Source organism: Crocuta crocuta, unplaced genomic scaffold (genome assembly GCF_008692635.1).
Source record: "Crocuta crocuta isolate KB4526 unplaced genomic scaffold, BGI_CrCroc_1.0 scaffold62, whole genome shotgun sequence".
NCBI classification, from domain to species: Eukaryota; Metazoa; Chordata; class Mammalia; order Carnivora; family Hyaenidae; genus Crocuta; species Crocuta crocuta.
Window position 1 is genome coordinate 2588256 of NW_027529173.1, and position 72089 is coordinate 2660344.

Sequence of the window (72089 nt, forward strand, 5' to 3'; positions counted from 1 at the left end):
AGACTTTTATCTCTCCTTGTATTCTGAATGACAGGCTTGCTGGATAGACAATTTTTGGCTGCATATTTTTTTCAGTTCATCACATTGAAGATTTCCTACCATTCCTTTCTGGCCTGCCAAGTTTCAGTAGGTAGGACTGTCACCACTCTGATAGGTTTCCTTTAGTATGATAGGGCCGTTTTATCCCTAGCTGCTTTCAGAATTCTCTTTGTCCTTATATTTTGCCCATTTCACTATAATATGTTGTGCAGAAGATTGATTCAAGTTATGTCTGAGGGGAGTTCTCTGTGCCTCTTGGATTTCAAGGTCTGTTTCCTTCCCCAGATTGGGGAAGTTCTCTGCTATAATTTGTTCAAGGTCTCCTTCAGAGCCTTTCCCTGTCTCTTCCTCTTCTGGAATTCCTATGATATGGATATTATTCCATTTAATTGTATTGCTGAGCTCTCAAACTCTCCTTTTGTGTTCCTGGATCAGTTTATCTCTTTTTCTCAGCTTCCTCTTTTTCTATAATTGTGTCTTCTAAATCACTTATTCTCCTTTCTGCCTCTTCAATCCGTGCATTGGATGCCTCCATTTTATTTTGCATCTCATTGATAGCATTTGTTAATTCATCACAACTATTTTTAAGCTCCATAGTCTTTGTAGCAATAGTTTCTCTGATGTCTTCCATGCCTTTTTCAAGCCCAGCGATTAATTTTATGACTATGGTTCTAAATTCTTGTTCAGTTATTTTGCTTATATCTGTTTTGAGCAGTTCTTTAGCTTTCAATTCTTCCTGGAATTTCTTTGATGGAGAGCTCTTTCGTGTCATCATTTTGGTTAGCTTTCCATCTCTTGTTAGTTTTAAAAGCTTGTTATGCACTCTGCACCTGTGAGTGCTGCTGTACCAAAGAAGGCTCTTTGTCCAGAGCCTGTCTGTTCAGAAAGTGTTTGTTGAATGGTATCTCTTGGTCTCTCTTGTTGAGACATTGGTTACTTTATTTTCCTATTCGTAGTGGTATTTGGGACTCTCCACCATGTGTAATTTGGCTTCTTTCTTGAGGTAGCCCTGAAGAAGAAAACAGACAGACAAACACACAGGGAACAAAGGCACAGAAACACACAGACAAACCCAACCAACATGCAAACCGAAAGAGAAAACGAAAAAGAAAAGAAGGAGGGAAGGCAAATAATAAGAAATAAAAATACATAAAAAAGAAAAAGAGAAGAAAAGGAAAGGAAGAAAAGAAACCCAATAGACAAAGGGCAGTCTAAAGCATATAACTAGATTTCCCAGCTACAGATAAATAGCTGGGCGTATGCAGTGCTGGTGGAAGAGCTTAGAGAAAGAGAGAAATGACAAGGCAGGGATGAAGCAAGATTGGAAATGAAATGAGCAGGCAGAAGAAGTAAGAGGTTTTTTTCAAAGAAAGAAAGAGTGGAATATGGTTGGAGAAGAGGCGAAAGAAATGATGATGATGCTACTCAGAGAAACTATATAGTCTGATTACTCCAGAGAGAAAGAGAGAAAAAGGTAGCAGTGGAGGTGTAGAATTTACATCTAGAGAATGGATTAAATGTGACTGTTTAAGCAAGCCAGTGACCAGAATTAATCAGGGCAGTGCATCCATGTTGGTCTTGCCCCGGCTCTGGTAAAAATAAAATAAAAAATAAATTAATAAATAATTTTTTAAAAAAGGAAGAGGGCAGCTCTCTAGTAGGGATGGGAGTGGTTTGGCCCAGTGTGTCCCACGGGGGTCCTGCCTCGGCAGTTGTGGGGAGAAAAGTGGTGGCGCCCCAGTCCCTTCTTGAACCAGGCATTGCAACTCACTCTTTTGGGTTGATCTCCCTGTGCCCTGTGCCAGGGGCATAGCCAAGGTGGGCTGTGCTCTGTATCCCAAGCCAGGCCTCGTTTCCAGATCTCAGTCTCAGTGTCCCATTGAAATTGCCCAAAATAGAAACTCACAGGTGAGCCCCTCAGAGCAGGTTCAAGCCTCTCGCTTTCCCCCTGGGGATTGGCCAGAAGCTGCTGCTCCCTTCTCCTCCATGTCGGGATGGCAAGTGAAGAGCAGTTTCACCCGGGGTGGCCTGGGACCAGTGCATCCCGCCTAGGGTTAGCTGGACAGCAGGAAATCGGGTCCCTCTGTGTCCCGTCGCCCGAAATATAAACTCACGGGCAAATCCCTCAGAGTAGTTTCAAGCCTCTCGCCTCCCCCCTAGGGATCCAGTTGAGCCAGAAGCATAAAGGCGCGGCCACCGCGCATCCCCTGCAGGTCTAGCTGGTGAACAGGGAGCAGTTTCTCCTGGGGTCACCTGGGATGAGTGCGTCCCACCTAGGGTCAGCTAGAGAGCAGGAAACCAGATCCCTCTGTGTCCTGAGCAGAGGTTTTTCTCTTCTCCAGCAACAGGGACAGTGTCTTGAACAGTTTTGGCCACTCTTTCCCCCACCCCTAGACTCACTGCGGCTCCCTGCAAAGGGGGATCCCCCGCCCCATGTCTCCGGTCCCTGCCCAATTTTATCTTCCCCAGTCCACACTCACGCTATAAGGTTTTCTCAGCGGACTCTGTCTCCTTTTCCTCCCAAACTCCTGGATTCTGTAAGGGTTCCTATGGCTTCAGGCCTTCTCCGTTTGAGAGACGGGGGCACGTGAAATGTACGGAGCTCCCTACTTCTCTGCCATCTTGCCTCCCCCTATTTACTATTATAATTATTGATAAGGTTGAATTTAAAAACACTTTTCTGTTTGTACTCTAAGATCTAATCTTCTTTGTCCCCTTATTTCTCTTTGCATGCCTTCTATTAAGCATGATTTATTATTTTATTTCTTGGACTAGCTTTGTAATCCTGTACATAGTATATTCTTTCAGAGCTTACCCTAAATGTTATAATAGGCACCTATGAGATCCTACATAAACCTTAAGCTAGTGCTTTACCACTCCTTGCACATTTAAGGACCCTAAGAAGTTTAACTCCACGTACCCCTTGTTTTTACCTTTTATGTAACTTTAATCTACACATTTTCCTTCTATATACCCTATAAACCCTGCAAAGTCCCATTGCTATTCTTATTACTGGTATTTTAAATAGTGTTTTATTCACCTATATTTTATGCTTTCTGGCACTTTTCGTTCTGATGGTTCTCTGCTTCCAGTTGGGATCACTTTCCATCAGTCTAAAGACTCAACTGTAGTGTTTCTCATAGTTCACATCTGCTAGCAAAGAATTTTCTAGCCTTTTCTTAGTCTGAGAATTCCTCTTCTTCCCTTCTGGTCGGCAAAACAAAAGCAGTAAGTAATATATTAATTTCAGGAAACAAGGTTGTTAAAGAATTAAATCATTATCTAGTATGTGGCTCACTTGTGAACATTATAGAATAAAAATATTATAGCTGAATATTGAGTTTTTAAAATAAATTTGTGTATTTGTTGAAACCTTCCAGGAAATTATACTGGGCCTAAATATGTCTTTTCTGTGGAAGAAGGGAGGATAATATTTTAGCTAATCCTTATTTTTGGTTCTAGATAGTCAAATAATATTTACGATTGGAAATTTAAAACAACTTATGGACATCAATTTGAAAGTCCTAAGATAGTAGAAAAACAGCTAAAACAGTTGAATATTGCTGCCTCTGCAGAGAGGGATTTAGGTGGAAGTTGAGAGGGGAAACTGCTGTTTTTCCATGTAAGCCTACTGGACTATTTGAATTTTAATTACATTCATGTGCTGTTGGATAGAAACAAAAAAGTAAAAGGTAAGTTTCTTGCTGAAACTTATTTTGGGTAAGATGTAAAAACTTCTGATAAGTGGTAGATCAAACATATTTGGGGTATGATTAAAAATTACCAGAGTAGGGGCACGTCGGTGGCACAGTTGGTTAAGCGTCTGACTTCGGCTCAAATTATGATCTTGGTATTCCCAAGTTCAGGCCCCCCATACATCTGAGCTGTCAGCACAGAGCCTGGAGTCTGTTTCAGATTCTGTGTCTCCCTCTCTCTCTCTGCACTTCCCTCACTTGTGCTCTGTCTCTTTGTCTTTCTCTCTCAAAAATAATAAAATATGCATTAAATTTCTTTTTAAAAGCTACCAGAGTAAAAGTAAGGCAATATCATCAGAAAAGGAAAATCTGGAAATATCCATTCAGTCGTTCTGGGGCAACAGGCATTTTAGAATTAAGGTCTTATTCCCAGTTGAGATTTTAATGGGATTTTATTTCATGTGCACATAGACAGGGCTCTAAAAATAAATGCGCAATCACTCTTTGAAATGTTCCACTAAAGTGAGGGGATCACGAAAGTGAAGAATTTGAGGAAAAGACCACTGAGGGAATGCTTTCTATGACGTATGAAACAAAGGATGGCAAACAAGTAGATGCAAGGATAAAGCATCAGGAACCACCCTAGTGAACCAGAGGCTCTGGTTTGAATTTTATAAGAAAAAGTCGTCGTGAATTGATACGGAGCACCCACGCAGAAGGTACACTACTGCAGTGGAATCGATAGGTGTGATGGAGACACCGGTTCTGTGGATGAGGAAAGAAAAACCGGTGTATCTTGTAGGCTTTTGGCATTGGTGCTACCCTGACTCGAAATGCAGACAAAGTGTCCAAATAAAACCAAACCTCTTCACCCTACCAGACACAAATTGTGGCATGATCACAACTGACCCAACTTTGGGACCTGCTGTCGGTTCTTTTTACACTTACCCAAAAACACTGTTGAAAAATAAATGGTGTCATGTGCAATAATTCTTGAGAGACAGTCAAGGGCATGTATACTAAATATTATAATTGAGTACAAGTGCAAAGACAGACTTTTTAGCCAGGTCTTGGACTAGATGTGCTCTTTAGACTTTATTATTACTATTTTTTTTCCCCCAATAAGCTATGTTGTAGTGTGGCACTGTAGATAAAATAGTCACATGTTTTGGGGAACACAATTTCTCTGAGCCTCAGTTTTTCATATGTGCAAATAGTGATAAATGACTTAAGGGTCTTAAGTGCTTTAAAACATGTATATTTATACAAAATGTAACATACTAATATAAGATGTTAATAATGTGGGGCATTGAGTATGGGGTGAATGGAAGCTCTCTGTACTATTCGTTTCTTCTGAAAATCTAAACTCTTCCAAAACCATAAATTTTACTTTCAAAAAGCACATATAGGACATTCCAAAGAAATATTTGTCAACAGAACGATTAACTTATATCTAAAATACCTAATGGAGTGCCTGGTACATGGAATAAGCTCAATAAATGTTATTTCCTTTTCTTTTGTCCTTGGGCTCTCAGGAAATTGATCTGCCACCTGCACATTGATCTCTGTGCTTATTCAGCCTTCCTTTTGCTTGTCTCTTTTTACTATCTGATTCCCATTAATTCAGCCCAGCACACATCTGTTTTGGGTCCCTCATTTTGGACAACCTTCAGATAGTGACTTCTTTAACAGGGGAGCTAGATCACTTTTCAATTCTCACATTTCTGTTTGTTAGTTTTTGATAAAAAACCTCAGGAAAACCCACTTTCACCAACCTCCTTGAACATTTACCCTTATGCTTCATTAAGGTACTAAGAAACAATAAATTATTAAAGATACTCTGATTATGCTCTACAACCCAGATCGGTACATACCTGAATGCTTACTTAAGGCTAAAGCATACACACACAAAGAAAAACTTCAATTCCAAATAGAAAGGCAACATTTTCCAATGTCAAGAATGATGATGAGGGGCACCTGGGTGACTCAGTTGGTTAGGTGTCTGACTCTTGATTTCCACTCACATCATTATCTCACACTTTGTGAGTTTGACCTGCATGGGGCACTATGCTGACAGAGTGGCACTTGCTTGCTATTCTCTCTAACCCTGTCTGTCTCTCCCCCACTTGCTTGGTTATTCTCCTCTTTCTCAGAAATAAATAAAAATAAATTAACTTTAAAAAGAATGATGATGAGATTTTTTAATCCCTAAATGATAGCATGCCTGTGCACCAATAGTTGTTGGTCCAGAACTTTATCAGAGGGCCCTGGGTTCTCAGAAGAGACTTCATTTATTTGGGGGGCCCGTCATCAGTCCTTATATCCTCTGCTTGTTAGATGCCTCATAGCAGCTCTATACCCTCCAGTTTCAGTAACTTTTCTTGAGGACTTAAGGAATTCTCATGATTCCTTCATTCATCCTGTTTGCAATGTTGTTTTCCTCACTTGAACTTATTTTCCTCTTCAACTTCAGCATTCAACTTCCTTACATATATTTCTTGTTTGTTTGTTTTCCTCACATTTATTTCTGTTGAGTGCCTCAGTGATGCACCAGCTGGGCTGGGGTTTAGTTGTCAGACTCTACCCTTGGCAGTGCCTGGGACCTCTCACCAGCTCTGTGTCTTTGAAAACCCATGGAAGTCTGAGTTCTCCAGGGTTTTTCTTTCTTATCAAGAGTTTTAAAAGTTCTTTTTCATAATTAGTGTAAAAGAAATCAAACAGTTCAAAGTGATATTAAGCATTTAGAAATTTGGGGCTACAGGAGTGCCCGGGTAGCTCAGTCGGTTGAGTGTCTTACTTAAGCTCAGGTCATGATCTTGAGGTTTGTGAGTTTGAGCCCCCCATGTTGCGCTCTGTGCTGACAGCTCAGAGTCTGAAGCCTGCTTCTGATGCTGGGTTTCCCTCTCTCTCTGCCCTTCCCCCATTCATGCTCTGTTCCTCTCTCTCTCTTAAAAATAAATAAACATTGAAAAAATAAAAAATAGAAATTTGGGGCTACAAAAAGAATGTGTTGAGCAGATAACCATTCTTATTTTCTACCCAACTATAATCCTGTAATCATCTCTCTCCTTTTGTCTCTCTCCCACCCCAATTTCTTGAGGGATCAAACTGCCTAAGCTCAGTTTGATGTAAAAGGTTTTTTTGAATCTTGGACAAATGGATATATGTATTTTTGAGTTATAAGGACTACAATAAATCACATTTTCCTAAATTATCTCCCTTTAAGAACTATGGGAAGAATGTTTTCTAAAAGGTTTTAAAAAAAACTTAGCATGCATCTGATGCTCATTAGGGAAGCAGAGTTAGGGCAAATCTAAGTGAAAGCTGTTGACTGCCTCTAAAAATAATGAAATTTAAAATAAAATGTTTGATCAAAAGCTCTTAGCCTGCCTCGTGAAAAAAAATGTATAAAGGGCCATGTGAGAAAAATACATGAAAGAGGTCCTCTTTTATTTACTAGCACTCTCAATATAGGATTCAAGACACTCCTAGTAATTTTTTACTTTTGGGAACTTTTAAATTATTACATTTTTCAGTAGCTCTTGGATTGAGGAAAATGTTAATTTGTACTAAATAAATACATTTTAAGATATTTCCAAAGTGCCTGACATACTGTATTCTATAAACTATATTTATAGAAGTTATATAAATGTTTATATAATATCCCAATACACATAAAAATTAGTATATATAAATATATACACATACATGTAAATGTTATAACTATAAATATTCAGTTTATGAAACATGATTAATTAGCAACCTTAATATTCCCTATACAAGAGGGGCACCTGGGTGGCTCAGTTAGTTAAGCATCTGACTTCGGCTCAGGTCATGATCTCACAGTTCATGGGTTCGAGCCCTGCGTTGGGCTCTGTGCTGACAGCTAGCTCAGAGCCTGGAGCCTGCTTCGAATTCTGTCTCCTTCTCTCTCTCTGACTCTCCCCTGCTCACACTGTCTCTCTCTCTGTCTCAGAAATAAATAAAAAAAAATATTCCCTATACAAAAAAACCATAAGTTATAAGGATATGTTACTTAAAATTTCCAATGTAGCCATCCTGATAAAATATGGAGCGTAAGTTTAAACACAGACCTCCTGAGATGGGTACTGAGGATGTTTATAGATATTCTTTCCACTCCTCCCAAACCCCAACCTCAAAAATTAAGAAAAAAAAATGCCAGAATTTTAAATGCCTTTAAAGAAGAATGTACCTCTACTTTTTCTCTGGGTGGTGAAAAATGTTAAGGACATGTCTTGATTTATGTCACTTTGAACTAATTGGAAGTAAAATGTGACAGTGTGAGAAATGTAGTAACTGCACAATTCACAGGAGCGAATAGAAAGTAGGAGAAAGGCAAATAGAAGTTTTAAAGATTTTGGAAAATTACTGGCCACTGCCATTTGGTCCTATTAAGTATATCTATCTATTTTTTCATGGTTCTCTTTGTCTGGAGAGCCCTGACTCACAAGGCTGTTAAGTAGCAATAGATGTCTGATGCAGGTGTTTCCCCAGGATATCTATTCCTTCATTATCACAAAAGTAATTCATAGAATGCACAGCTGCACACTCTTCTACCATCTAGAATTTTGTTTCAGAAAACAACTGATGTATTCTTCCTTATGCTATATATATATGCATATTATCTTCCAGAGTGTCAGAATGAGGTCAGAGGGAGATATTGTGATAGTTCTCTCCTGAATAATAATAATAACTTTATGTTTTTCAAAATCTTTCCAATACTTTATCTTCATTTATTGTTCTAATACTCTAGTTCAGGCAGGTATAAGTGTCCGCCTTGGGAAATAGAGCACGTGCTCTGCTCAAGTTGACCCAGATAGACAGGAAGATGTATGCTATCAGAGAACACCTAAAATTTTTTTTTTCACTTTAGAGGACTTGAGTTTCTAGTCCTGTCTTTATAATTTAGTGTTTGTTCTTAAATAAATGACTTTATCCCTGGGATCCTCAATTTACGTGCTTTAAGGGAAAATTACCCACATAACTTCATAGTGTTGTTCTAAAGAATCAAATTAGAAAAAAACCTTTCTGTAAAAGAACTATAAATTCCAAAATACTGCACACTGTGGACTAGACACGCAGCTCCTAATTTTTAATCTATTGTGTTTCAATTGTTAATTTAATAGTTAATTTAGATCTTCTCATGACTTCACATACTTGCTCAGAACTATATCAAAATGTCAAAATAAGAATAATAGTCTACGTATTGTGTTATTTCAGTCTACTAGAACTGCACAGTAGGAAAACCAAGAAGAAAACACTAGAGACAAAAACTAAGTAGCACCATTAAAAACTATTAAGGACTTTAGAAATCTCCTGGCCAGTAAGGAGCTCATTTGAATATGGGCCATGATTACTCAATAAAGGAGGAAGGATGGGACCTAGTATTTTTGTAGTATGTTGTGTATGTCAGATAGCCTGCAAATGCATTGCATGCATTGCCTCATTTCATCTTTGCAGTAACGTCTTGCAGTGATATACTATCCCATTTAATCATAAAAACACTAAAGCCCAAAAATGACAAAAAGAAGACTCCTTAGGTTGCATATCAGGCAGCCAGCACTTAAAGTTTGATTTGTGTCCTAATCGTCACTCAAAAAACAAAATAACCAACAAATTTTACCAGGTTCCCTGATGTTATTCAATATATTTCTCTGTTTGCAAAATTGTTTCAGTGTTAATAACCATGGTTCTCTTGGCTTGTGCCTAACAAATATCCTTGCTACATTTTAAGGGCAACCAGCTTCCGAGTGATATAAAGAATGGAAATTTTCATACAGTTGGTAAGATAACCTCAAGATGATTTGTAGCATCAGCTCTATGATTCCAAAAATAGAGCTCACTGAAGCTGCACAGCCTTTGGCTGACACAGCACAGAGTAAAATTCATTCCAGCCTGAGGCTTCTAACTGGACTTTGCATTTGTTAGAGTTGCTTTTGGATCTCCCTCCAAGTTCCCTTTACAAGAGGGAGTCCCCATTGCCCCCTTCAGCTCAGACTTTGCCTTTGATTTAAAAGGCCTGTGGACTGCTAGGGCCAAAGAGGGTATCTGGGAAAGCAAAACCAGAATCTCTCCTGGAGGGAAATATCCAGGAGAAGTGACATTTTAGACATCTGCAACTCAGTAGGATGATCTCTGTTGACTATATTTTCTGTCTGAAAGAGCTTGATATAATGCAGGCGATGGATTTGTTTAGGTGTGTTTTCCAAAAGTGCTTATCTTTGAGTTTGGGTTCTAAAGAAGTAATTGAATAGGCAAGTGAATGAACCAGACTTTGACTGCGTCAAATTGATTTGCAGAGGAAATAAACTGAAGTCTTTAACTGTAGACAGCACAGCTCAGGAGAGTGGTAGGGGAGCAGTTTCTGTCTCTAACTCCCTCCCTTCTGTGCCTTCTCCTTGAACGTGGGTTCAAGTGCTGATTAGAAATAGCAGAAAATATTAATGTTTTATATCCAGTTACCTCACTGGTATTTTATAGCTGAAAATAGCTATGAATCATGCTGGGTTTCATGGAAGTAAATATCTGTCTAGTGGGAGGGGTATCTGGTTTGAGTTCTAACTGTTGAGTGGGCAGCGTTTTCCCTAACAACTGTGAAGTCACTTCCAGTCTCCATTTATTACACACGAATCAGATTAAAAACTTCCACAGCATTTCCTCAGCAACTACAGTCTTTGGAAAAGGACATGAGATGGGGCAATGTGATTCTATATAAGAGTCTATTTTTAAGTTTTCAAATGCTTCAGAAGATGATCATCTCTGGGGAATGGGGATATGCTACAGACTCCGCAGCCCTTCATGCCACTTTCTTTATACAGTCTAACCAAATGGGATTTCAAAAGTAACTTTCCAAAGTATCATTATAAGGACATTTATGTCTGACCAGATGGATCAAGATGTCACATTCTCATGGCCTTTCCATTAATTCAAACAAAAGTACACCCTTCTTGGAGATTGTTTAATGTTCAGCTTCATTTCTATTCATATATTGATTTTTAGACTGGAAAGTGATAGAAATAATATTCTATCTTATTTATAATGTTGTACAAGATGGTTAGTCAAAATGGGAAATCTCACCTGAATTTTGTGCTTTATTAAATATAAGTGATATATTAGTAACAATAACAAGGAAAAGAATACTCTGCCTTAAGAATTAAGCCATTGATCTGTTGATCTATTTGTGCAGCAAATTCCTCTCATTGTCTATTTTGTGCCAGGCTCTGTACTAGGCTTTGGGCAAGCACAAGAGGTAGATGTTCTTCCCATTACTAAGGAATGTGTAATATAAGGATATTTACACTGAGTACTGCAAGAACTATTCTGCAACAGAATCACAGAAGTTTCTCCTTAACCACAATCAAAATCTATATTTAAATGATGTCATATAGTCAATAAAATCAGGTATATATATATATATTAAGATGACTTTTTGGTGATCCCATGGCAAAATGACTTCATCTAAGCTGTGATTAAGCAAAAGCAATGAAATGCATAATCATAGAGTAATCTTTTAGCAAAAACATAAGAAATGTCAAGAGGTAAGACAAGTTGAGTTGGAAATTCCAATTGGAGAAGAAAGCAGGGAAAGAGTCACTGTAAACCTGGTTGCATAGATAGAGTTGACTTGTAGTTATGCAATTAAATTAAGACAATATCCTGAAATCTCTGGCATTTGCAGAATCAGTTGTGTTTTGAAGGACAGAAAACTTGCTGAGTATGGAATAAAAATGTTATGTTCAAAGACTATATATACCCTCCCACCCCCCAAAAATATTAAGAGCAAAAACTATAAAGTAAATCCTTTTTAGCTGTTTTCACAGAAGACACTGATTATCATTATATTCTTTCCTCTGAATCTTTTTCAAAGTCCTCCCAGCATTTACCTGATATTCTCTGGGCAGGTGGAGAGATTTCACTGAAGTGATATGTAAATTCTAATATGAAGGAAGTTTCTTAGCTGAGAAACGAGAATGGCAAGCATATATTCCAAGCACTTCATTTTTGGTTGTTCTAAGGGTGAAAGTAAATTCTCAATATGAGATGCTTGGGAGACCCACTTTATTTAAATTCTAGTTTCCTTAATTAGATTATAAAGTTTAAGTATGCATTTGTCTGCTGACATTTTGCTAACATGATTTGTAAAAGGAAAGAAAGAGCTAAAATCTTCAAATCCATAGGAGCAATTAAATGTTAGTTGTAACACATTCCCAAATTAATTGCTTCAGAAAAATCATTTTAAGAAATCTGTATCCTAATGAAAATTCTCAGGACACTTGACACAATTAAGGTTGGTAATAGTTCCTACTTTGGGTAGAGTTTTAAAAATTCATAGCTTATATGGTATGTGATCACTATTCTAAATTAAATGTGCTGAGAGAAGTTTTAGAGACATATTTTCACTTAAAAATCTTAAGTTTGAAGATAGGATACTAGAACTAGAAAGAATCTAAGAAATCATTTAACTTATTTTCCATTTAATTGTTCCTGTTTTCTTCTTCAAAATTACCTCCAAAGCCCTGCATTTGTTTTTGGCTATTTGATTGATAATCACTATTTTAATGAACATTGAGAACTAATTTAAAGGGTAAAAACTTCATGGTATTTAATTAAACATTGCAAGCATGTTTACTTAAATGTAAACCTTGAAGTATAATGTTCCTATAGCTTAATTGGTAGACATGATTAAGAATAAACCGAACAGACCAAAAGATAAGCAACAATGAAAAACAGTAGCAGTGATTTTGAGTAAATGTTTAAGAGACCCTGGAGGTAACCTGACCAAGATTCCAATTTTAACCCAAACTCTTATCTACCTCTGTGCCTTGTGACAACTGGCTAACTTGCTGCANAAAAAAAAAAAGATACAGTAGCACCAATCTCCATGTGTTGCATGTGTTGTAAGAATTCCATAATTAGCAAAATGCCCACCACGAAGGCCGTAGTAAAAGATGGCATGATTAAACCATTAAAGTAAATTTAAATTACTTTGTCTCTCTCTCTCTTTTTTTTTTTTTATTTGATTATTGCTTCCAACCTTGTGAAGCAGGGGACCACCTTAGTAAGATCGTCCTATACAAAAGTCCTCACCTATCCAACTCTGTAATAATTTTGCATACAGTTCAACTTACCCAACTCAACAGATACTGATTTCTTCAGATACTGAGGGACGTGCTTCACCTCCTCCGTGGATGGCAAGGTCAAGCTGACCACCCTCCTGGCTCATAAACTTTGTTGGGGCCACCCTGAGGGATGCCCAGGAAAGCATTATTCTAGTGGGGGGCGGTGGGGAGATGGGACAGAGAGCTCTGGGCACTGTCCAGCTGCAGTGAATGGATGGGAGCCACATGGAATCCGTGGCTCCAGTGCCCTGGAGCCTGGCAGGCTAGGTCACACCACAGACATGCCCCGGGATCAGGGAGAGCTGGGGAAGCCAGTGATGCGTTGTGATGGCTGCTCTCTCTTGGCCTGGGAGAGAATGACAGTATTTTCTATATAGTCACTCATTTTTCATTGTTTGTTTGTTTGTTTTTTAAAGAATGCTCTCACAGTAAAAAAAAAATCTAAAGAAATCCCTCAGGTTCTAAGAAAATTTTCCTTCACTGTCTCAAGTTTTGGGCTTTTTTTCCCCCTGGCCATCTTTGCATTTTTTTTACCCTCGACAAAATTGGCTTTCCTGTTTCTTAAATAACCAACAGAGCTTTTCTTCTACTCCTGACTCACCGGAAAAAGAGCAGCATTCTTTTTGCCCTCTATTGCAATGTTTACCTCCTTTATCTCCACCATTTCTTTTTCTTTTCTTTTCTACCTCTTTTTTTTTGTGTCTGTCAGGACACAGTTTACACTCGGAACTGGGAGTCCACCCTGGGGCACAAGGTAAGCAGGCACTGACACAGCTGGGCCAGTCCAGCCCTAGGCCTCTGTGTCCACGCTGAGCATTGCAGCATTTATAGAGGATGGCCATCAGCAAATCTGCAGAGCGGGTCTGAAGGGACGTGAAATAGGTATGAGAATGTTTGCATTTAGAACTTGACTCTACAGTAGAGTCAACGTTCTCCAGGCTGCTGCTCCTCCAAGCACGCTATCCACTTCTTACCATTTCTTTCAGCTTTGGATATTTCTGATTTGTTGCCTTGTGTGTGATGGGCACGTGTGGCAGGTGTTGCAAGGGAAGTGGTGGCAGTGCTGTCCCTTCTCCCTGATCAGCCCTTTTCTGCAGCCAGGCAGACGATGGCCCTGCAGTCCAGTCCAGTTCTTTTCTTTCTTTCTTTTTTTTTAATGTTTATTTTTGAGAAAGATAGGGCACAAGTAGGGGAGAGGCTGAGGGAGAGGGAGGCACAGAATCCAAAGCAGACTACAGGCTTGGAGCTGTCAGCACAGGGCGTCATGAGGGCCCACACTCACAAACTGCAACCTGAGCCGAAGTCAGAAGCTTAACCCACTGGGCCACACAGGCACCCCAGTCCCACAGTCCATTTCTTACCTATATCCCCTTGTATGTAATTGATACAATCTGCTCCTCTGAACTTCTTCCTTTATTTTATACTTTGCAATTCAGGCACTTTTCCTATATTTCTAATGTTTCTACTTAATGTTTCCATTCACTGGCATTCTGCTGTATTATTTCAATAGCCATGTGATAATTTATTATATATGTCCCTTACAAATAACCAAATCTCCTTTGTTTCTCAACAGTACTAGAAATGTTTTCACAACAACACCATTGCAGAGACTGGCTATCCACTCACCACCCATTTCTTGGTGGTTATTTCCCAGCCTACCTTGCAATATGTGTGGCCATAAGGCTGAGTTTTAGCCGCTGCAAAGCAAGTGAAAGTGATGTATGTCATGTATAGGCCTGGACCAAAAAGACTTCCTATATATCGTTCTGCATGCTTTTACCCATCTACCCATTTGATGCTGATGAACATGTTAAAATTAGAAAACAAGAAGGTGGAACTATAAAATAGAACGTACCTGGAACTCTAAATTACTCCTGAGAGGAGAGGGACCTACTAATCTGGATTTTGGACTTTATGAGAATGAGCAAGAATCTTCTATGATACTTGAGCTATTGTACCTTTTGGGGTTTGTTAATTGCATTAGCTGGAATCACCTTCAACAATACATATACCAATTGTTTTCATTATGAATATGTGTGATTTAAAATTAATAAGGAATGTATTGATATTTAGGAGCCATTTATTCATTTTTTTAAAAAATATTTTTATTTATTTCTAGGAGAGAGAGAGAGAGACAGCGTGAGCAGGGGAGGGTAGAGAGAGTGGGAGATACAGACTCTGAAATAGGCTCCAGGCTCTGAGCTGGCAGTCAGCACAGAGCCCGACACGGGGCTCGAACCCACGAACCGCGAGATCATGACCTAAGCGAAAGTCAGACGCCCAACCGACTAAGCCACCCAGGTGCCCCGCCATTTATTCATTTTTAATTGATTCCTGCTTTATTGACTGTTGGAGCTTAGTTTTGGATGTTGATAATGAATTCCTTGGGAGAATAAGGTGGATAGAGAAAGAGGAAAGAACAGTATGAGCAATGAATGGAGAATTAGGTTGGTGTCTGTTCACAAAGTCCCAAGTTGTATGGTGGAGCAAACTGACAGGAGATAAAGTTGCAATGTTAGTTTGTGGCAGGATTATGAGTAGTCTTTTATATCAGGCAACAAGTTAATGATATAGTAATTAGAATCAAGGAAAATGGCTCAGTTGTGTCCCCAAGCACTTACTGGCTGCCTCTATAACCACACTGCACACATTATAGCATAATTCTGTGTGTCTGTTTAAAGATACTTTCTGAGGCTTAGTTCTAATATGTCAGTGGTTCTAAATTGACCACAGAATGAATCCAGAATCGGTTTAAGTTGCACTGGTTCCTGTTTCACTCTGGTGCACAGTCATTAGCCTAGAACTGAATTTCTCAACTTCCTCAGTGCTATTGACATTTGGAGTTGGATAATTATCTGTTGTAAGGGGGTTGTCCTGTACATTGTAGGATGTTTAGCAGCATCTCTGGCCTCTATCCACTAGATGCCAGTAACACTCTCCCCACTCCCCAACCTGTGACAGTAAATTGTCTCCGGACATTGTTACATGTCCCCTGGGAGACAAAATCACCCTCATTTGAAAGAAGTAACCTAGGTGTCTCATCACCACATAGTTGGGGAATCTTACCATTTAGCTTTTCTAAGGAATCTTTTTTTGTGGATCTTTTGTTGCTTCGATCCCCTGTATTCTTCCTTCTTTGTGAACTTCTTTATCTTAGTTGATTATATTCTCCCATAGCATTCCCAAGATAGAATGCACTGGAGGTAAAATTACTGAAACTTTGCCTTTTTTAACTTGGGATATTCTACTTAATTTAATAGTTTGGCTGAATATGCAATTCTCAGTTGGAAATCAGTTTTCCTGAGAATTTTGAAGACATTTCTCTGCTGTGTTCTAGCTTCCAGTGTTTCTGTTGAGAATGCTGAGGTCATTTTGATTCCTGAACATGAGCTCTTGTAACTTCTCTTGGGAAGCTTCTAGAATTTTGTGTTTTGAAATTTCATAGTGATATGCTTTTAAGTATGTCTTATGTAACCGTAATGCTGAGCATTTGATGATCCCTGTGGAAATTCATATGCTTCATCTTGGAAAAATTTTTCAACATTTTCTCTGATAACTTCTTTTTCTCCATCATTTCTCACCTTTTTTCCTTGAATTCTAAATCTTAAATTCTTTAAGTCCTGGAATAATATTCTATTCTTTTGTTTTTTTCCCTGCATTTTGAGAGAGGTTTCTTCATCTGTATCTTTAAACTTTCTATTAGACATTCCTTTTTTGCCATCATAATTTAACTTCCAAGATTTTAATTTTTTTCTGTGTCTGGCATTAAAAAAATTACCTTATGTTTTCAGTTTATAAGTACAATAACTTCAATCTTTCTGAAGATCTAAAGTGCCAGTAAAAAAAGTCTTCTGCTTCTTTGCTGAGACTCTTTTTTTCTCCCTTTTGTTTACTTTAGTCTTGATGTTAGAGGCTTTCTTCAAAACCCTGGTTATACATGATGTTCCCTTAGGGTTTAAGAAATAGACATCAAAAACTGACTTGAAGGTATGCATGAGTATGTGGGTCTTGTCCACTGGTGATATTTATTGGTTGGTAATTAACTTGGTTTTACTGGAAGAGTCACATGTGTCAATGTCTTTTGTCCTTCTAATTTCCTGTACCTTTCCATGAATATTCATGTATCCTCCAGCCTAAGATACATCACCCTCTCTATAAGCATTCTTAAAACCCATTAGGGAAAAAGTATCTGGGTTTCAATGATTATTAATGAATATTCATTTTTCATGTGGTGTCATTATCCTTAGCAATGTGCAGTGTCCCTGAGTCTACTGCATTAGAGGGGGAAGTGACCTGACTGTAAATATTTGGGAAGGTGATCTGAAGAATATAATGGTGTATTCCATGGTTAACCAGTTCTAATTTCTACCCCACCAGTTACCTCCAGTTGTAGAAATACCTGCCTGAGGGCTTTACTTTGCATTCCCTACTGTGGTTCTGTGACATAATATTCTACTTTTGTTGTTTTCCTTACTGGCAGTTTAATTTTCAGCTTTGATGTGCTAAACTCTACCGTAGGTGGTAGGTTGGATGATAGCCTCAAAAGATTATCTAAGACCTAATCCATGGAATTTGATAATGTAACTTTACATGGCATAAGGGGGGATTGCAGATGTGGTTCAGGTAAGGATCTTGAGATGGAGAAATTATCCTGGTTTATAAAGGTGGTCCCTAAATGTAATCACAAATGTTCTTATAAGGGGAGGCTGAGGGTGATTTGACCACAGAAGAGGAAGAAGGTAATGTGACGATGGAAACAGAGAGATTTGAAGATACTTTGCTGCTAGCTTTGAAGATGGAGAGTTCATGAGCCAAGGAATGCAGCTCTAGAACCTGCAAAAGTATAAGGAAAGAGACTCTACTAGAGAGCCTCCCAAGAGAGCCCAGCTCTGCCAGCACCTTGGTTTGGGTTCGTGAAATCATTTTGGATTTCTGACCTTCAGAAGTGTAGAAGAATAAACACGTGTTATTTTAAGCCATCAAGTTTGTTGGAATTGTTTAAAACACTCATAGGAAATGAATACACCAGTCATCCACCTCCTTCCTAGTTTCCAAAACTGTTAAAGTAACTTCCTTTTCACATTGTCTTTATCCTCATGCACTAGGTCTTTTCAGTTCTTGTCTTTTTCATGACAGTTTGCATAAGAAAAATACTGAACACCTCTGAGTATTTTCTACGCAGTTTTCTTTGTTTTCTTTAGAGGTATCCAAATAATGCATTGCACATGTAATTCATTGAAAAGGATTGCTGGATAATGTACATTTTAAATATTTGCATTCTTTGGGTTTTGATAAACTTTGGCTCTTCAGTACAGTTTGTTAGCATATAGCATTTGTAATGGGAAAGGTAGACCTGATTATCTAGAAAACTATTAGAAGTAAGACAGGGAAGCTGCTGTTTGCGATAGCATTCAACATTGTTTTAGAAGTGTTACTAAGTGCAGTGAGGGCAAGACATATGAAATAACTGGCATAAATATCAGGAAAATAGAAGTTATCTCTATTTGCTAATAATATGACCATATACCTAGAGTACTACAGATTCCATTTTTATAAATGATAATAATAAAATTCTACAGTTACAAAACAAAAATATGTCTGCAGAATCAGGTGCACATAGATCACCAATTTCAAATGATCAGAACACAGACTATGAAATAAAATAAGTATGCCCAATGAGTTTAATGGAATATAAGAGGATATTAAAAGTAACATGAAAAAAGCTCTATCAAAATAAACTAGCTAATCTGAAGAAAAAAAAAAGAATCAAGTAAGTCTGCTGGAAAGCAATTGAAGATTGAAATTAGGGACTATTGGAGATGGAATTCTTTTTTGGGTATAACTGAAGAAATAATTAGTAAACTGGTATTTGAAGACATTACACAGAAATTTCACAGAGACAAATAAGAGTGAATAATGTTGGGGCGCCTGGGTGGCTCAGTCGATTAAACGTCCGACTTCAGCTCAGATCATGATCTCACGGTTCGCGGGTTCGAGCCCCACATCAGGCTCTGTGCTGACAGCTCAGAGCCTGGAGCCTGCTTCGGATTCTGTGTCTCCCTCTCTCTCTGCCCGTCCCCTGCTCACACTGTCTCTCTCTCTCTCTCAGAAATAAATAAAAAAAAAGAGTGAATAATGTTAATCTGAACATTAAGGGACATAAAGGATAAAGTGAAAAGTTCTATATTTAATAGTATTCTGGACAGAATAAAGAGAAAAAAGAAGCAGCATTGGAAGAGATGAACTGCGAAATTTTATAGAATTTATTAAAGACAAAAACTCATATATTTTGAATGTCCAGTGAATCCCTAAATAGGAAAAGGCAATTCAGAGGAGAACAAATCAAGGAAATGTAAATCTAAATTAAAATAAGATATTATTATACCAACTCAAATGGTCTTAAAAAATGTAAAAGCCTGAACCTACTAAGTGTTGGTAAGATAGACAGCAATGCAAACTCTTGCAAACTGATGGTGGATTTTAAGTTGGTATGGCTACTCTGGAAAGCAGTTGAGCAGTATCAATAAAAAATAAAACTATGTTGGTACTTTGACCTAGAAATCCTACTTTTAGAATTTAACCTACAGAAATGAAAGTACAAAATGGAATGTCCATATGTAATGTTATTTCAACACTGTTTATAGAGGTAAAAACTGATGGAAGAAGAGAGGAAAGAGGAAGACAAGGTAGTGATGACTAAACATCTTTTATAAAATGTACTATTCATGTAAATTATATGCATATGAATCCATGAAGAGATTCCTGAAAAGATTATCACAAAATCTCATTGGTGGTTATTTATATCAGAGGACTGAATTTCCTTTATGTTTTATTCCTTTATGAATCATTAAAAGCTTGTCAGTAAGCCGGCATTGTAAAAACATTTAATAAAAATAGTGAAGCTATTTTTTTCTCATGAAAAAATGAAAAGCAAAAACACCTGAATATCTTATCAGGCCTAATATAATTTTATTTCCTATGTTGATGGGAAGTATGTTTAATTCTATTCAAACCCTTGCATAATTAAAATTGGATCTAACTTTATAAAAATGAATAAGCAACCTTTAACTTGATTAATAAATACATAGTCATAAATCACCTTTTTAGGTGAAAAAGAATGGAGAGAAAATTTCTAAAACATGTGATTGTACCTGGAGATGGCTTTCCTGGTGAAGAGAAAGCCACTTCAGAACAAAGGTTATAATCAGATTTCTTGGCATCCACAAAGCCACTGATATGTTCATTCATCAATTCAAACGTAAGCTCCATTACAGGGCAAAGGTTTCATTTATCTTGACTTCAGTCCTGTGCCCAGTAGCTAAGCACTGTGGCTTCCTCATCACTGAAGCTCAATCCATTTTTACTAAAGGAGTGAATGCATTCACATATTCATTCAAGATGTAACTTTTGTGATTTTGTTCTTCTTCTTTTGTTATTTAATATTCTAAATTTCCCCTGCAAGCATTTGTTTAGTAATTAGTATGTTCAAAGGAGTTAATAATAAATATTAGATTTAGTAATTAAAAACAAATTATCCAATTTAGTATGTTTGTGTATCAGATATTGTTCTAAAGGTGTTGCGTATACTCACTCATTTAATTCTCACAGCCAATATTAGACCCATTTTACAGATGATAACACCAAGGCATTTAACCTGTCGAAGATTTCATAGCTATGGAGCTGCAGTTCTAGGATTTGAGTCCAGGTTGTCTAGCTCCAGAGTCAAGATATTCCTCCAGTCATGTGCCTCAGCTCTAAGAATATGAAAATGCCAAAAAATAGTTCTAGACCAGGTCATTCACAACTGGCACACCTTGGTTTTATCTCCTCTGCTAAGATTCTACTTAGGCAGCCCCAGAGCTATGTAGTCCACAGAGGTTATTGGTTTGGGTAGACTGTATAACAGATGTAAACAATATGCCATGCAAACCAAATGGGTGAAGATAATTAATAAGAGAAAAACCAAATGGCGCTATGAAGCTAGGGAGAAAAGGGCAAAGGCCAAAGCAGAAGAGGAGAGGCAAGTGTAAGTGGAGAGGGATTGACTGAGGTCAGGAAGAGCAGGTAGACATGTAGGCCCACATACACATAAATGCAAACCAGAATAAGAGAGAAAAAGAACTCTGCCCAGGAAAATTGTTGGGACTTAAGTGTTGGTTCTGGGTAATAGCAAGAGACGGGAAATAGATGTTATAGCTTCAGCAGGAGCAAAGAGATTGATACTGAATCAGAAGTTTTCTGTAGTACAACCTAGTGTATCCATTTAGCTCAAGTTAAGAACTGGCTTTGTTAAGAAAGTAGGTTTAAGAGGGGAGGTGGAATTGTCAGAAACATTGAGATGAAGCATAGGGTTGAGGAAACAACAAGCAAAATATGTTTTTCTGTAGGTTTCATTTTTGTTCATTTTTACATCTTAAATATTGACTAATATAAATTCACTGATAAACAAAAAGACAGACAATATGTCCATAATTCCACCACCCAAAGACTAACTCTTGAATAACATGTCAGTTTTGGGGGTAGAGCTCTCCTCTCTCCTCAAAATGGTGGAAAGTCCACATACAGCTTCTGACTCCCTGAAGATTTAACTACTAATAGCCTACTGTTGATCTGAACCCTTACTGATAAGCAGTCAATTTACAGGTATTTTGTATGTAATATAAATTATATACTGTGTTCTTACAATAAAGTGAGCTAGAGAGAAAATGTTGAGAAAATCATAATGAAGAGAAAACACATTTACAGTACTGTGCTATAAAAGATACGTATACGTATCTTTGTATACGCAAACCCCATAATTCAAACTTATGTATGCCAAGTCATTGTACTATTAAAGAGAGGTGTGAAATCCTGTGTGCTTAAAAACATGCTATGAAAATTTTCAAACATACAAAACAGAAAGATTAGTGTAATGCACTCTCCTGTACCCATCACTCAGCTTCAACATTCTACCATTTTTGTTTCTTCTACTCCCTCTCACATTTTACATACCTGTACACGCATACACATACATGCACCTAAAAAGTCATGCCTCCCAGAAACATCATAAATGTCCTTCTTTTAATTCTATCATCTTCGATAAAATGGCATGTTAATAAAACACACTTAAATAATTATGGCTTCATAACATCACATTCTTTGGATATGTAATGCATTGCTTACATTTTACATATGCTTAGCTTGTTCCCAGTTTTGAAAATAAATAAATAAATAATGCTGCCTGGATATATACACATACAAAACATACATACACATGATAAATGCACAGATCATCTATGTCATAAAACACCTATCTCTTGTTTACATATATGTATAGATACCCCTATATATCTGTACATATAATATTTGTACACTGTTCCAATTGTATCCTTAGAATAAATAAACTGTTAGACATGGAATTTGGAATCAAAGAGTAAGTCTATTTTAAAATATTTTATTTCCGGGGCGCCTGGGTGGCTTAGTCGGTTAAGTGTCTGACTTTCGCTTAGGTCGTGATCTCGCGGTTCGTGGGTTCGAGCCCCGCGTCGGGCTCTGTGCTGACTGCCAGCTCAGAGCCTGGAGCCTATTTCGGAGTCTGTGTCTCCCTCTCTCTCTGACCCTCCCCTGCTCACGCTGTCTCTCTCTCTCTCCTAGAAATAAATAAAAATATTAAAAAATAATAAAAAATATTTTATTTCCATTGGATACTCTTTACTGTTTTGTCAAAAATTAGTTAGCTATATATTTGTGGGTCTAATTCTGGGTTTTCTATTCTATTCCATTGCTCTGTATATCTGTTTTTGTGCCAATACCATACTGTCTTGATTATTACAGCTTTGTAGTAGAGGCTAAAGGCTGGGATTGTGATGCCTCCTGCTTTGGTTTGTTTTGGCTATTCAGGGTCTTTTGTGGTTCCATACAAATGTTAGGATTGTTCTAGCTTTGAGAAGAATGCTGGTGCAATTTTGTTTCGGTTTGCATTGAATGTGAAGATTACTTTGGGTAGTATTGACATTTTAAAAATAAAATGCTATTTTTATATATATGCTATGACCCAGCAATAACACTGCTAGGAATTTACCCAAGGGATACAGGTGTGCTGATGCAAAGGGGCACATGGACCCCAATGTTTATAGAAGCACTTTCCACAATAGTCAAATTATGGAAAGAGTCCAAATGTCCATCAACTGATGAATGGATAAAGATGATGTGGTTTATACATATAATGGAATACTCCTTGGCAATGACAAAGAATGAAATCCTTCCATCTGAATAACATAGATGGAACTGGACGGTATTATACTAAGTGAAATAAGTCAGTCAGAGAAAGACAAATAACATATGTTTTCACTCATATGTGGATCTTAGAAAACTTAACAGAAGATCATAGGGGAAGGGAAGGTTGAAAAAGAAGGTTAAAAATCAAGCAGAAAGGGAGGGAGGCAAACCATAAGACACTCTTGAGTCCAGAGAGCTAACTGAGGGTTGATGGAGGGTAGGGTAGAGGGGAAAATGGGTGATGGGCATTGAGGAGCACACCTGTTGGGATGAGCACTGGGTTTGTATGGAAACCAATTTGTCAATAAATTATATTTAAAAATAAAATATTTTAAACTTTATTGTCACATGACACTCCAGAAATTGTACACTCTAAAGGCAGTATATAGATACACATATTTTTCCATTGCCTCAGTAATATTGAGTAGTTGAAATTTCATGTTGATTATTTTAGGTGGTCTCTTATTGCATAGATATATAATTCTTTGAATATTACTATATTTATGATCCAAGAGACACTTGCCAGGGAAAAGGAGGAAAAGGCTGATTCCATATCCTACACATTTCTTTTTTTTCATATATTGATTAACCTTATTTTGTATCTTTCTAGACACTTCACAGAGGAAAAATATGCATTCCAAAACTATTGTATACAATAGCTTATTTAATTTTCTGAGAAAGTATGGATTGCTTTAAAGGAGATTGCTAGCAAATTAAATGAACTATATTTAGCATTCCATTCCATGGCCACTGAGGTTTATATATCCATTAAATATGAACTTGTACCTGAATTCATTTCTTTGCTCTACATTATTGTCACCTCATGATTGGCTGTTTTCCATTTTAAAAGACTTATCATGTGACTAGGTTGGAAAATGGTTTAATAGCTTACAAAACCTCAAAAACCAGCCACTGGAGCACTAAGTAAATTGCATCTCTGTATAACCTCATTTCAAAAGATAAAACTATGTGATAGTAAAATGAAGTATGGAAAAATAACATCTAGCCTAATGTCTGTGTTTTTATTTTTCAAGAGATAATTTATGACTGTCAATGCATTATGCTTTGAAAAGCTTTGCTATCAACGTCAATTAGTAGAGGGGGATTCAGCACGCTTAACTGTTTCTCTGAATAATAAAAATGCCAAAAATAGAATCTAGCAATGAAAGTCATCAGAGAGGGAATGATGGAAAGAGGGTAGCCAGGCAAATTGTTTTATATTTTGCATAGCTGAAGAGCCAGATGGTTTAACTGGATTTTTATTTTCAGAACCACCCACTGCAGGATTTTAACTAAGTCCCAAGTCAAATACAGTACTGCCAGATTGAGTTTAACAGTGTCTAGACCAAAGCCCATTACCTTGTCCATGCATTCCCGGGTTCCTTAACCTTCTGGTGCTGCCAGGACTGTCTGCCATCCACATTTTTTTTTCTGGAAATATTCCCTTTTTATACTAGTTTAGAAACAATTTTACTTATAATTATCCTCTTCCAGGTACAGATGAGATAAAGTAATAGATATGGTACATGCTTGGAAAATGTTTAAGATACTACTTTTGACTCTTCTCATCTATTGTCAATTTGACAGTAATATTTAATCAGTTGTATCTGATTATTACTTTTATTCCATCTTGAACTATCCTATAATGATGATCTTGCTCATCAAAGAGAACAAACAAAATCAATCCAATACATCAAACAAATACTTGTGGTATATTTCACTGTTGAGTTTTAGGGAATTTTTGCTCTAATACTGTTTTAATCATCAGTCTTAGAGAATGGTAACCTAGATTAAAGCATATAAGCTTTAAGCATATATAAGCATGTAAAGCAGGTTGCTCATAAAATATTTATTTTATTGATGATTTCTTTTAAAATTCTTCACTCATTACTCCAAAAGGATAAAACTGTCCCTTTCCTAGTTTTGAAAATTGTGCTATTTCTTTTTTTTTTTTTCTTTTTTTACATCCCCTCCATCCTTGTATTTGACATGTTTAAATTCTGGCAAAGAACTGGAAACTAAATGGCCAAATTCCTGAGGAAAGGCTGTGCTTTTGGTATTTCCTGACCAACAGGAAACATGTTGGACCACAAATCTAGCCAGAAAAAACAAATGGCTATTGAAAATGATCCAATCCATCTTTGTAGGTCCAAAGTCTGGAGAGACATTCTGAGCTTCAGGTTAATATCCAAACTTTAGAATATATTTCAGAATGAAAGAAAATCCAGTAGGGCTTGATCATCATCATTTAAACCCACAGAGATGATTGGTAAAATATATGCATAATTTCCTTCCAATTGGCTAACACTGGGAGTTTTTATGAGGTTGAGTCATTTTTCTAAAGAACTTTGCAATAAACCAGTTTTATATCAGAATGTCATGAAGGAATTGACCTTGGCGTCTGCTTTATTTTGGGCTTCTATCTTTTCTCATATCTCATATTCTGCATTTCTGTCTCCTCTCCTATCTCTTGGCTTGGATTTGGTCAAGATTTTGCTGCTTCAGTCTCCTTCCTATAGTCCACTGGCTGTTTGAGTCCCTGGCCCAGCTCTCACCCAACTTACTCAGCTGGGTGCATCAAACAACACTTTCCTGCTCTGAACTCCCCATTTGGGCACCTTCCAATGTAGTCAAATTCCCCAGGAATACAGCTACAACAGCATTAAAAATGTCAGGCTTGGAATAATTTTGCTGACTCAGTTCAGAATTGGATTGAAATAAATAGGGTTTCCATTACAAAAGTATTCTATATTCTAAGATGCTTTAGGATGAGAAAAAAGGCATAAACACAGGGCTTAAACTAACCATGTTGTATCATTTTATATATGGGAAAGAGAGCTCCATGAGCCTGAGATTCTGTTCAACTTAAGTGATACAAGACGTAGCTTTTGGCTTTTGAGTATAAGCCTTGATACTGCATTGCAGAGTCCTATTGAACAAAAGGTAAGTGTGGCAGTTTTACCTGCATTAAGTTCAACTCTGAATTACCTTTAAGTAGTTTTTATGTCTGTATATTCAGAAAAAAAATGATCCCAAACTGACATTTAGTCGTATCCAACTTTTAAGAGGAGCAATAGTGAAAGATCAAGTGGTATGACCTCAGGTTACAAACGTACTAGTTAAGAAATTAGACTCTGAAGTAGAAGAATAGAAGTTAATATGCCATTTCCAACCTCTACTAGCAGCATCACTTAGAGAAAATTACTTAAGCACATTTTAATTTCTATGTATCTGTTGACAAAATGTGTATAACAGGAGCACTAAATTATTATAATATTAAAGAAAGTAATCTGTATAAAAGCCTAAGAGCATAGGCTTCTTATGTGTTATGTAAAGAATCATTAGAGTTTTAAGAGAGTCGGTAGGCTGGGGCAATTGGAGTGAATCACAAGTGAATCACAATTGTTTTACTCTACCATCTTGGCTCCCACTTCCCATCCCTGGTTTCATTATGAGTTGTCAAGAGTGGGTAGTGAACTGCAGTGTTTGTAAATCTCTTAACTTGGGTCTTTCTTCCACTCCAATGGGCTTTGTTGAGAATACTTTAAAATTCTAGGTGATGCCTAGTATACTGTCAAATGCTTCAAGTTCTCACTTTCTTTTGTGTCTAGAAAATATTTGACAATCATCTCTTTTTGTGTGTGTGTGTCTGTAAGTGTCACAGAATATGTGGCTTTTTCCTTCTGTGGGATTAGTCCTGTACTTTTTGTTTTTTGTTACAGACTTTTCCTTCTCCTTTTACTGTCACCAGTTTCTGTTTGTCATTCTCTTGATGAAAGATTAAATTTCCTTCCTCTGTCTCAGAATCATGTATGTTTTTCTTTTCTTTTCTTTTCAGTATAATTCTATGCTTTGCATTTTAAAAAATTCATTTTCTGCAATGAATCTTATTAAACCTATTTTAATTCTCTTCATCTTTTCCTTGGTTATGACCACTAGCTTACAAAAGTTACTGTTCTCAAAAGCAAAAGACAGTAAATTCCACAAACTATAGACTAAAGACTTGATTTTACCTCAGCAATATTCTAGAGAACATTATTAAAATAATAATCTTTTAGCACTAAGAAGAAAATGATCATGAAAACTTAGCAGACATTCATTTAGGGCAAGTCATGGTAGATATAGTTCATTTCTTCCCTTGATAGGATTACTAAATAGATGTTAAGTAAATGTGTTAAGCATGACTTATCTGTACTTCAACAAGCAACTTAACAAGATTTCTCAAATATTCTTTTTAAAAATATACTCATTTTTTAGAGCAGTTTTAGGTTGCAAATCAAGAGAGAAGTCCAAAGATTTCTCATATACCCCCACCTGAACACATGTATATCTTCCACTTCATTGGTGTCACTCACCACAATGGGACATATTTTATCAGGGGTGAACCAACACTGACAAATCATCACAACCCAAAGTCCAGTGTTTACCCTAGAGTTCACTCTTGGTGTTATAACTTCTAAGGATCTGAGCAAATGTACAATGATATAGGTCCATCACTATATATCTTACAAAGGATTTTCACTCCTCTAAAAATTCTCTGTGCTCTTCCTGTTCATGTCAACAGCAACTCTTCTCCCCTTCTGACAACCACTGATTTTTTTACTGTCTCCATAATTCTGACTTTTCCAGAATGTCATATGGCTGGAATCATATAGTATGTATCCTTTTCATACTGGCTCCTTTCACTTAACAATATGCGTGTAGGTTTCCTTCATGGTTTGATAGCCCATTTCTTTTTAGCACTGAATAGTAATTATAATCCGTTGTCTAGATATGTCACAGTTTATTTATCCATTACAATACTGAAAGACATCTTGGTTGCTTCCAAGTTTGGACAGCTAATGGTAGATCTCCTATAGACTGTGAGCAAGTTTTTGTGTAGACGTAAGTTTGTAATTCCTTTGGGTAAATATCAAGTTGTATGATTGCTTGATCATATTGTAAGGGTATGTTTACTTTTGTAAGAAATTGCCAAGTATTTTACCAAGTGGTTTTACCATTTTGCATTCCCACCAGACATGTATGAGTGTCTGTTGCTCCACATTCTTGTTAGCATTTGATGCTGTCACTGTACAGGATTTTGGCCATTCTGACGTGTGTAGTTGTATTTCTCTGTTGTTTAATTTTCATTTCCCTGATGACATATAATGTGCAGCATCTTTTCATATACTTATTTGCCATCTGTATATCATTTTTGATGAGGAGTCTATTAATGTCTTTGCCTTAGGTTGTTTCTTGTCTTGTCAAATTTAAGAGTTCTTTGTATATTTTGGATAACAATCCTTTATCAGATGGGTCTTTTGCAAATATTTCCTGTAATTTTATCGGTTGTCTTCTCATTCTCTTGATAATGTTTCACCAAGAAGTTTTACATTTTAATGAAGTTCAACTTATTAATTCTTTCTTCCATAGATCGTATCTTTGGTGTTTTATCTAAAAAGGCATCACTCTGGGACATCTGAGTGGTTCAGTAGGTTAAGTGTCCAACTTCAGCTCAGGTCATGACCTCATGGTTTGGGAGTTAGAGTCCCATGCTGGGCTTTGTGCTGACAGCTCAGAGCCTGCAGCCTACTTCAGATTTGCTCTCTCTCTCTCTCTCTCTCTCTCTCTCTCTTTCTCTCTCTCTCTCTCGCTGCCCCTCCCCTGCTCATGCTCTGTCTTTCTCTCAAAAATAAATAAAGATTAAAAAAAATAGGGAGGCATCACTCTAACCAAGTTTATCTGGTTTTCTACTGTGTTATCTCCTAGGAGTTTGATATTTTTGTGTTTTACATATAGGTCTGTGATCCACTTAAAATTTTTTTAATGTTTATTTTTGAGGGAGAGAGAGAAAGAGAGAGGGAGTGCAAGTGGGGGAGGGGCAGAGAGAGAGGGAGACACAGAATCTGAAGCAGGCTTCAGGCTCTGAGGTGTCAGTACAGAGCCCAGTGTGGGGGCTTGAACCCTGAAAATGAAAATCATGACCTGAGCCAAAGTTGAGAAAGGTGTCAGGTCTGTGTCTAGACCGACTTTTTTTCCACATGGATGTCCAGTTGTTCCAGACCCAGGTGTTGAAAAGAATGTCTTTGCTCCTCTGTCAAAAGTCAGTTGATTATATTTATGTGGATTCATTTCTATATTCTCCATTCTGTCCTATAAATCTATTTGTCTATTCTTTCAATATGAATACCAATGACAATACCACACTGTCTTGATTACAGTGGTTTTACAGTAAGTTTTGAAGTCAGGTAGTATCAGTCCTCCAATTTTCTTCTTATTTTTTAATACTGTGTTGGCTATTCCTGGTCTTTGGCCTCTCTATCTAAACTTTAAAATTAGTTCATAGATATTTTTAAAATTTTAGAAAAATTTAGATTAATTTTTGGTCACTGGAAAATTTAACCAGAGCAATATGTAAAATTGAAGGGGTTAAAAGAATTGGAAACAAGTTCATGAAATCTTTATGAATTTTGAATGAATACTGAAAAGTTGCAAGACATAAGATCGACCCACAAAAATCAGTTGTGTTTCTGTGCACTGAAAATAAAGAGAGCCAAAAAATAAAAAATAAAACAATTCCGTTTACAATTCAGTCCAAAAGAATGAAATACCTAGGGATAAACTTAGCCACGGTGGTGAAAGAGTTGTATACTGAAAACTAAAACACACTTTAAGAAATTTTTAAAAAACAAAAAAAAATTGGGAAATATCTCATGTACATGGATTCAAAGACTTACATCATCAAGATTTCAAAAATGCTCAAAATATTATACAGATATAATAGCCTTTGTTGAAGCAATGGAGATCTTCATATTCATAACAAATTATAGGGAGCTTGAAATTGCTAAAACAGTCTTGCAAAAGAACAAAATTAGAAGACTCATAAGTCTTCTAATAAATATATACCATCCATGCTTAACTGATTTTTGACAATAGTGCCAAGACTATCAGTGATTAAAGAATAGTTTCTTCGGGGCGCCTGGGTGGCTTAGTCAGTTAAGCGTCCGACTTTCGCTTAGGTCATGATCTCGCGGTTCGTGGGTTCGAGCCCCGCGTCGGGCTCTGTGCTGACTGCCAGCTCAGAGCCTGGAGCCTGTTTCAGTCTGTGACTCCCTCTCTCTCTGACCCTCCCCTGCTCACGCTGTCTCTCTCTCTCTCTCTCTCCTAGAAATAAATAAAACATTTAAAAAATAATAATAGTTTCCTCAGTGAAAGTGGGACAATTATATACCACGTGCAAAACAATGAAATTGTATCCTTAACTCACAGCATGTAAAAAATAACATAATGGATCAGTAAGTTAAATATGAGATAAAAATTATAAAACTCTTTACATGAAAATATAGAGATAAAACTTCACGGCCTTGCATTTGGTAATAAATTCTTAGATATGACACCAAAAGCAACAGAAGAAAAAAAACAAATTGGGCTTTATCAATATTAAAAACTTTTGTGTATCAAAGAAACTATCAAGAAAATAAAAATACGAACTAGAGAATGGAATAAAATATTTGCATGTCATGTATCTGATAAAGGTCAAGTAGCCAAAATATACAAAGATCTACAATGTAACAAGAAAAACTGCAAACAACCCATTTAAGAAATAGACAAATAATTTCTTTTTTTTTAAATTTTTAATGTTTTATTTATTTCTAGGAGAGAGAGAGCGTTAGCAGGGGAGAGTCAGAGACAGAGGGAGTCACAGACTCTGAAACAGGCTCCAGGCTCTGAGCTGGCAGTCAGCACAGAGCCCGACGCAGGGCTCGTACCCACGAACCGTGAGATCATGATCTAAGCGAAAGTTGGACGCTTAACTGACTAAGCCACCCAGGCGCCCCGAAATAGACCAAGAATTTCAAGAGGCATCTCTCCAAAGAAGATATATAGATGACCAACAAACACATGAAAAAATTCTCAACATCAGTAGTCATTAGAGAAGTGCAAATCCAAACCATAATGCGATACCATTTCATACCTACAAGGATAGCTTTAATAAATGAAAGGAAAATAACAAGTGTTGACAAGTAGGTCAGCAGAATGTTAAACATAACAATAACCATGTCATCTAGCATATTCCAGTTCTGGACATATACCCAAAATTACTGAACATAGGTACTCAAAGAAGTCCTTGAACATGACTGTTCATAGTGGTACTATTCATAATAGTCAAAATGTAGGAAACAACCCAAATGTCCATAAGTGGATAAATGGGAAATAGCTGTTACATATATGTATATATATATAACATATATAATATATAACATGTGTATATTATGATATATATAACTGTTATATATATGTATATATGTATAGAGACTATATATAGAATAATATATAATAACATATATATGNATTATTCAGTATAAAAGAAAAATGACTACTAACACATTTCACAATATGAATAACCCTAGAAAACATTATGTATATGAAAGAATTGAGACACAAAAGGTCACATGTTGTAGGATTCCACTTATATGAAATATCCAGAATAGGTATTATCTATGTAAATAGTGATCAGATTGGTAGATATCAAGAACTGGGATTGGAGTCCAAGGTCTAGGGACTAAATGGTAAATGTATATGGGGTTTTATTTTGGAATAATGGAAATATTTTGGAACTAGATAAGGTGGTGGTTGCAATATTGTAATCTCACTGAATTGTCCTCAAATGGTTAATTTTATTTTCCATGAATATAACTACAATAAAAACTAAAATTTAAAATAAAATATGGAGTTATACTCTTATTTACACTAGGTCATTCATTACTGTTTTAAGTAGGAGTGATGAGTAGGGATACTTCTGCTTTGGTCCTAATCTTAAAGGGGGTATGTCTGTCATCATGAAGTGTCATATTAGCTATAGGTTTTTTGCAGAAGTTTTTTTTTTTTTTTATCAAGTTGAGCAGTTCACCTCTATTCCTGGTTTTCTGAGACTTTTTGTTTCTTTTCTTTCTTTAATGAAAGGGTGTTGAATTTATCATGTGCTTTTTCTTTGTCAATTCACATTCATATATATTTTATTCTTTAACCCACTGATATGAGGAATCATACTATAGATTTTCAAATGTTAAACCAACTTTGTGTGCCTGGATATGGTATATAACTCTTTTTACACAGTATTGAACTCAATTTGGTCATGTTTGTTGAGTAATTTTGTATCTACATTATTAGAAATATTGGTCTCATTTTCTTGTGTGATGTCTCTATCTGGTTTTGGTATTTGGATGATTCTGGCCTCATAAAATGAGTTAGGTATTCTCTCTGCATCTATTTTCTGTAAGGGATTTTGTACATTTGATATCATTTTGTCTTACATGTTTGGTAAAATTTGCCAGTAAAACTATCTGGACCTTTGCTTTCTTCTTTAAGGTTAGTAATTATTAATTCAATCTTTAGTAGATGTAGTGTATTTATTTATTATTTATTTCTCCTTGTGTGACTTTTAGTAGCTTGCCTTTCAAGGAATTGCTCCATTTCATCTAAATTATCAGATTTTTCAACATAGATTTTTTATCATATTCTTTTATTATTTTAATTTCAGTAATAATGGCTACTTCTTGGATTTTGATCTTGTTAAATTGCGAATTGTGTCTTCTTTTTTTTTCTTGGTTATTCTAGCTAGAGGTTTTTCAGGTTCATTGGTATATTCAAAAGTCTTGGGATTTATTGCTTTTCTCCATGGATTTTTGTTTTAAATTCTGTTTATTTCTTTTTTTTTATTTTTTTATTTTTTTTACAAATAGTTTATTGTCAGATTAGTTTCCACATAACACTCAGTGCTCATCCCCACAAATGCCCTCCTCCACGCCCATCCCTCCCCCCCCCCACGACCATCAGTCCTCAGTTTTTGTCAGCATTCAAGAGTCTCTCATGGTTTGCCTCTCTCCCTTTCCCCCACCATTTCCGCCCTTCTTCTCCCCCTTGTTCCTCCGTCAAGTTCCTCCTAATCCTCCTATACGTGCAAACATATGATATTTGTCCTTCTCTGCCTGACTTATTTCGCTCAGCATAACACCCTCAAGGTCCATCCATGTTGCTGCACATGGCCAGATTTCATTGTTTCTCATTGCCATGTAGTATTCCATGGTATAGATAAACCACATCTTCTTGATCCATACATCTGTTTATTTCTATTCCAGTTTTTAATACTAATTTTTTTCTGCTTTATTTTTAACCTGCTTTTCCTCTCTAGCTTCCTAAGGCAAGACGTTAGATTTTTTTCTTTTCAATATTTTTTCTTTTAAGTCTTTATTCTTTTGTAGCATATGCAATTAATATTATCAGTTTCATACTAAGCACTACTTGGTTGATCCTACAACTTTTGATAAATTATATTTTCATTAAATTAAAATAGTGTAAAAATTCTGTGCCTCATTCTTTGACCCAAATTATTTAGAAATGTGTTGCTTAGACTCCAACAGGTTGGCATTTTTCCAGCTATCTTTTTATTATCAATTTCCATCCATTAGAATCTGATAGGCTTTTATGATATCTATCTTTTAAAATTTGTTAAGATGTGTTTTATAATCCAAAATGTGGTCTGTTCCAGTTAATATTCCATACTCACTTAAAAGTATATTTTGCTGAAAAATATATTCTGTTGTTGTTTGATGGAATATTTTATAAATGTCAATTATGTAAAGTTGATTGATAGTGCTGTTCAGATCATCTACATCTTTACTGATTTTCTGCCTTCTTGATACATCAATTACTGACAAAAGGGTTTGATGTCCGTAACTTTAATTATGGATTTGTCTATTCCTATCTGCAGTCCTATCAGTTATTGCCATATGCATTTTGGCACTTATATTCTTAGATGAATATGAAGTTAAGATTATTGTGTCTACTTGGCAAAGTGACACCTTTTTCATCATGTGATGCCCATATTTATCCTGATAAGCTTCTCTGTTTTGAAGTTGGCTTAGTCTGAGATTAATATAACTACTTTAGCTGGCTTTTGATTAGTGTTAATATGTATAGTATTTTTCCACTTCACTTCACTGTTCACCTACCTGAGAATTTGCATTTAAATTAAGATTCTTGCAGACAATATACAGTTGAATCATGTTTTTTAGCCTATTCTGAAAATTTATACCTTTTCCTGGATATATTTAGATAATTCCGGTTTGAAGTGATTATTGATAGAACTGCATCAATAACGTCTATAATTGTTTTCTATTTGTTCTATTTGTTACTTGTTTCTCCCCACCTGGACACTTTTATGACTTCTGTTGTTTCAAGTAAGAATTTAAGGATTCCATTTTATATTATCTCTTAGTGTACTAGTTATACTTGTTTAAAAGTTTTTTAAACGTTGTCCACCAGTTAACAATATACATTTTCATCTAAGTCAAGTTTCAAATAATACCATACCAATTTATATGCAGCACAGTTATATTAGATTGCTTCCAGTTTCTTCTTCCGATCCAGTATGACATTGCTGCTATTCATTTAATTTGTCTATCTCCTATCATCACCCAATGTTATTATTTTTGCTTTAACCCACAGTTATTTTTCAGATCAATTAAAAATAAGAATATAACACTTTATCACTTTTCTGATGCCCTGCCTTTCTTTAAGTAGATTTTTCATTTTATCCCCAAGTCTACCTCCTTACAGTAGTAGCTAAAATTAATAGAGAACTTACTATGTGCCAGTCCTCTTCTAAGAATTATCCCATTTCTATCATTATTCCCATTTTACAGATCAAGAATCTTGACACAAGACATTTAAGTTGCTAGAAAGGAGTAAAGGCAGCTACAAACCTGAGTATTTTAGCACTGGAATCCATTAAAAAGTATCATTTAAAAATGACACTTTGAGCCCAAGACCAAGTCACCTCCAGCTTGGACAACTGCAGTCATCTTTAAAGAGGCATATCATCATTTGCTCTGGCTCCTATTGCCTTGGGTTTCCAATCTGCACCCAGATTAATGTTTTCAAGATACATATGTTTTCATTTCAACCCACTATATAAGACATTTTAATGGTTTCCATTGCTTTTAGTATAAAAATGAATGTTTTCTTTATTTTTTTTTCTTCATTACTTTCAATGTTTTTCCTTTAGGGAATTCTTCTTTGGGTTTCCTGACTAGATCAAATTCCCTGTGGCATGTATTATTAACTCACAATCCTGTCTTCCTCTGAGTTTCTCTACAGCTGCAGTGAACAGTGTTTGTACACATCATCTCTTACCTCAAGTGCCTCTGTCTTTCTGCTTCTCTTCCCCAGAGCTTGCTTAGTGCCATTGGCAACCATAAAGTTGTTGAGAATTTAATGACCCTGAGGCAAACCTTAACCAAAGAATAGTTGGTGGATAAATACTTCACTTCCTCATAAATGAGTGGGAAACATTTGACATGTGTTCAACAGAGTCCTTTAATTCTTTAAAAAGTCTCCAAGAGGAATGTGTTTCAATGGTCCACAGAGGCCGTCTATTCATGAAAGTGCTCTACTTTAAATTCTTCCCTTTTCTAGGTAACTTTCTCTACTACCTCATATATTCTCCTGGGATCAATTCCCAAATAAACTACCTGCAACTGAGTTCTTTTCTCAGAGTAAGCTTTTGGAGGGACCCAAAATCTGGCCTCTCCTTAGTTTACCCTCTCTCACACTACTATGTACCTTTCTTTCATGGCATATTCAGAGTTTGTATTCATATAGATGCACAGAAATAGGCTTGGAATAGAGTTAACCACGTTTTGTGGAGGGTAGAATTTTTACTTTTAGTATTGTTGTTTTGTTTTTATTTTACAAGCATTAAAATTCTAATAAAAATCAATAACATAAAAAATTTTCCAGAGCCATAAAAATTAATGGAACAATGCATTTTGCTTTTCTTTTTTTAATTTTTATTTTTTAGAGAGAGCATGTATGTGCATGAGGGGGTGAAGAGGGGCAGAGAGAGAGAGAGAAAATGTTAAGCCAGCTCCATGCTCAGCACAGAGCTCATGACCCTGGGGAGTCATGGCCTAAGCTGAAATCAAGGAACAGATGCTCAACTGACTGAGTCACTGAGGCATTCCGCATTTAATAACAATTTCTATAATTTCTATAGAATGCAAACTTCTAATTTAAATAACTTTATTTTATATGACATACTTGTTCACTTTCTTATTCATATACTGATTGAAAGAAATGGCTTCATTTTTTTAGTAGTGAGAATATTTAATTATCACAAACCTAAAGAGGTTTCTCTTATTATTTTTATGAGGTTTTCCTGAAGTAGAAATTGAAAAATGCAGGTGGTTAAGGAGATAGTAGTTTTCCATACTTTAATTTTTCTTAAAATAGACTAATACATGTCTGTATTATGAAGTCTAAATTAGCAACTAATTATCTTGGGGTCTGTGTATCATCGTTCAACCATTAGCATTTTATGGCCATGTTTTGGTGCTATAAACAAACATTTTAAAGAGGAAGGAATGCAGCTATATTTAGATAAAGTGGTATTGAAGTGTGCCTCTTAAACTAATATGAAATTAATGGCTTTTCCTCCTACTTCTTCTTCTAAGTAAAAATAGAAAATGGAAAGAATTTAATCCAACCAGGATGACCCCACAGAAACTCAGAATACCATTACAGCTAAATTACATGTTGGTGGCTGTGTTGTCTTTGCCACTGATAAAGGCATCACACATAAATCCTTGCCTGTTAAAATAAAATGTTTCCAGGGAATAGGGTCACTGTGAGATTCAAATGATAGGTATTTACGGATCACAGATTTTAAAAATCACTTTGTAATTAATAGAAAATTCAATCCTTTGACAAAATGGTTCACTGAAGCCATGGAAAAACTTTCCTATTCATTTGGATCCTAAAATATTAGTTCATAATAAATCACTAACAGTATTATATTATGAAGGAATCTCTGGAGTCAGAAGACATGAGTCCAGTAATAAATCAAATGTACTTTTCTTCTATTCAATTTTTAAAGATTAAGAATATTAATATTTTATGTTGGGAGAGTTTGGGACAATTTCAAAGTTTAACCTTAATGATATCAGAAAGTAGAAGTGAGTTCCAGCACTTCATGGTAAGCCCCCAAGCAAGAGCCCCGGGGCATCCTCTCCAATTATTCTTCCCAAAAGATAAGTCAGGTAGGTTGATAATTATTAAATTTCCTAGCCTTGAATAGTCCTGTTCCTGGGTTTTAAACAGATTTTGAAAGGAAAGAATGGTAAGTATATTGCATCTTTGACATCAGATATCTCCAACTCTTTGGTTAAGGACTAGATGAATATTATGTTTTATTCAACATAAAACCATTCACATGGTAATAGAGAGCCAGTGAAGAAGAATGGGGGTGACAAGAATATTAATTCTAAGAGTTTCAGTGGAAACAAGGCATGGCTACCTCTGCTTGTGCCCAAATGAAACATGAAGAGAAAATGATGATATAATGAATGAAACTATCCTAATCTGGGAATCATGAAACTGGGTGTCTAGCTCTAGTTTTTCCACTAAGTGTGTAACTTTATGTGCATACTATTACTTCCATGAACCTCAGTTTCTTTCTCTAGATAAATACCTTACACTGTGTATTAGTTTTCTGTGGCTGTTGTTAGAAATTCACAAACTCCATGGCTTAAAACTAGACAGTTAGTCTCTCAAGTTCTGAAGGCCACAGTCTGAGATCAGTTTCACTGGGTCAAAAAGTTAAGTTAGTAGAGCCATATTTCTTCTGGAGGCTCTAAGGGAGAATTGATTCCTTGCATCATCCAGCTTTTGATGGTTTCTAGTGGCCTGTGGCCTTGGATGCATACTCCAATCTCTGCCTCCATCTTCACATTGACTTCCTCTTAGTTTTTATTTAAATTCCAGTTAGTTAACATGCACTGTAATATTAGTTTTAGGTGTACAGTTGAGTGATTCAACATTGACTAATTTCTAGTACACCTGTGTAGTGTGTGTAAAATCTTACTCTCTGTTTCTTTTAAAAAGTAAATGTGATGGCATTTAGAGCCCACCCAGATAACTCAGGGTAATCTCCACATCTCAAGACCCTTTAATTTGATCAGATCTGTGAAGACCTTTCTTTCATAAAAGGTAGCACTGACCAGTTCAAAGAATTAGAATGTGGATATTCTTTAGAAGGCTATTTTTTTGGTCTACTATGTTCTTCTTAGCCTATAAGGTACAGGTTTATAATTCAGTAACTCTTTAGGAAGAAGCTTTGTTTTCTTCTTTGATTTCATGGAATCCTAGTGACAGAATGAGAAAGTCAAAAGAGCTCTTCAACTCTGTTCTACTTCTCTTTCCACCTCAGATTGTTTCTGACAAAAGATAGGATGTGGTTGTTTTGTTTTTATTTTTGAAAAAAATTATTCACTTTTTTAGTTATGTCAAAGAACATTTTAAAGGAGCATTCTGAAGTCTATGTTTTGCAGAGTAAGATATATAGAAAGTCCATCAAATATCCAAGGAAAGGGTATTTTAAAACTTTTAAAACATAAAAGTAATGAGATGTTTTTGCAATTTTTGTTACCAGATCTGAAACTCAGGAAAGCACAAAAATTAGGAAAGGACCGTAATATGTTTTGACAATAATACAGAGCCCTCTAATAACTAACTGCCAAAGAGAAATATCTAAAGATAAATTATGATATTTAGACCTTTGTTTCAATTTAAAAACAAATGCAACTGCAGCAGATCAATAAAGTATTATCGTTGTATAGGCTTTTTTGCTTTCATGGTAACAAAGACTACTAAATGGAAATTTTGGTTGTGTTGTACACTTTCAAAAGTAGTCTCTCAGAGGTCAAATAGAGAAATCTAGAACTCCTGGACGTGATTTCCTGAGACTTTTCCAGACAACATGACTGATGGATGAGTTTGGATTCAGTGGAGATTCAATAGAGCATTCAAAACTATGATGTGAGTGGAGTAAGGATTCCATTAATCATCCAACTGGGCTCTGAACTCAGGGAAAAGGAAGTGAGGTCTAAGACTTATAAGTACTCAGTCTTAGACTGTGGAGTAGTTTAAAGTAATTGTCATGAAATTTGAATTTTTTAAACTAAATAGCATACCACTATCACCACAATCATCACAAACTTGGAATAATAAGCTATTATTCTCATGATGATTCTGAGGTATGTTGTGTGGAGAAAACCATCTAACATCCTGCATAACATTCTGTCCTTCCTCCCCCGTGGACTCTTTGCAAAGCCTTAAACAATAAACATTCACTCATTTAATTTTTATAGAATAATAGATCTACACTATATAAAACACTGGAGATAGACTTTATTTTTGTCCTTAGAAATTCCCAATTAATCAATGTAAACAAAATTTTAAAAATGACTACCTTAAAATTTTTAGTGTCATGAACAGCTATGAACAGAGAGACTTGGGTGATTCAGTCTGTTAGAAGAAAATAATATATATANNNGGGATAGGATGTGAATAATGCAGTTTGGTGATAAAGTGTAGCAAGGCAACAATATGTTTCTTCCGTATTTTAAGGAAGAGATTGAAAGAGGAGAGCTGAGGGACACCTGGGTGGCTCAGTTGGTCAAGTGTTGGACTCTTGATTTGAACTGAAATGATGATCTAATGGTTTGTGAGTTTGAGCCCTGCATCTGGCTCTGTGCTGTGCAGAGCCTGCTTTGGATTCTCTTTCAATCCCTCTCTGCCCCTCTGCTGCTCATGTGCTCTCTCTAAGACAAGTAAATAAACTTAAAAGTTGGGGGAGCTGAATTTTCAATGCTAAGAAAAGATTTTGAAAGTCTCACATCAAATGACCATTTAATAAAACAAAATATGAAGTTGCGTCTTGAATGTAATAGAAAAGGAAACTGAATTGATGTTCAGAGAAACAGAGGAATGATTTGACAGGGGGAACAGTGGAATCCATGGACAATGGAAACATAGACAGCAAAATCCATGACATGTAAAAGAAAAGATTACTAAGTGGTAAATAAGGGCCCAACTTGGGAATCTCCACTGTGTAGCAGAAAGCAATAGAATTAATTATAAGTAGCCAATGAATTAGAACAGATGAGACACATATTCGAGATTTCCCAGTGCTAGGGATTAGAGAGGTTCAAAACCTAAACGTTCCCTAAAGGAGGAATGAATTAGGCAGTAAAGTGGATATTACCAAAATAGGACCCATCCTGGGAGAGGAAAAAGAAGGTTGAATAGAAAAGAAGGGTAAGAAGGGGAATATAACAGCCTGAGAGACCAGGGTGAGGTTAAGGAAATAAATCATAATCAAGGTAGAGCCAAGTACAGTTGATCAAAAGGATGGGGAGAAGTGACAATGCAGGTGGTTATATGCAGAGAAGAGAATTGCAGCACTGGAAACCATTTCACATACAGCTTCTTTATTAAATAGTTTTATACAATGAAGATAATGGAAACTGAATGCCTAAGGTAAGCAAATAGGTTGATATATATGTNAATAAATATATATAAATATAAAAGAAGTCAGAGTTGAGAGAAAAATGGAGTCTGGCACTGAAATCATTGAACAGAGTAAGTGTTTTCGTGGCGGTCAAATAGCCATTTGTAAACACTGAGGTAGGCAGGGGGATTCATTCATTTATTCCACGAATACTTATTGCTGACCCTATGCCCGGCACACTTCAGTAGTGAACAAAAATATGCAAAGCCTGCTCTCATAGATTACACATTCTAGTTGGAGAGACAGAGAATAAACAAATGAGCAAACACAATAATATGTCAGGTGACAGTAAGGGCTATAAATAAAAATAAAGCAGGGTTATTGTACTGTAATATATCTACTTAGGGAAGAATTTAAATAGGAGATAGCATTAGATATTTGACATTACAGGTGAGAAAGAGGAAAGCCATTTTGATATCTATAGAAAGTATATTTAAGACAAAGAAAAGCAAGTACAAAAACTCTGGAGCAGGAACATGATTGGAATGAATGGCAGCAAAGAGGCAGATGTGATTGGGGTACAGAATGGTTAGGGGTGGAGGCCAAAGTCAAGGTTGAGGTAAGGGAAAAAAAGCGGAAGGAAGAGTATATTGGGCTTTGGATATTACTGTGAGCGAAATGGAAATTTGGCAGTCTAATTGGCAGACCATAGGAAGGCAAAGGGGTGAAACCAGAGAAAATATTAGGAGAGTAATCTAATAACCATTGGGTAATTTTGGTGCCTTGGGCTATGGTGGCATGATGAAGATAAGAAGTGGGTAGAAACTAGATACATATTCCTGAGGAATTCCTCATTGTAGCTCCCTGACATCTCATTTTAAAGAGTGTTTACTTCAGGAGCATGCAAGAGAAAAACATTATTGTGCCCCTTTGGATGTAAATCTTTACAACTCAGAATTGACTTTCTCAAGGATCTAGCAGAAATATCTTTGAAATGTAATTATCAAGGACTGCACCCCTATCTCACATTTTCTGTGGGAATTTAGGAGGCTAACTTCAATACATGCCATTTATCAAAACTGATAGTCTAATCACATTGACCAACCTTACCCCAAGATTGGTACTTTCTTCCTGCCATTTCAACACAGTTGAGTTCAATCTCTCTTCCTTATTGCACTAGTCTTGAATAATGTTTTCTTTCCTTGGTTAACTGATCTGATATGTTTTATAGATGCCTATTAGATATCTAAATTGAGATATCAAGATAAGACATATACGTGTGGAGTTGTAGGGAGAGGTTCAGGCTGGAAATATAAATTTAGTAACTTTCAGGATTCCGTTCATATTTAAATCTGCAAGACAGAATAAGATCGCCTGGGTTAGAGGACTGATTCTTGCAATACTACAATGTTTAGAGATAGGGGATATTTAAAGGAATTATCAACGGAGACTGGTAAGGGGCAGCCAGTGAAGTATGGATTAAAAGAAGATTGGTAGTCTGATAGCCAAGTACAGAAATTGTTTCAAGTAACAGTGGTCAACTGTATCATATGATTCTGACTGGTCAAATTGGATAACTGGTAAATGATCATTTGATGGGGGTTTTTGTGTGTGTGTGTGCCTTTACCAAAGGCAGCCTTAGTGGAATGGTAGATATGTAAGCCTGAATGGAATGGGAGGAGGAGGGCACAGGAGGGAGTGAGAAACTGTGACATTAAAAGCTCTTTTTGTGAAACATTGCTAAAAGAAGAGCAGGTAATGAGGCAGAAACTTTGAAGGGATATGGAATCAAGGGAAGCTTTCTTTAAACTTGTATGCTAAGAGAATTTGTATACTAGTAGAAATAGAGGAAAATGATGATGCAAGAGAGAAAAGAGACCATAGCAAGAGGAATGACCTTGAGTAGACTAGAGTAGATGTGTTCCATTACTTAAATGGACAGATTGGCCTTAGATAGGAAAAAGCATAATTTGTACCTTGACATTCAGACGGAGTATATGGGTATTGATGCTGGTAGATATGGTGGTTGGAGCATGTGGAAATCTTTTATTGCTTCTACTTCCTCAATGAAATCAGAAGCATGCTCATTAGTTGAAATTGAGATAGGAAGAGAAGGTGGTAATAAGTTTCAGAGAGAAAAGAAGGTATAAAATAATTGCCCAAGAGACTGGGAGTAGAAGTGAAAATGAAGAGAGAGTGTTGCCGGGCAACACTAAGGCCCTACCTAAAGAGTGTGATTATGAAATTAATATATGCATGGCAGTTGTGTGCTACCACCCATGATCAACTGCTAGATTTCAGGAGCAAGATAAGCAGAGACTTGAATCTAGCTGAGATTAAGGTTGGCCATTTGGGGGTGGATAGAACAAAATATTTTCATGTTAGACCATAGTAACTAGGAAAAGTAAGGAAAGACATGAGGATATGAAGGAAATCCAGGGCCATAAACTGCTAGCAGGGGCTATTGATTAGAGGTTTTTATAGAAGCAAAGAATTTCTGAAATTGAAATACTCTACAGAGAGTGGATAAATAGGAAATGGTTGGTCAGAGAGTGGATGTTTTGCTGGGTGATTCTAATTGGAATATTTGGAGTGGGTAAAATTACTGTTCATGACAAGATTTAGGTGTGACCATGGTTGAAATGGAATACAGTCAAGACCACTGGAATGGAGAGGCCATGTATGGGAGGTAAAAAATGTGTGGGTATTGAAATCACTTAGAAATATGAGAGGAATAGTCAGAAAGAGTAGATATCCGGGAACTAAAATCTCTAGGAAATTACTGAAAACAATTCAGAGGCCTGTAGATGGCTGAGCCAAGCAGAATTACTGGGTCATAAACATGTTGGATAGCACTACCATCATAGAAACTGACAGTTTGAGGAAGGAGGGAGAAATCATCCATGAAAAAGGCAATGACTAGTAAGAAGAACACTGTTCCTGTCTTTAGAGACAGTGATACAAGGCCTATGAAAGAGATATTGGCAGATACCTCTTCTAATGGGCAATACATGGCTTTCAGAAGGGAGTTGTTTTACTGCTTATTACATGGGTTTATTCAATGTTTTCTAGGAAATGTAAAACTTAATATGGTACTTTGAAAACTAGTTGATGTAGAATATCCATAGAGCTTGCTTCAAAATGCAGATAGATACTCCTTAGTCAGATGCCCACACCATATCCCACCATAAGTGATAAGTCTTATTGATCACATGTAACATTGCTATGGTGTGATGAGAATGGCACTTTACCCCAGACATCTACCTCCCCCAAATCCATAACCACACTGTAATTATGAGAAAAATATCACACAAGCACCAACTGAGGGACATATTACAAAACTCCTAGTAAAAATTGTCAAAATCTCATATCCTGGATGGAGTCCTGAAACAGAAAAAAGTACATTAGGGGGAAAATAACTAATGAAATCCAAGTAAAGTATGAGGTTTAGTAAATAATAATGTGTCGATACTAGTCTATTAGTTATAACAAATGTACATAGTAATGTAAAATGTTGACAATGTGGGAGACTGTGTTCAGGCATACAGGGACTGTCTTTTCTTGAAAATTTCTCTGTAAATCTAATACAGTTCTAAAACATTTATTATTTTGATAAATACAGATGCTTGGGTGGTAGGATTAGAATCTCATTTTTTTTTAATATTTTTTATTTATTTCTAGGAGAGAGAGAGAGAGACAGCGTGAGCAGGGGAGGGTCAGAGAGAGAGGGAGTCACAGACTGAAACAGGCTCCAGGCTCTGAGCTGGCAGTCAGCACAGAGCCCGACGCGGGGCTCGAACCCACGAACCGCGAGATCATGACCTAAGTGAAAGTCGGACGCTCAACAGACTAAGCCACCCAGGCGCCCCAAGAATCTCATTTTAAAAACTTGAGGTTCAGTTTACATACAATAAAGTACTAAGATCTTACTTATTCTCGTCAGTTTTTATGAATGTATATCCAGATATAGAGCGTATCTCTCATTCATACAATCTTCCTATGCTCTTCCAGTCAGTAACCGCCTCCCAGAAACTACTGCTGATCTGATTTCTATAACCATAGGTTGTTCTTGCCTGGTCTAGAAATCCATATAAATGTATCACACCACACAGTATGTACTTTTTTGTATCCAGTTTGGTAGAACGTTTGTGAAATTCATCCATGAAGTGTATATATTTATTTTTACTGCTGAATAGATTTCTATTCTATGAAAATATCATAATTTATTTAAAAATTCTTCCATTGATAAAGAATTATTTTTGATAATAACCAAAATCATGGGAGTGATTCTGAAGCAGGTGATCCACAGATAACATTTTCAGAAACATTACTATAGAAAGTAGGATGCTCACTCCGTTATCTTTTAGTTAATAAACCCTTCGAAGCATGAGAAGATAACTAAGTATCTAAGAACCTTAATGCACCTGTAAAATAAATGTGTCAAATTCGTCTCACTAGCTGGATAAAGCTGAAAAATTAACAACAATAGTCTCATAATGGAAAAGCAAGATATATTAGAATGTCTGCATAGACGACAGAAATAATTTGCAGTCCAAGAGGCCTCATTTGTCTTTCGTTAGTGGATGGTGTTGATTTGTTTATCGGCCTTCAGAGGCAAATGAGAACAAAGGATAATACAGGCAGTGTGTTTCTGATGAGGCAGTAAACATCACTGGCAATAGCTGGGTAGTTTGGCCAGCACCAATGACAAGGTAACCTTTTGAGTTTCTGCAGCATCATATATTAGACATAATATGTACACTGCACTGAGTGTTTACAGGAATGATGTGGGAAAGGAAATAGCCTGATAAACTATGAGATGTTGTGGGAGAGATGAACAGTTGGAAGGAGTTCACTTCCAAGTTCAGAAGATAGGAGGAAACAGGGAGCTAAGGAAGTGGGCTAGTTAGCTGCTCACACTTATCTGGGGTGCAATAATTGAGACTGAGAACACAGATAATATTCTGAATAGGTAAAAGAGGCTGTGGCTAAACCTCATACTTAAAATGTATTCTACATAGCAGTAAGTTTCTTCTGTTTTCATAGAGGCTCGGGTCCCCCCAGCCCCAGACTGACAAAGCATTCAGGACTTCCTTCCACAGCTTCATAAGAAATGCAAGAATGAATTGAAATCTATTCACACTCTTTCCGCATCCACTGATTGCAATGTCTCCCTTGTGTGTATTTTCTCTTTTGCTGTTCTCATTATCTCCTTTTTCTTTTATTTGGACAGTTCATCTTGTAAATATCCTTTTAATTTTACATTTTTACTTTCTCGATAATATTTGTAGGCTTATGGTGGTATTTAAATGGAAATTATATTTAGCATTTTAAAGTAGATTTGGAAGAATTAGAAAGTGCAAAAACCTATGCCATCAGAAAAAAGATCTAAATGGTTTTAAAAGAACATTGCCATCATCCAGCAGTATAGCAGCATGAATCTGAAATAGGGATACCTATATTGACTTCAATCCCTGCAGAAGAACCTGTGTGCCTTTCCCCAGATTTCACAAGGAACTTGGCTGATGGAGAAGCATCCAGGATTAGCTACCCTTGCTTTCCAGAGAGCCTATGATCTCATTTGATTTGCTATTTAGATTGGCTGCAAGATGCCCCCAAGATTATTTGATGGTTTAATGCTTAGCCTTGTTACACTGTAATAATTTCATTGTCTAGTGATTTTTGCTATTCTATATATAGCCTTTGTCTTGCACACTGTATTGAAGTCTAATACTTATACACTGGAAAAAAATCTCCACATCCTGGTGGTTATATAGTCAACTGAGGTAATTTTTTTTTTTACAAATAGTTTATTGTCAAATTAGTTTCCACATAACACTCAGTGCTCATCCCCACAAGTGCCCTCCTCCATGCCCATCCCTCCTCCCCCCCACATCCATCAGTCCTCAGTCTTTGTCAGCATTCAAGAGGCTCTCATGGTTTGCCTCTCTCCCTTTCCCCCACCATTTCCCCCCTTCTTCTCCCCCTTGTTCCTCCGTCAAGTTCCTCCTAATCCTCCTATACGTGCAAACGTATGATATTTGTCCTTCTCTGCCTGACTTATTTCACTCAGCATAACACCCTCAAGGTCCATCCATGTGGCTACACATGGCCAGATTTCATTGTTTCTCATTGCCATGTAGTATTCCATGGTATAGATAAACCACATCTTCTTGATCCATTCATCTGTTGATGGACACTTAGGCTCTTTCCATGTTTTAGCTGTTGTGGAGAGTGCTGCTATGAACATTGGGGTCCATGTGCTCCTATGCATCAGCATTTCTGTATCCCTTGGGTAAATTCCTAGCAGTGCTATTGCTGAGTCCTAGGGGAGTTCTATTGTTAGTTTTCCTGAGGAACCTCCACACTGTTTTCCAGAGGGGCTGTACCAGTTTACATTCCCACAACTGAGGTAATTTTAATTTAGACTAACTTTCTTAAGAAATATGAACCACCTCTATAGTCATACTTTTCAGTGACTTAACAATCAGTTCAACAAATTGTCACTTCTTGGATGTAATGATTCTTTATGTCTGCATGTGCATTGCTTCTGTGGCAGGGGATATGCAGGGCTCAGGATTTCTTAAACTCTGTCCATAAAATAACTGGAAAGTAGGCCACAAGACCATGTCTTAGTTTGGGATTTTGTGTTTTCTTCTTTAGTGCTGCATTTAAGGGACTGTACCTCCTTTGCTGCTGCAGTTGTGAAGTATTTAGTTGAGAAGCCCCATCTCATTCTTTTTTTTTTAAATACAATTTATTGTCAAATTTGCTAACATACAGTGTGTATAGTGTGCTCTTGATTTTGGGGGTAGATTCCCATAATTCATCGCTTACATAAAACACCCAGTGCTCATCCCAACGAGAAACCTTATCTCATTCTTATGAATGAAGACTCAGGAGCCAGACTTGGGTTTGGTTCAAATCTCTTCCTGATGTTACCTCTCTAAGTGACCTGGGAATGTTTTTTCACCACTTTGGGTCTCATTGCCTCATCTTTAAAGTAGGAGATCAAAATAATATACACAAGTAGTATACAGAATTCATAGAATTGTTTTGATGGTTGAATGAATTTTACCTGCAAAGCCCTTGAAACAGTCATAGAACGTAGCAAGGGCCATTAGTGTTTTTATTGCTTTAAATTCTTTTTGTACCACTTGTATCTTAGTGGGAAGGATGGTTTTGAATGGTGATTTTAGTCTTATTCAGAATGTGACTTATTATAATAAGTACATGTACACCAGCTACTTTTCCCAAGATTTACACAGAACTAATTGCAGCATTATGGTGTTGTTCATGTCTCTGCTGATGTTTACCAGATTCCTTACTATAATGCTCTGTGGTATATCAGTGTAATAGTCTTCATCTCATAGATATGCAAACAATAGCCAGATAGGTAACACATATTGATCAAGAGTTGCCTAGTAAGTTATTAGTAAGTTGTGAGCTTTTCTCAAAGCTAGCATTTCAATCCCCATAGAAAAATACTTTATTTTTTTTAAGTTTTTATTTAAAATCCAGTTAGTTAACACAGTGATAGTGATAGTAATGTCAGGTGTGCAATATAGTGGAGCAACGTTTGCATGCAACACCTGGTGCTCATCGTAACAAGTGCACTCCTTAATCCTCATCACCTATTTTACCCATTCCCCCATCTACCTCCCCTCTGGTAATCTTCAGTTTATTCTCTACAGTTAAGAATCTGTTTCTTGTCGGGCACCCTCCTACACTGTTGGTGGGCATGTAAACTGGGGCAGCCCCTCTGGAAAACAGTGTGGAGGTTCCTAAGGAAACTAACAATAGAACTCCCCTAGGACTCAGCAATAGTGCTGCTAGGAATTTACCCAGGGGATATAGGAGTGCTGATGCATAGGAGCACATGTACCCCAATGTTCATAGCAGCACTCTCAACAATAGCCAAAACGTGGAAAGANCCCCCTGCCCTTTGGTCATTTGTTTTGTTTCTTAAATTCCACATATGAGTAAAATCATATGGTATTTGTATTTGTATTTTTCTGACTTATTTCACTTAGCATTATACTCACTAACTCCATCGATGTTGTTGTAAATGGCAAGATTTCATTCTTTTTGTGGGTAATATTGGATTGAATATGTATATACCTATATATGCCATTTCTTTATCCATTTATCAGTCGATGGACCCTTGGGCTGTTACCATAATGTAGCTATTGTAGACAATGCCATTGTAAACATAAGGGGTGCATGTATCCCTTTGATGCATTATTTAGTATTTACGTATTCTTTGGATAGATACCTACTAGTGCAGATTGTTGGACCATAGGGTAGTTCTATTTTTAACTTTTTCTTTATTTTTTAAATGTTTATTTATTTATTTTGAGACAGAGAGACCTGAGGAGGGGCAGAGAGAGAGGGAGAGAGAATCCTAAGCAGGCTCCATGCTGTCAGCTGGGAGCCCAATGCGGGACTCCATCCCATGAACCATGAGATCATAAGCTAAGCTTAAATCAAGAGCTGAATGCTTAACCAACTGAGCCAACCAGATGGTTTCTATTTTTAACTTTTTGAGGAGTGTCCATACTGTTTTTCAGAGTGGATGCACCAGTTTGCATTCCTATAAATAGTGCAAGAGGGTTCACCTCTCCCCACATCATCACCAATACCTGTTTTTTCTTGTGTTGTTGATTTTAGCCATTCTGACAGGTGTGAGGTTATATCTCATTATAGTTTGGATTTGCATTTTCCTGATGATCAGTGATGTTGAACACCTTTTCATGTGTCTGTTGGTATTTTTTAGCTCTTTTTTGGAATAATGTCTATTCATGTCTACTGCCCATTTTGTAACTGGATTATCTATTTTCTTGGGTGTTGAGTTTTAGAAGTTCTTTATATATTTTTGTATACTAACCATTTGGGGAAAGACTTTAAATTGGTGATGAATGAAGAACCTAATTTGGTAAAGAATACTCTAAAATAAAAAGGCTCATTTATTTGGATGGCATTCTTGTGGCAAATTTTTATAATTTCTGATACTGCCATTATGATGTCATTTGTACAATAAAAAATTTTTAAGAAAAAATTAGTACTATTTACTAATATCTATACTGGCAATAAAGGAAGACAGTTTCATTCTGTCTTTCTTTTTCAACTTACTTGTTTGTGTGTTAGTCAGAGTGGGGTTGCTATAACAAAATACCATAGGCTGAGTAAACAGGAATTTATTTCTTACAGTTCTGGAATCTGGAAAGTCTAAGATCAAGGTGCTGGTGGATTCACTGCATCAGTGAGGGCTGTTGTTTTGGCTTGCAGATGGCCACCTTCCTACTGTGTCCTCACATGGTAGGGAGTGGGGGAGAAGCAGAGAGAGAGAAGTTTGAGGCAAGCTGTCTGGCATCTCTTTTATAAGGGCACTAATCCTACTCTCATGACCTCATCTAAACCCAAGTACCTCCTGAACACCCTGTCTCCAAGTACCATCAAATTGTGGGTTAGAGCCTCAGAATATGAATTGGGGGGACACAGCTCAATCTATGGCCATTTGTGTATTGGTGAGAAACAGCAATACTTTGTGACAACTTTTTATAAAGCAAAATTATTATGAAACATGGGATTTTAGAGGATCCTATGTTTTTAAGCCTAAAAATAAGTTATAGAATATGAACATCAATTTCACTGAAAAAGGTTTAATGTAAATGAAAGTATTTGAATTTTAGAAGTCTCAGATGGTTCTTATAAAAGAGCAGACTCATAGACACATTCCTTGACAGACACCTTTGTAGTAAAATTTGGCAAGTGCTTAGATGGTGTTATAAATCATGAGTCCCTAAACTTCCACTGTCTTTCTCAAAGCTAGTGAATTACGGGAGTCTGAAATTACCAATGTGGGAGTCACACCTTTCTCTGGATTAATATATTGTGCCTCCTTAACGGTGCTTCTATAGTGTGAATGTGTTCCTGGAGGGCAGGAGATAGTAATTCCTGAGCACAGAAAATTTCTCCATCACAGGAGAGAATCAGAACAAAGGGAACCTAGGGTAAGAGATATAGCACCTTTAAATTTGGAAGTGAAGGTAGAAGAGAAGGATGAGGAGTCTGTCCCTGGAATGTCAAGACAAGAAACAGAAGGGACAGAATGAGATCATCTAGGTGCAGGATGGCGGCTAAAAAATAACAAGGGCCCCTTACTGGTATGCTTGGTTTCTTAATCTTTTATATATACAAGTAACATGATATTCACCAATTTTCCAATTCCAGAGAACCATCAACTTATGTGAACTCCATGAGTATTGCTATTTTTTCAGATAAGTGAAAAGTTAGAGTTGTGAATGTGCAATTTCCTATAGCAGATAATTAAGAAGGTGATGATTAGGTGAGGAGAGGCCTTGAAACTAAGAAATACACACTTTGGTTTTCTTAGGAAAGAGTTCTTTGGATTTGTGTTTGTATTAAATGCTAAGCAGCACAAATGATATTTTATAATAACAATCACAGACGTCCCTTTATAAATCTTAAATTGCTTCCAAGAAAAGGGAGGGCCTAAATAATCACCTCTAAGTTATTTTATAATAAATATTTCATATTAAAACAAAGTGGGCCTAACATGGGAAAAGACTAAAAATAAAACGCTTCATAACCAATTTCATTGTAAATTCGCTTCGTAATTAGCGTCTTACCAGAGGTTATGTTGTAGCATTAGCAAACTGGAGCACGAAATAGTAAATACCAGCTGTAAGGATTTTGGTAACTTCCTAAACCCTTCGTAATTAATGATTCATAAAAAAATATTTACAGTGCTATTTTCTTATGTCACCAAGTAGTTAATATTTCAACATAGTAATAACCTAACAAAAATGTGATTTTTTTTTCCATTTAAAACCAAAGCAACAAAAATGACTTTTTAGTTAATAACAGTATTGCCCAGTGTCACAGATTACAACTAACTGAGAGTTTCTGTAGAGCAGAGTTTCTCACCCATGGGGTTATTGACATTTTGGGTCAGATGATTTTTTGTTGTAGGGTACTGTTCCATATGGCAGGATATTTAGCAACATCTAGGGTCTCTACCCACAAGGTGACAGTAGCACCCTCTATTTCGTTGTGACAACCTTTTGTGTCTCCAGACACTCCCAATTGTCCCCTGGCCTGGGTGGGGTCAGGAGTGAGGGGGAGACATGGACCCTGGTTGAAAATCACTGCAGTAAGGGAATAAATGTACTTAATTCTTAGACGGTGAATAGTTCAGTCTTTGGTGTTTGACCCAAGAATAGGTTTAGGTTTTACGGTCCTGAGTCAAACTTTTCTTTAACTAATATTATCTCATCTGATTCATTCTGACCTTAGCTTATTATAGATCAATGTGCCCCAATTCTCAAGATTACTAACTTTAATAATTTAGAGCTTTAATGGCTCTAAATGTCTTAAATGACATTTTTTTCCTAAGCATCACAAAGGGTGACACAGGCTACATTTTTACAACAAACATTTTTAAATGGGGTTTTTATTCATATCCTCAAGACCTGCATCAATAAATAGGTGTATTTTTGGAGGTCACAAAGAAAATTAAGAAATGCCAGAGAATGACTCTGCTTACATCTTCTTGGCACATTGGGCTAAAACTGAATCTCCTTTATTGACTCACTTTCTTTTCATCAATCTGATTCATTTTTTTTCAGGGACATATTTATAAAAACAAAAACACACAGACTTAAAATTTTTACTGAAACTTCTTAACATTGAAGATGCAATTTCTCCTTCCTTTCTCTTGTTCACACACATGCACACACACACACACACACACACGCATTCACACATTTCCTGCAGCGATAGAAAGCGAAGATGTATATAATTCAAAATAAAAAGTCTAAAAACTTTTTAAAGATTTTTTTTAATGACAAAGAGAAAAGAAGTATGGAATTCTTTCTCTATTAACACCGACCAAATGTGAGTACATACAAAACGGCCAGATTGAGGAATAACGTGCTCTCAAAGGTACACCGTACTGGAATAGCCGCCCTCTCTGCATTCTCTGTTTTTGTAAATTTTTCCTATCTATTACACTGTAACTTCTCACTCCAGGGTTGTAACATATTGGACTCTAAAGTTAGCATATTTGGGGAATATTGGGATGGTGGAGATATGCTTTAAAGTAATTGTTTTTAAAATATAGAGTCTGTCAATAATGAAAGAGCATGCGCACACTGGATAATCATTTTTCTGGGGCTGGGGAGAGAAGAGTTATTAGGAAAATAAAAGTGATGTTTACTCCTGTTACATTCCACACACTTCTTTAGTTTCTTTTTATGTGCATTTATCTATAGCTGATATCTTATATTCATGTAGCAAGCTGCTTATTGAGCATGTGCCATGCTTGGTAAGTGCTATGGGTATAATGATAAATAAAGCAAAGGTCCTAATCTCAGTGGGTTTCTAATTCAGCAGAGGGAAAGTGGTAAACAAACAATGAGTATAACCAGAGAGCTAGGAGGAGGTAAACTTCACCCTTATCCTGGGCGAGTAGAAGGGGTGAGTAAAGCTACCCATTGACAGATCCCAGAGAAGAGGAAGCCATTATCATTTGTTCACTGGACCCACAAAAATGCATTTAGTAGGAGACGCCAGAGGACAGAGGCAGTCAGAGTAGAAGAAACAAATACAATGGGGTATGAGTCAATCAGAAGACTCTGTGGAATTCTTTAAGGTCTTTCATGAGGCTACTTGTACAGCACCCATGATGGAAGAGTTGAAAGTAAGGCTGAAGAAGGGGGAAAAAAGTTCTTGAGAGCCTTCAATGACATGCTTTATGAAAGAGGGGCTCTTATTATGTACTATGCACTGTATCCTAATTCCTTTCGGTCATTGTGCAGAAAACAGACTGGCATGTACAATGTTTTACAGGTTAAAATTCTCTTCACATATATCTTACCATTCGATTCTTATGAAACAACCCTATTTTGTATAACAATAAACTCCATTACAGAGATCAAGCTACTTAGTTTACTAGTAATAAGTGATTATAGAATTTGAACACAAGTCCTCTTGACAACAAACCCTCACTATGCTTGTGTTCTTTTGTCATTTATCTTGAAGAGCCTTCAAGCCCTTTTGAGTTAGGTCACCACCAATCAGAGAGAGAGACAGAGAGAGACAGAAAAGGAGTAAGAGGGAGGGACAGAGGTATGCATACTGGCTAATGTGGAGTCTGTGATTCATTCTTGGGCAATCATGTGTAGCCAGGTAGATAGTACAATTTTAGTCATGTGCAGTAGGAATCCTTCAGAGAGACATTGCTACTCTAATTCTGCCAGCCACCACTCTATTTGCAGCAAACTTTCTTTAAAAATCTACTTATTCTTTGCCTCTTTGCTTTCCTTCTTCCCAATTGATATTAAATCCGTTCCAATAAAGCTTTGGCCCCTACTAATAGAATAATGGTATTTATCTCACAGCTACCACTGAACTTTCCTAAGATTCTAAATTTGAAGAAAATGGCCAGTCATTATTTTATTTGGCCTCTTAGCTGTCTCATTGACTATTTGGCAGCCTAGGATTGGGAGAGAGGGGTGGTGGGAATGTCTCTAGGGATTCTACGCTACCTGTGTTATTTGAATAGTTTAGGAGAATATATGTGTATGTTACCTGTATAAAATTTTTAGAAATGCTAAAAACCAGATCCTTTTCTAAAAAGTCTTAGAATATTAGTTTAGAGGATGCCTGCATTCAAGGATTCAATAAAAATTTTAATTACGTAGGAGGATTAGGAGGAACTTGATGGAGGAACAAGGGGGAGAAGAAGGGGGGAAATGGTGGGGGAAAGGGAGAGAGGCAAACCATGAGAGACTCTTGAATGCTGACAAAAACTGAGGACTGATTGATGTGGGGGGCAGTGGGGTATGGGCATGGAGGAGGACACTGTGGGGATGAGCACTGAGTGTTATGTGGAAACTAATTTGACAATAAACTATTTGTAAAAAAAATCTTAATTACTAGTTTCTCAGTCTCGGCTCTACTCTTCTTTGTTTTAATCCATTTTCATATTGTCCCCGTTTTACTGTGTTTTGGCTGTCAGTTATTCTAAGATTATTATCTCTTCTCTGCAGCTCAGCTTTCTGTAACTATGAGTTAAAAAGAATTCTGGAACAGAGTCTCACTGAGTAATGACTGGGTAATACCAAGCATGAACTAATCACTGTAGTCAAAGGGTGTGTTAATTTTACTGGCATGGACAGGCTACATGCTTACCTTTGGTGTGAGGGGTTGGAGCAGATCAGCTAGTACCACATGAATTAGGAGAGACAGAGGGTTAGCTTTCAGAAAAGAATCAGGGTGCTCACACCAGAAGAAGGTTAGAAGGTTTTAACTACTATCAAACATATTTACTTTCATTCAACTTGCTCAGAAACTTACTAATGTGTTTTTCTGAACTTTCTAAGCTCAGCCTAATTCATTTTTAAAGGTGTTTATCAACATTCCTACCAGCTGTTTATAAATAAACATTAAGCTCTAAGGCTGTACTCAGCCTTTAAGAAACATTTATTTTTTCTTATATGATTTTTGAGTATCTTCTGCCAGTAAATGGACAATGAAATGTCTGAGCCTCTAAGGCATCATTGGGAAGAGACAGAGCAATTTGTTCACCAGCATTACTTTCTGAATGAAAAGGCAGGATACTAACATGGATGATCTTTAAAAAAAAGCATAATGGTGACTTTATTTTATAAAAATGTTTACTGTCATGTCAAATATGCCTGATTTCAATCAACATGGGTGAGAGTTATTTGAATAATTCCTTTTAATTGGTGGGAGTTATACTGACTATAACTTCCCAGCCTGTCTCATTCCAGTAAAATCTGCAACTGTGTATCTTGATTGAAATTGGAATGAGTGCAAAAGGATGACTGTGTTGGGAAAGATAAACTGCTCGAAGCTGTTAGCATTCACTATGACCATCTCTAAACGTTGGCCTACAGACATTTTAGGAAAAATAGAAATTAATGACTACAGGGGCAGGCTGCCATGACTTAATGAAACACATCCTTTTTGTCTCCCCACTGGTTTTATGTCAATGTGGAATAAATTGTCTGATGCAAACATCTGTTTATCTCATGAAGCCAGCAAAGTAATGTCATGCAGCTTTTATGCAAGTTGTGCAGTAAAGCAGATAGATAAGAAGGTTACTGAAAACAATGAGAGAAACACCAATAGCACCACCACCTTTCTATGCTGAGGACCTCTTATGTTGTGGGGCTTGAAGTTACAGTTGGGGGACGAGGAAACATAGTCATGATGACACGAAGCTGACAGTCTGGGATTACTGAGGAAACAAAACAGTACAGGTGGCCAACCCAGGGGAATCCTGGTCTGTTTCAGGAAATCATGGAATGAACTCTCAGACAAACTGTGGATTTATCTGCTACTCTGCCTTTTAAAAAATTGTTTGTTTATTTTGAGAAAGATGGGGGGAGGAGGGGTCAAGAGAGTAGAAGAGAAAGAATCCCAAGCAGGCTTAATGCTCAGTGTGTGGAGCCCAACTTGGGGTTGATCTCATAGCCTTGAGATCATGACTTGAGCTGAAATCAAGAGATGGTCATTTAACCAACTGAGCCACCTAGGGGCCTCTGCTACCCTGCCTTTTCAACCTCACCAAGCATCAAGAAGATTTTATATGAACTATATTGCTCATGATTCCCCAGGTCCAATATAAATAAGTAAAATTCTCAGATGCTATAGCATATGGAGAGGTAGAAAGGATCCTTAAGCAGATCCAAGTTACCCTAGACTCAGAGGGGGTTTTTCTTCACCTGTGCACTCACACGTGCACACATGTACCTAGATAACTTGCTGTAACCTCAGCCTAAGAAAATTCTACAGGGTGCCTGGTGAAAAAAGACTTTTAAAAATGCCTGCTTTCTTTAGATACAGAATCTATGGAAAAATAAAACCCTTAGGATGACATTAGATGTCAGACTTAATGTCTCATACCATCAGCATCCCCTACAACAAGCAAGCCCAGATCTCCATCCTACAGTTAGAAGTTGGAACATTAGAAATTCACCAGGAGACTCTATATGGAGGGAAGTAGTAAACCATGCTTTGGCAAAGGAAGAATCTATTAATTTTTGTTACGTCATTAAAAACCTGTTAACATTGAAACATACTGACTAACAGTCTTCCAACCAAACTGAAATAGGGTAAGATAGAATTTGCCAAAAGCATTGAGAGGTGTGTGAGCTCTCTGAGATTTCTCCAAGGACCCCAGTCTAAGAAACCCTGCTGTCTTTCATAGTTATAACAAGTTGCTAAATTCCCTCAACTTGGATATTTATCAATACCAGGATTAATTTGTATAATGATTGCATTGCTGATATTGCCTTTGAAAATGAATTATTAAGTACAAAATCAGTTTATTTAGTGCTTAACATGTCTTGCAAATAGCAGGTGCTCAGTTTATATTTGTTGACTCTCTGAACAGCCAAAAGTATTGCTGCTACAGAGGACATCAATAATCAATCAATGAGAAAAGGGCAAGCTAGAACACAGGCAGAGAATTCTGGTGAATCACTTCATTTTTGAACAAAAGGAAGTACTGTCATATGAAGCTGTAAAGATATAAAACATTGGGACATTATGTTTTGTGACTTGATTTCTTCTTTTGACTTGGGGGAGGCAATAGCAGTAGTCATTTAATTCTGTCATCATCCCATTTTCTACTTGCAAAAGTTCAAGTGGCATCTCAAAATCATCAATCCATTGTCACTGTCCTTTGCACTTTGTAAGTAAGCAAAGCTAATTTAGGAAGGAAACCACTGTTCTCCCGAGGGTTTGAATTTAACAAATGATAAGTTTCTTTAATCATCGTCTCCTGCCCATATTCTTGGCTTCAGACCTGTGTGGTTGTTCGCCTTCAAACCTCCATTTCAGCACTGCTGACTTGGCATTGGACTGTGCTGAGAAATAAGCTGCTTTGACATTTAGTGGCCTAAGGCCTCTTTTCTCTTTGAAATAATTATGTAAGTTAGCTACATGTGGTTTTGTCTGCTCATAGGGCTTTAAAGCAGATGGCGAATTCTCACCTCAGCTGGATGAAAGGGCCCTCAGAGCATTTAGCAGTATTTACCAATTGGATTTTAACTGTTTGTGCTCTGGCACCTTGGGAAAACGTGATTTACAATCACAGATCCCCAAATCTAGGTAGTGGAAGGTATCGATTTCAAAACTAAACCAAACCAAGAACTCATTGTTCTGTTCTTGATTTAAATCAAAGCCAGGCTATTTATCCTAATGAAATGTAAGAAAACCCCATTTACTTGAAATTTATCAACGAGGAGATCCCTAGGATCCCTTTTTCTCTGAGATTGTTTTATATCTAACACCTTGGCAAACTGTGGTAATATAATTTCATTCTGGTTATATTCACCAAGGTTATCTCACCTTTGGTTTTTTATTGCTTATATTCTATTGGAAATTCTAATGGGAGTAATGACTGCCATGGACTTTTTAGTTTCCTTTCTTTCATAAGATTTGTATGTTTTATCCACGTCTGACAATACCATTTTACAATTCCTAGGACATAACAGCAGCTTTTCTGTGCTATAATGCAACCTAGGGTGTGTGAGCATTTCTATAGTAAATGGCACCTGAACACGATCTCAGCTTGAACAATCACTGTTCTTAGTGAGCAAACAAAGAATATATTGTAACCCTGCCGCCTCCTCCCCCCTATTCTTAATGTAATTGTCACTAATGAGGTGTATTATACATTTAATCAGTCTCCAGTGAAGTCATCTATGAGACTTTTATTCAGGTTTTTTTTTTTTTTTAGTATCTTGACACTTACCTTGAAGTGAATGAGAACCATGTGGTGCCTACCTTGGTCTGCAGTTACATCTGTGTTTCTTTTTTTTTTTTTCTTTTTCTTTTTAATGGTGATGATATAAATCAGTTTTAAATGAGAGTAGGTTCATGTCGGAAATTACTGAAGTCTATTTTTGTGTCTTAAGAGTGTTTCTAACAGATTTATGTGTTCAAAGATTATCTTCTAAGGGTAACAGTGAAGTGGATATAGAAGGAATATGCTGAGAATTTAGGACGTGTTAACAGAAAGCTGTGACCACTATCAAAAAACATCTTAGTACGCCTTAGCTCTTCCACACAGAGTTTGGTAGATAGACTTTTGTAGAAATATTGTTTTAAATAAGATTTAATATTTTTAAAAATGTATCCCCATTAAAGGCAAATATTAAGGAGGAAAATAGGATATGTTTCACAAATGGAATTTTTTCATTTTTTTCTATTTTTAAAAAATATTTAATGTTTATTTATCTTTTTTAATTTTTTTATACAAATAGTTTATTGTTAAGTTGGTTTCCATATAACACCCAGTGCTCATCCNCCAGATTTCATTTTTGCCCATTGCCATGTAGTATTCCATTATATAGATAAACCACATCTTCTTGATCCATTGTCAGTTGGTGGACACTTGGGCTCTTTCCATGTTTTAACTATTGTTGAAAGTGCTGTTATGAACATTGGGGTACATGTGCCCCTATGCATTGGCACTCCTGTATCCCTTAGGTAAATTCCTAGCAGTGCTATTGCTGGGTCAAAGGGGAGTTCTATTGTTAATTTTCTGAGGAACCTCCACACTGTTTTCCAAAGGGGCTGCACCCGTTTACATGCCCACCAACAGTGTAGGAGGGTGCCGATTTCTCCACATCCTTGCCAGCATCTAGAGTCCCCTGATTTGTTCATTTTAGCCACTCTGACTGGCGTGAGGTGGTATCTCAGTGTGGTTTTGACTTGTATTTCCCTGATGAGGAGGGATGCTGAGTATCGTTTCATGTGTCTGTTGGCCATCTGGATCTTCTTTGGAGAAGTGTCTGTTCATGTCTTTTTTCATTTCTTACCTCAGCCATCTTATTATAATTATTTGACACAATTGCCCATTCTCATTTTTAATATAACTTCTTTGGTTTTCAAATATATCACTGTGCTCATTTTCTCCTACATTAATAATTACTTCCTAGTCTTTTTTACTTTCTTCTTTCCTTTACTTTCCTTCCTTATTTCTATAAATTGAAACATCCAAGGATTTAGTCGTGGGTATCTCTTTCCTATCTATACTTACTTGTTTTGTGATCATGATTAACTTTTAGTTTTGAATATTATATGTGCACTGGTAACATTCATACTGGTATCATAAACTCCAACCTCTTTTCTGACCTTCAGGCTTTTATATTTAGTTGCTTACTGGACATTTCTTCTTAGATGTTCAATGAATACTTCATATTAAACATATCCCACAGTGAACTCTTGATTACCACACTCATCTCAAAACTGCTTGTTTCTCAGACTCCTTAATCTCAATAATGTCACATTGCCATTTACTCAGTAGTTGAAACAAAATTTTGGAATCACTCTTGACTCCTCCTTTTATTTTACATACATTGAAATAAGCAGTTAACCATGTTAGTTCTGTGGCTCCCATATATTTTTTTCTTTTTAAAAAATTTTTAAAGTTTATTTATTGGTGCGGAGGAGAGAGCAAGTGGGCTAGGGGCAGAGAGAGGGGAGAGAGAATACCAAGCAGGCTCCTCACTGCCAGCACAGAGCCTGATGTTGGGCTCCAACTCAAGAACCATAAGATCATGACCTGAGCCAAAACAAAGAGTTAGATGCTTAACTGACTGAACCACTCAGCCCCCCTCCTTATTTTTATTTTTTAAATTCATTGATTTTGAGAGAGAGAAGAGTGTATTTTTCAAGTTGAATAACTTGTCATCCCCTTCAGTGCTAATGCTCTAATCTAAGCCACCGTCATTTCCTACCCAATTTACAACATTGGACTATTAAATGGTCATATAGTTTCCAGTCCTGCACACTGGTTCTACATACATCAACAAGAGGAACTTTTAAATAATGTCAACTGGGGGCACCTGGGTGGCTCAGTCAGTTAAGCAAACGACTTTGGCTCAGGTCATGATCTCACAGTTGGTGAGTTCAAGCCCCATATCAGGCTCTGTGCTGGCAGTGAGGAGCCTGATTCATATCCTCTGTCTCACTCTCTCTGTCCCTCCCTCACTTGTGCTCTCTCTCTGTCAAAAATAAATATTAAAAAAAAAGTAATTTCAATTGGATCATGTTGTTTCTCTACTCAAACACTAAAAAGGCTTTTATCAATCTTTCCTCTTTTTTTTTTTTTTTTAACATTTATTCATCTTTGAGAAACAGAGAGAGACAGATCACAAGCAGGGGAGAGGCAGAGAGGGGAAGACACAGAAATGGAAGCAGGCTGCAAACTATGAGCTGTCAGCACAGAGCCCAAAACAGGGCTCAGACCCACCAACCATGAAATCATGGCCCGAGCTGAAGTCAGACACTCAACCGACTGAGCCACCCAGGCACCCCTGACTTCAAATCTTTACCATGGCTTTTAATATACATGTGACCTGGCCATTGCCTATAACCAACCTCATTTCAAACTGCTCTTTTCATTACACTCCAGCCATGTTGGTCCTCCTTGGGCTTTCTTGACGCTATCAAGAAGGCTCCCACCTGAGAGTCTTTGCTTTTTCTATTTTTTATGCATTGCTCCTGGTTATTATTATGGGGTCACTCCTCACTGCTTTTAGGTTTCTGTTCAACTTACCCTTCCTTAGAAGAGTCTTTCTTGACAGCTCTACTTGAAGTAGCACCTACTACCCCATCACTTTAACCTCTTACATTCTCATACATTTTTTTCTTAACAGTGGTCATTTACTGGTTGTATATTTTCTGTATGGGTATATATTTCAGTATGTAGGTATGTTATTTATGGCCTTTCATGCTAGAATTTAATCTCCTTGAAGACCAGGACATTATCAGTTTTGTTCATTTTTGTTCCTAATGCCAAGAATTGTGCCTAACCTATGCTAGATACTAAATAAGTAATCATTGGATGAATTAAATGAAAATGAAGTGAGACTTCTATAATTATTGTCTCTACATGGAGCCTTCAGGTGACCACACAGGGGCACTGTGCATGCTCAGGAAGGTGTTACCTGGTCTTTCAGTGTCCTCAGAGCGTTAACTGTTGAATCCACGTAACTGGAGGAGCATCGTCTCATGGAACTTCCTTAGGTAATGGAAATGTTCTTTATCTTCACTATCCATCATAGTAGCCACTGCCACTATTTTAATGCTTAAAATCTAGCTAGTGTACCTAAGTAACTGAATTTTAATTAGAGTTTTAATTTAAAAATGAAATTTAAATAGCCACATTTGACTACCAAATTGGATGGCATAGGTCTCGATTATGGAAGCCAAGCAACTGCCTGTTTTAAACAACCTTGAGCTGGGTCTTTTCTAGTAAATATTAAATGAGCCAAAATTTCCTAGTTACATTGTCTTAGTTTTTCACCTTATCTGTGTTTAGCTCATGCTAGCTATGCAAATGAAAAAAATATAAAACATCACCTTTTAAATGTGTTCAATACAGAAGGCCAATTCCCCAGCAGGAGAAAGATGCTACTGGCAAAACGCTCCCTTGCAAATGGGGATTAGGCAAGAAAACACAGGATACAATTGCTTTCAATAGAGCCAGTCAGCAAAGCAATGGGTTTTTGTAGATTCCCACTTAATTATGCATTGCCTTCTTTCTCTACAGCCAGTGCTGGTTTGAATCTGTGGATATGCATACATTTACTGAGCAACCAGGAAAAGGATATACAAAAATGAGTTTAACATCTCCCTTACAATGGTACACAATTTCTGAAATTTGACACAATATAATTTAAAATATACACCCCTTACAACTATAGGGGCTGATAATTATATCAAAAATAGCTGCACTCCATCCTCTGGTAAGAAGTAAATTTAAAAAACAGTATCTTTTAAGCATATATAGTGGAAAAGGAGAGACCGATATCTATATAACTTATTTTCATATAGCATGAACACAGGGTTGAAAACAGAAATGACACATGATTCTCTTTAAGTCCTTTTCTCCATCCAACCTACTCTAGCCTAATCTACCATCTGAAAGAAACACAGTACGTGTCCCAGAATGGTGGAAAGAGTGTCAAACATCATACTTTTCTCAGTTTAAATCAAGATGATCTATAACTTACGAGGTGACTACCCTAAGTAAACTAGGGTTTCTCACCTTCACCACCATTGACAGGTTAGGCCAAATAATTCTTTGTTGAGGGAGGCTGTCCTGTGCACTGAAGGATATTTAGCATTATCCCTGGACTCTCAACCTAAGAGATGCCAGTAATAGCCTCTCTCTCACCCCCAGTTACAATAAGCAAAAATATCTCTAAAGACTGCCTCTTGTCCCAGAGGGGTCAAAATCATGCCAGGTTGAGAACCAATGAAGAAGACAGTCAAGGGCATCACAGCCTACTCTCTTCCTGCTTTTACAAGGATTTTAACCTTTTAAACTTCATCTGTTTTTAACCCTATGTTACTCTCTTGGATATGAAAACAGCTTTTCCTTTAATTATTTGACCTTGGCATTCTCTTAGACTCAATTTTGGACTTGTTTGCTGATGGGTCTGATCGAACACTTTTGTCTCAATATTTAACCAGTCCTTAGATTCAGGAACAATCCTCAGAGTGGATTTTTCTGATTGGATTCTCTATCAGGTCTGCTTGAGTTATCAAAGGCAGGTTTTATAACCCTCAGGGAAGGAAATTGTCTAATTTCTGGTGACCTCATTTCTAATTTCATGAAAACTCGATTGTTACCTCAGTTTTTCCATATCATCTTCTGTCAGTTAAATAGATTCCTTGCACCTTAACTTCCTTATCTTCAATATGGAAGTACTGATTGCTGCCTTAATTGCTTTAAAGGTTTGCAAAGTTTAAATAAGATAATTGATATTAAAGTGCTTCGAAAAGATAAGAAAACCACTTTTTTCTACAGATATAAGTGAGTATCATAGTGACAGTGTTCCTTATTCCACAGAACTTGCTGCAGCAAGTTACAGACAGGCTGATAGCTCTCAAACATCCTGCGCTATCAATATACATTTGAAGTGGACATGAAGCTTGCTCTTATCTTTTCTCATATATTGAAAGTGTATTGGAATTTTATAGAATGGACATGGCAGGGGAAGGGGCACCTTGTTTATTGCCATGGCAGCACCAAACTTGTCTGACAAAATTCAGTTTATCAACTGACATACTAATGCCAAATGGGGCTTGTGCCCTGCTTCAGGAGGAAAAATCTTTCGGGTGCTCAGATACTTCTCCAAAATAAGTTTGAGCTTCATACTCAGTGCTGAACTGTAAATGACTGCAAACATCTATCTTCTATCATCTCAACTCTCTCAGCCCCTAAACATAAAAGGACACTCTTGTTTTCTCTCCTAGTGGTGGAATATAAATAAGGAATGCTCAGTAAAGGCACCACGGGTGTACTCCAGTATATAATTCTGTAATGGTTTTCTAGGCAGATAGTATGTTTCCCTCTTGAGGTGGGTGCCATGTTCTTACCTCTAACATTTAAAGCAGCTCCACCAGAGCCTTGGGCATGGTGTACGTGTGCTTGTGTGTGTATTGCTATATATAGACACTCACAATCAGGATTCCTTCAGGCATTTGGGAACTGCACAAGTCAGAAGAACAAACATTCCTAGAATGCATTTGTGACTTTATGAAGAAGAAAGAGGAGATGACTTCTCTTTAAAGATCTCTTTCCTTGTGAATATTGGAGAAGTACCACCTAGAAGTACCACTGCATATATAAAATAGGACTAGGGGTATCTGGATGGCTCAGTTGATTAAGCATTTGACTTTTGATCTCAGTTCAGGTCATGATCTCACAGTTCATGAGCTCCAACCCCATGTCGGGCTCTGTGCTGACAGCATGGAGACTGCTTGAGATTCTCTCCCTCTCTCTGCCCTTTTCCCATTCTTTATCTCTCTCTCTCTCTCTCAAAATAAATAAATAAGCTTAAAAACTCCAAAATCTTTTAAAAAATGAAGTAAAAAAATAAGATAAAATAGGACTAGACTTGTCCAGTCAAGAGACTGAATACATACCACTAGCAAAGCGAGAAAAGTAAACTTGGCCGTGAACAAAAATGAACAAGGCCATTGTCTGAGGTTGCCAAGAGCTAGCCTTTATTTCAAGGTCAGAAGCCCACCTTCTTTTGCTGAACTTGGAAATGAGGAATACATGTTCATAGTATTCAGAACGTGTCATCCTTGAGAATGTGAACATTGAAGATAGCCAAGCAAGGGGAAATAGGTCAAAAGATACTGCACAAAGTTAAAAATAGCCACCACAAAAAATGTGTTTCTATTTGGCATCCTGCCTTTTCACATTCACTTTAATTGGCCATTTGGCTCACTGTGCAAAGCAGACAGCTTTTCACACCTCTGGGACATGGGGGTTATGGTGCTCTGGTGACTGCCCCAAGCCACACAAATTGGAGACTAAGGCAGTTATTTCTATTATTAAAGCTAAAATTGCTTCCCTTTTATGTCAATGAAGAGCCTATTTCCAATGCAAAAACATCCCCACTCTCTGCCTATCACTGTCTGCAGAGGAGCTTTTCTATGTTGAGTGCCCTCCTCCCACTGCCCTGACCCCTTATTGCATGGTGCCAGATGATGTCACATGCCTAACCTTCCATTACACTCTGGCTGAGCCGACACAGCTGGATTCTCAGCCAACTATGAAGTTTAAATTGGTAATTCCAAATCTGTTCTATAAATTCCAGCACTGCTGATTTGGCCAGAATTTTAATGTTGTCTTCGTGCCTGAGGTCAAAACAAGGAAGAAAGAGAACTAACCAATCTCTAATGATTTACCTAAGGGAATGTATGAATCATCACATTCAACTCTTTTTTCTTAAAAAAGAAAAAAAAAAAGCTGCCATATTTTTTTTTTGTCCCTCTCGCATACTCTGCCATTTATCATGACTATGGAGCCATGAACATTGTCAGTGGCTTAGGAAACTGTAACTATGTATTTATGACTAGACAATGAACACACTGCTTTTAAAAATGGGTAGTGGGTTGGGCTAAATGGGTGATGGGCATTAAAGAGGGCACTTTTAGGGATGTACATTGGGTGTTGTATGTAAGTGATGAATCGCAAAATTCTACTCCTGAAACCATGATTACATTATATGATAACTGGCTTGGATTTAACTATAATTTTAAAAATGACTTTATATAGAAGTATTATAGCTCAAGGAATAAAGTATTGTATCTTGCTTTTAAAAGAGTTGCAAATCAGCATATGTTCAAGTAATCTATAGGAAACAGCACTGTTTGGGGGAAATGATCTATCTACAGTAACTAGTAAACAGAATTTACTAGGAACTAGGAGTTTGGGCGCTTTATAAAAAGCACCGTAGAGAGCATTCTGGCATTTGTCCAAAAGGATATGACTGTTCTAAGGAGAACTATGGGGTGTCAGATGTTTTAAATTACTGAGTTTTCCCTCTGGATTCCCTCTCTACTTTTCTGGAGAAAAGCATTAGGCTAGCATTAGGCTAGAGCCCCGTATCTTTGAAATCCCATTTCATAGTTTATCTCTGGGTTGCTAGTTAACCCTGCCTGCTTACTTGAATAGTAAGGGATCCATGGAATCAGCTGGTGTGATCCAGTCATAAGCAATTACTAAAGGATTTTGAAAAGCAATAACTTCAAAAAATGTAGAGTTGAGGATTATCTGAGGAGAACTATTGTAAAATTGGGAATCAAAAAGCAAAATAAAAGAAACAAATCAATTGTTGGTCCTGTTAATTTTCTTCTTTTGAAACAGAGAATACCTTGAGGATTTCTTTAAAAAATAGAGCTTTTATTTTTAAGTAACAAAGATAATATATGAAGATAATAGTTTGATCCTCATGTTTAAAACAAATATCTTGTAAAAATGAAGTGTTAACCCACTAGACATCCTGAAAATGTTTTTTTAAAAACTGCTTTCCTCGGTCATTTCACACATTCTCAGATAATACATTACCTTAGTTGTTCCTGAGTACCCTAAAAACACTTTTGACCTATTTTTCTACCAAAGTGACCTAGTTTTCCAGCATTAAATTAAAATTGGCACATTATTCATATACTAAGCATAAAGTGAGATAAGTCAGAACAGACTAAGAAAATACAAAACATAAGGTTACCTAGAGCATTAAAGGAGGCTAAACTTTTGAATAGAAGGTAATGGAGCTAATTTTTCAAAGAGAAGAGATTGAAAAGTTTCTATAGATATTACCTCTTTGTATGAGTTTTGAGTCATAAACTAATTGTATAAAAGCAGTCCCCTCAGGATAATCTATTAGTGGTCTGGGAGGAATGCTCTGTCAGAGATGATGTTTTAGGGTTGACTGTATCATGTTGGATTAGAATATAACAGATTTTGCCTTGATTGGACACTGCTTAAACTGGAGGATTGAGAGCAAGGAGAAAGAATTGCACTGGATGAGAAAATAGGATATCAGAGATAAAGTAGGAGTCGGAATCAAAAAAGCAGTTAGTAATAATAGTGTTGATATCAATGATAACAACAATATGACTGACTGCTTGATCTATGCTGGGCTTCATGCTAGGTATGTAATCCTTCCTCTACTTTCTATGAAATAGGAACTTTTAATATCTAAATTTTACAGATAAAGGAACTAAGTTACAGAATGTATTTGGTTTTGAACTTGTGGGGCTTAAGATTCTCTAAGGCACCAAGTGGAGGTGTCCAATAGGCATTTGAAATATGACCCACAAATTTAAGAGAAAAAAATCTGGTCTAGAGCTAAAATAGTGGAAGCTATGTTTTGGATTCTTTGTCTCCCTCTCTCTCTGTCCCTCCCCTCCTCATACTCTTTCTTTCTCAAAAATAAATAAACATTAAAAAATTGAAATTAAAAAATAATGGGAACTATTGGTTTATAAATGATAATTTAGGTCACAGAAGTATATGAGATAAAGTTTCATTCAACTAGAGGAAAAAGAGAACAGAATGGAAAATTATCTTTTGATGTAGTTATTAGTAATCATAATAAAAACTATTTTTAAAGGATGAAGGAGTCAAAAGCCATATTGTACTGGACTAAAGAATGAAGTGTACTCTTCTAAGATGTTTACCTATTAAAAGGAGGGGAATAGGTTAATGACTCTTTTGTTTTAGTAAAATATTTGGCTGTGGAAAAGAGATTTCAAATAGATACTTATACTGATAGTGTGAATTTCAAGTGTCATCTCAATTTTTATTATCCAAAGGGCTTCATTAACTTTTAAAGTAGTGGAGATACAGAATTAAAGAACAGTTAATTAAAATTACAGCTGTTTCTTGCATTCTCTCAGTGTTGGTTTAAGAAATGTGTACTGAAAAATCCCATGACGAAATGAATTATTAGCAGACTTTAGAATATTTTTACTTGGACTCTAGCCAAGACAGTTATAAATTCCCCAAATCAGATGCTAACAATGAGTAGTGACAGATGGGAATTTGAGGAGCTGTTTATTGGATGAAAATCATCACTAGAAAATCTCATTACTTATGAGAAATTACTTATTTGTTTGCTTTTGTTGAGTCTTAGAGCATTTTCAATTTTAGTTAATTTGAGATTCAAGTAACTAAGCAATACTATAATCATATTAGAAAACAGTAATTCTCTGTTATCTAAAAGACAATAGCAACGAAAAAAATAAATAGCAATTCAAAAAATCAATAACCAATCTTGTATCTTTTACAGAACAAAAATAGAGACTTCTAAAATTACATTTTAGTCATCACTGGTAATAGCACTGCAAAGATATGGAATTGCATGAAAGTGTTATGGTTCAAGCTTATTTTGTAATGGGCACTGTCATCTATTTAACACAATCAGTTCTTTTATGGTTCTCTGGTAAAGGAAAGTAGTACAAATTACTATTGAAGGAATACACTAGGGAACAATATGATGTCCTGAATGGGAAAACTAAAAAATAATGAGATCATATTGAATCCAGTAACCCAAGATTATTTCTTTGTATATTTAAAATTCTTAGTCCTATAACTTTCCTTAAGAAGAAAGCTTTATAAAATTTGGTGAAAATCCCATAAAAAAAAGTTTCCATCATCAAACTTGTATCTGATACCCATCTAAAATTGTAGGAATAGCTTTTCTTTATAATCCTTTGATCTTTTTATACCCACTGCTTCCATAAGAAAGTCACTTGAAAGAAATAAACTGTATGTTGTTTTGACCAGTACACTTCACCTTTAACAAAAAGCTGTTTCATTCCTATCTACCAATGCCAACTCATTTGATGCATTGCACATAAAACCCATCAATTACAGCTGTTAGCTGTGTGCAGAATGGAATATGTCAGCCAGGTTAAGTCTACTTTTACAAATGAACCATAGACCAGATATGAATGGCCATTTTTACTTACCTTAAGTGTCAATTCACAATTTCATTCATGTCACTACTAACAGCTTCCGCTTTTCACCTTAATTTTTAGTATTAGTAGAAACCCCAGACGCTACCCTACTGCATGGGGCCTTCTTTCCTGACCACTTAATGTCATCTGTTTCCTTCTGAAAATGCCAATGGCACTTTGAAATTTTTTTACCCTTCTTCAAACATTTATGATATATCATTCTTATTCATTTGTTCAATACATGTTTACTGGGTTTCTTCTAATATGGAAGCTATTATAGTGAATCAAACAAACGGGGTCATGCCTTTGCACTGCTTACAGTCTAGTGGAGAAGGCAGACAAAAAGCAACTAAATGATGGTAAAAAGGAAAGCACAGGATGCTATTGACTGGCTGACTGCTCCAAAGTGGTCTGTAGCATCAGGAACAAGTCTTGGAAGAAATTAAAGTTCAAGTTAGAATCTGAAAGGAAAGGAGTCAGCCAGGAAGGGGTAGGTGGAGGGATAAGGGTAGTGTCCCAGATAAGCATGTACAAAATACCAAAAGATGAACTTTTTTCAAATTAAGGTTTCATGGGCAAGAGGGGAAGGGCCCTTTCATGCTTCTTGTGTCTCTCACACATTTTGAAATAATACCTCACACTCGGTAAACCTCATATTTATAATATAATTTATAGAGCAGTTACAGATACAATCTCCCAAAATTCCATAATAAAACATAAAATTTCAAAATAAAAGTGAAATATTAGAACATCAAAGATAAGAAGTATATAGGTCATTCTAATGGCATAATCCAATATAAAAGTATTCTCACTGTCACTAGTAGAGATCATTTGAAATATCAATCAGTATCTGGTGTAACTATACTAAAGGTGCAAAATAAGTCAATGAAAATAAAATAAGGAGATGTCTATGACATATTATACTTTTTTATCCTTCCTCAGAGAATCTTTTTTACTTGGACTTTTAGCTTGCATTCAAATAAACCTGATGTATCAGATATTATCAGTATTTAAAAAATAAAGTTGTTTCTTACAGATAAAAAAACATTTGGTAAACTTAATAGTTTATTACAAATTGATGCAGAATAAGAACACACACAATTGCAAAGGCATATGACAGTCATGACTTTATTTTAAAAAGATTTTTAATGTTTTATTATTTATTTTTGAGATAGAGACAGAGTGCGAGTGGGGGAGGGGCAGAGATAGAGGGAGACACAGAATCCAAAGTAGGCTCTAGCTTCTGATCTGCGAGCAGAGAGCCTGACGCGGTGCTCAAACTCACAAGCTTATGAGATCATGACCTGAGCTGAAGTTGGACGCTTAACCAACTGAGCCACCCAAGTGCCCTGACAGCCATGACTATTTAAAGAATGTTTGCAAGTTGAGTTAATGTGTCACTGTTAGACTTAATACTGTCGGGAGCATAGAACACAGGGTTATGAGAAGAGAGAACATTAAGTATTGTGTCAGAATGATGTAAAATTATTTGGAGGGCCAAATCTTTTGGCTCATCCAAATTCTTATTTCTGAAATCATAGACTTTATGTTAATCCTAGGTAGGGCAAAAAAATTGGAGGGGAAGTGACAAAAAAAAAAAAGGCCACTACAAACTAGTAATCAGGTAGCCACTTGTGAAAGTTAGAGGAGATTGTATGTGTATATTTACTTAAACATTTAAAATAATATTTCAATGATTGCCGATACATAGACATTCTAATTGCAAACGTATAAAGCTAATATTCATAGACATAACAACAACAACAACAAAACAACCTTTATCTCTTCAAGCTCATGTTGGGAATACATCTATATTTTTTAAAGAGTCCAAGAAATACTGAAAAGCCAGTACCATAAAGATAAATAAGGTGATAGAAAGCAAAAATCGTTACTGAATAGATGAAGCATATGGTAACACATAAAGATATTTCCTGAGCTATAGTATATAAGGTGGAATTTAAGGTACTAAAACAGCTTCCACAAATTTTTCCTGGCATCTCAGTACAGATCTTATGACAGAGGCTCTTTTACATGGAGCTGCTCATAAGGGAACAACTTGTTGGCAATGCTTAGCAACAAGTCTTTACAGATACCTTCTGCTTGACAATGCCATCTGGCCCAGGATGTGTTGCCAGCAAAAACTGTTAATCAGTGTTCATTGATTCCCTCTCTCCTTTGATCTTTCACTTAAATTTTAACTAAATTTAGAGTTCAGAGGAAAAATGAAATGACAGAGATCAACACAGCGCATATCAGAAATAAGTCTTTGTTAAATTATTTGATTTTCTCAATGTTAAGTAAACCTTTGAGTTTTTCTATTTTTGACTCTTTATTAATTTTTCAATGACCTATATGTTTTAAAAGCAGATGTGCCTACATAAAATTTTTAATTTTGGGTTCTTAACTCCATGAAAACAGGTATCATTTGAACTGGCATAGTAATGAACATATTCTTAATAAAAGTAATAGTAAAAGAGAATGTTTCAGTTAACACTCACTATCATTGGTTACTTTACTAATATATCCATCTATAATTCAGGAACCAAAAATTTAATACACTCAAAATTCTATTATATATTCACTGTTAGACATATTGTATGGATAGGAAATAAAGGTCTCAGAGAAATAGTGAATATCATACCCAACCTCATACAGACAGTAAAATAAAGGATTAGGACTCAGTCTGTGGACTTTCCAATTGTTTTTGGCTTATTTATAGTTGTTATGACCTTTGAAGGCAAGAACGGAATTCTTTTATTTGGGTCTTTTAAAAATTAGAATGCATTTGAAGCAGTATGTGTTCCTGCGAAGACAATTTTGGCTTTCACAAGGCTTTGATAGACAGTTGTATTATCAAGACTAAGTACTGTAGCGAACAATCCCTTTTACAGACAAAATCTTAAAGGTGAAACACATAAAAGTTTTATTTTCCTTCATTTTACAGTCTAATATGGGTTTTTGGCAATAAGTGCTTGGCTTCACAGCCATTCAGATAACCTGGCTTCTTTTACCTAGAAACTCCATTCAGACCTTTCTCAGACCAGCCTAAAAGACTGCAAGTGGATTCTCTATACCCAGAAGGCATGTACTGAAATCCACACTCCCCCAACTTGATTTTTATCTACTTTGAAAATAAAAATAAAGAGTACTGTAGTAATAGATCCAAATAGAGTCATAATTATAAAATAGTATTAGCTTAAATTAATTAACTATATGTAGTTTACAAGAAACATATGTAAAAAATATGAGGCCATGGAAAGTTTGAAAGCAGGAAGATGGAAAAATAGGAGGCTG